The sequence below is a fragment of the Salminus brasiliensis genome, chromosome 19 (genome assembly GCF_030463535.1).
Source record: "Salminus brasiliensis chromosome 19, fSalBra1.hap2, whole genome shotgun sequence".
NCBI lineage: Eukaryota > Metazoa > Chordata > Actinopteri > Characiformes > Bryconidae > Salminus > Salminus brasiliensis.
This window is the reverse complement of record NC_132896.1, coordinates 6,557,787-6,629,875: the sequence shown is the minus strand read 5'-3', so window position 1 is coordinate 6,629,875 and position 72,089 is coordinate 6,557,787. Positions and strand designations below refer to the sequence as shown.

The window sequence follows — 72,089 nt, the reverse complement described above, 5'->3', positions numbered from 1 at the left end:
AGGATGTCTGCTGGAGTGGATGTGTGAGAAAAATATCTCACCTCCACAGCAAACCTGCATCAAATATTCAAACATGGACCTGCCTGTCCTAGGCCACTCGCTCTCTAAAACCCACCCGAGCCCTGTCCACACACCTCAACCCCTCCACACCGCTGCTGGCACATGCCTTTGGAGAACAACTTCAGAAGCTGATGTAGCTTTATAGCACGAATGTGATTCTCACAGGGTTGACGATGGGAGGGTGGGGAGGGGGGATGATGTGTGTTCTGAGAGCTAGAGGAACACTGGACTGTAATGAAGATCTAGGGCAGAAGGTTGGGGCCCGTTGTTGGGTAGGTTGTGACAGCCCTGAAGTTCACACTGTGTTCAAAATGTGTTTTGAGTGATAGACTGTGTGTCCACATGTTTCTGGACACCCCTGCTAATGAATGCATTCAGCTATTTGTAAGATGAAACACATACACACACAGCTTGTCTAGTCAGTGTAGAGACGTACATTGTCCAATAGAACAGGACTCTCTGGAGCAGATAAACAAACGTGAACCTATTGGCCTATTGAGCTGTAGAGCAGTGGAACTGCTGTGTTCTCTGGAATGATAGTTGGTGCTCCATCCAGTACTTTTGGGATGGGGTGGTGATCATCCAACTTCCTGACCGCTCTTCTGCTCTTGCAGCTGAATGCAGTGAAACCCTCACAGCAATATTTTAGTAGACAAAAATCTAGTAGAAAGCCCTCTTCACTGGACAGTAGACACATTTACTCCAATGAAAGCAATTCCCTTGATTTCAGAAGCAACAATGAATGAGCAGGTGTCCCAATACTTTTATCCATATTGTGCGAGTGAATGGGATGGTTGCAGATCACATGGCCTAAAGTAGCTATAGACATAGAGCATATATATATATATATATATATATATATATATATATATATATATATATATATATATATATATAAATATATATATATTTAACTGAGAATCCGTTTACCACGGGCCCGGCAATGCTAAATGATTTAGCACACCCACGTCCAAGCCAAAGCCCACCACTTTTGGCTTCCTAAATTACCTTCCCATTGGTTCAGTAAAACTCCTTTCCAAAGTTTGAAGAACCCCCACATTGAGCAGAACTTCCATAATTCTTAAATCTATTTTTCATAGAGCCACGTATCAAGCCAAGAACCATTGAGGAACCTTTATTTTTAAGAGTGTATGTGTGCTGCTGCTGTCAGTTATGACTCAAAACGTGAAAAAGCAGGCCTACTGCAGTGCTAAGAGGAGAAGAGCGGCGTGGGCGCTGGGAGAAACGCCCTTCTTGAGAGAAAAAATGAAAGAGAGAGAGAGGAACTGAGAAAAAGGCTCGGAAGCTCCCCTCAGAAACGTCCTGCATGCAGCGCAATGCGCTGGATAGGGGAGGTGGAGGGGGGGATGACTGATTCATCCTCTTCCATAGGCAATTTATTTTGGTTCAGTGAAACAACGAACTCCTGGTGGGTGGGGAGGTGTGGCTAGGGGAGATGGGTGACGTTGGTTGTGATGCAAGCAGGAGTCTCCACAGCTCCATACAGTGAAACACCAGGAATGGAAGTAGGACGGGAACTGAATTACATAAGGGAATCATCTATAGAAATGCTCTGCAACGTCCAACTGAACCCTGACCTCAGCTTCAGCCCACTCCCAGCCTGATAGGTCTTACACTTACACTTGCGGTTTGTTCCAGAGGCCCAAATTAACCCAGAGGGACGTAAATGATTAAATGGTTAAATTATGAATCTCTGGCAACTGATTCTTTAGGAAATTAATCATGCATGCACATATGCAAATATCTTGCAAAATAAAACTGATTCAGATTCTGAGGCCGCTGGATCTTCAGGTTCATGATTGTCATTCATGAACCATTGAACCCTTAAGGAGACCCTTTTAGAAGAGTATAGGCATGCAGGCTTTTGAAATGCAACTCATGAATTATATTTCCAAATGTTTGTGGACGCCCCTTCTAATGAATGTATTCAACTACATCGTACCTATTGCTGACACGGATGAGCAAATGTACAAGCACAGCTTGTCTAGTCCCTGTAGAGAAGTATTGCCAATAGAACAGGACTCTATGGAGCAGATAAACATTCATCTATTGGCACCTTGCCTAATGCCAGGCATGGGCTAGAGGGGTATAAAGCCCCCCAGCATTGAGCTGTGGAGCAGTGGAAATGTGTACTTTTGGGAAGAGTCAGAGAGATGGAGTAGAGGTGGTGTGGTGATCATTTTCCAACACCCTGATTTCACTACTGCTTTTGTTGCTGAATGCAATCAAATCCAAAATCTAGTAGAAAGCCCTCTGATGTCCTTGGGCAGTTACCACAACAAAAGCAGGATCAATTCTTTCTAATACCCTTGATTTTAGAAGAACAAATAAATGAGCAGGTGTCCCAATACTTTTGTCCATATAGGGTATATAGAAATGGAGATATAAGAATTGACGTTTACTTGTAGTTTTCATCTTAACTAGTCAATATTTCTGCTTATGTAACTGTATGCAGATATACAGCCATAACATTAGTACCACCTGCCTAATACAGTGTAGGTCCCCCTCATGCCACCAAAACAGCTCTGACCATTCGAGGCCTGGACTCCACAAGACCTCTGGAGGCATCCTGTGGTACCTGACTGTTCACCTGTTGTCTAATGGATCCACCCCACTGACCGATGCCTCTGTAGATGAAGATGACCAATGATTCTCAGTTCACCTAATAGTACTAATGTTATGGCTGATCAGTGTAGAAAATGTTACACTGACAGGAGAATGTAGTGTGAGGAGTGCAGTGGGTGTAGGGTGTTGGGCTTGCCTACACTACACTATCAACCACTACTCAGAATGTTGATCACACATCAATGAAAGGATTATCTTTGAGAATCGTAACACTATAAAATGATTGACAAAAGACTACAGTGCTGTCTTGGTTTGTTCTTGATTTCTGAAGTGAGTGGTGAAGATCACCATGGCCAGACCCAAAGAGCTCTCTGAGGCCTTCAGAACGAAGGTTGTAGGTGCAGATGAGAGTCTGGGAAGGAATTGAAAAAGATCTGGAGAACATTTAAGACAGCTGTCAACATGACCAGGTCAGGCCGTCCTTGCAAGTTCAGCCCAAGACCAACAATCCTACAACGTCATCACGGGACCTACAGGTAGCTCTTGCCACAGTTAGTGTCAAAGTACAGCCTCTACTATCAGAGCCAGACCTATTCTCTTCCTATGACTGTAGTGCGCTGTTAATCATCCAGAGTGAACCTGAATGCAGTTGCATTAACTAAATCGAAGAGTTTCCCAAATTGAATCGAATCCTGGTGAGGTCAGAGATTCCGCTGGTGAAAAGCAGGACGGAAAAACCATCCCACGGCAAGTAAACAGCCCTGAATGAGGAGAACTCAGATCCGACCCATGACCTGGGAGGTCGTTTTCTATCCAGAGCAAACCGGACCCAACCAGGCTGACTGCTCTCGTCCCACTTCCATCCACGTTAAAGCCATCACCAATCAGGGCTCACACACATTTTTCTCTCTTTCTAAAAACAGAATCCATCTGCTCGCGGTCCTACTGCCATGTTTACCTATGGCTCGCCATGATTGGCGGCTGCAAACGTTCACAGGTTTTGATCTTTTCGGAGGGGAAGTGGGAGGGTTACGAAACGCAGCCCGTTGCCCGCCGCCCGCCGCCCATTGATGAATACTGGGAGGGATTCTCGGCAGTTATGTAAGACATTAGTCATCCTGGCATGATTCACTTTATCTGTCTCTCTCTCTCTCTCTCTCTCTCTCTCTCTCTCTCTCTCTATTTCTATTTCTCTTTCTCTTTTCTCAGTCTCACTCCCCAGTTCTGTATCTTCCTCTAGCTCTTGGGCTGAAGATGGAGGGGGTGCTGACCTCGTTTTCAGGAGTGAGTGAGGATGCTATTCTGGGTCAGGAAAGAATAGGCTGGGAAAATGTCCATTCAAAACTCAGGAGAGAGCGAGAAGCCAGTGTGAGTAAATGAGTGTGTGCTGAAATCACGTCCAGGACTTTGGGAGAAGGACAAGGCGATGCAGAGACTGTATATCTTTTCCCCAGTGCATCAGCATGACCATGACCTTTGGTGCAACTGAAGTCATTCACATGGATCTGTAAATATAACCTCCATATCATCACTCCATATCATCACCCCAGAAGAATTTTGCCCCTGAAATGTAAAGGTTTCCTCTTTGTTGCATCTTATTTATCTTCCAAATCACCACATCATATTGTGGAGTTAATGGCAGTTCCTCACAGTTGCACAGTTACGCTACATGGAGACTGGGGCGCTTCCTGTGCTGCTGGATCGTCTTCACATCACGGTTTGAAGCCCTCCCAAGAGTAAGGTCTTTTTGGTTGAGCAGGACTTTTCCTTCTCTCAGAAGGACTCTAGCTGGGTGACTTATAAAGAGGGTTTGAGTTTGAGGGTTTGAGAAATATATAGATTATATATTGATTATTTGATTATTATTATTTTATTATACATGAACCTGAATCCAAAAACCACATGATTTCCACAGAGTGGCCAAAGTTTCCATTGTTTATTACTGAAGTACAGTGAGAAAAAGTCACTGCATGTTCCAACCAACGACTGTATATATCCAGGGAGGACGGGTGATCTAAGGGGCTATGACTGACAGTGGCCCTAAAAATGTATTAACAGAGCATTTTGGGCAGAATAGTTATGAATAGAATAGTTCTGGAGCCCAGTGTAGGACCCTTTCACGCTGTTCTTCAATGGTCAGGACCTCACAGGACCTGGGTGGTGGGTAATTCTCGGCACTGCAGGAACACACTGACATGGTGATGGTGTGTTGGTAGTATGTGTTGTGCTGGAGGTACGAGTAGATCAGACACAGCAGTGCTGCTGGAGTTTTTAAACACCTGACTGTCACTGCTGGACTGACAACAGTCCACAAACCAAAATACCCCAGTGTCCAGTGGGCAGGGTCCTGTGAGCACAGATGAAGGACTAGAGGATGAGCAACACAAACTGTGCAGCAACAGATGAGCTTCTGTCTCTGACTTTACATCTACAAGGTGGACCAGCTAATTAGGGGTGTGTAATACCACGCTATACACCATGATATGATACAATACCATACTATACTTAATATGACATACGGATATAATATGAAATTCTCAATAAGTTTGATGTGTCACATGACCCTCTTCCCTTTAAAAAAAAAAAATCAAAAATGGCCGATTTCAAAATGGCCGCAATGGTCACCACCCATCTTAAAAAAATTTCCCCCCTCCCATATACTAATGTGCCACAAACAGGAAGTTAACATCACCAACCATTCCCGTTTTATTTAGGTGTATCCATATAAATGGCCCACCCTGTATATTTAGGTCTGTATATTTTGTATATTTCTGTGTATTTTGCATGTTTTAGTATATTTCTGTATATTTAGTCAATTTTGTTCTGTAAATTCTGTATATTTCTGTGTATTTATTATATTTAGTTCAGTATATTTTGTATATTTATGCATATTTAGTATATTTAATTTAGTATATTTATTATATTTAGTTCTGTATCTTTTGTATATTTAGCAATTTTCAATATTCAATAGGTTTCTGCATTATTAGTGCTTTAGTGCTATCCCTCCATGAAGTAATTTCATGAGCCTCACCACGAGCATTTCAACATGTTGTACAAATGACAAAATAAACCCAGACTTGACTTAACTAGAGCGAAGCTGCATCGGTTCTAAAGGGCCTAAGCGCTGCATCTCCTACGCAGGCCTTCCACAGCTTCCTCTACAGAATGACTTCTTTGTCTTAGTTCTCTTTGCTCAGTGACTAATGTGTTGCCAATTATAGTCGGCGTCCACTGCTTCCTGTCCTTAATGCATACAGACTGTTAGATCTGTATAATTCAAGTAGAACGAAACTGGATGCTCTTTCTATAGGAGCTGGACTTGTTCTGTATTTCAAAAAATAATGAATACTGTCCATTAATACACTCACTCTCTTCCCTCTCTGAAGTCACACATATTTTTTTACACGTCTTGTACATCTCGTACTTTGGCGATTGCTCTGCGCTTTGCTTGCTGTGCTTTGCTGCACAGGCTCATGTGTATTCCGCTGGTTCTGTCCTGTAGCGCCCAGGTTTTGTCTGACTGCACCTTGTACTCTGTGCCCCTCAGAACCGATGACATCATCCAGCCTACGTCAAGCCCAAACCTCAGCAAACACAGCGGCGCTGTCCTGCTTCCACTGCGAGCTCGAGCCTTTTTCCTCTGTGTTTCTACATCCTCGCCTTCAGTTCGTCCATATTAGCTCCCGTTCTGTTCGGTGTGTACATGGAAATGGCTTTGCAGGTTCTGGTGGAAGAATGAATGAAGGGTATAGTGTTTATATATACAGTATATACACACTACACTACATTATATATACATATATATACAAATACATACAGACAGACATGCTAGCATGTCTTTCCTGTTGTTGCTGTTGTAGGTGTGGACTGTATGGCGTTGTATGTGTGTATTGCACTGCAGCCCTGTTCTAGCCTGCAGAATCCAACTCCTGTATTACACTGTGCTGCATTTACCACAGCAGAGGGGTGACATCATCACCCTCCTCATCCTCGGTGCTGATGAAGATGGGGAAGGAGGGTGGAGGCCCCACACATACACACACACACACACACACACACACACACAAACACACCCTGCCTGTCTTCATACGCTCAGCCTGAAAGGGTGATTTCACTGCCCTCCAATGAAAGCTTGCTGAGGAAGTGAATGAGGAGGGGGTGGGGAATTATGAATGAATCAGCAGCCATTCTTAATCTCATCTCTCTCGCCCTCTCTCTCTCTCTCTCTCTCTCTCTCTCTCTCTCCTCCTGCTTCTTTCACTCTCACTCTCATTCTCTCTGCTTCTTCATCACCGTGTGTGTGTGTGTGTGTGAGAGAGAGAGAGAGAGAGAGAGAGAGAGAGAGAGAGCGCAAGAGAGAGAGAGAGAGAGATGTGGGGGCTGTTGCCGTGCAGATTATGGGCTGTAATCCTGAGGCAGGGTGTGAATGACACAGATCTGCTTTTTTTCTTCCGTTTCCAAAGAGAGGCCGGATGTTTCAGGCTTGCTTATGTCATGGCAACAGCAGCCATTAATACCGCCAGTAATCTCTCTCTCCTTCTCTCTCTGTGTCCTTCCATCAGGCAGTGAGTAGACGAAGCAAGCTTGTGTCTTAGCATCCATTGAAAAAAAAAAACGGGGGAGGGCTGTACTGCAGCTAGTGTGTGTGTGTGTGTGTGTGTGTGTGTGTGTGTGGTATTGTACTACTATCTCTGTGAGGACCAAATGTCCTCACAATAGTAAGACAGCATGCAAAATGAGCCCAGCTAATGTCCTCACAAACAGGCTGTTTTAGCACAGATGTATTTTTTAATGCAAAGTGAGCAGAAGTGTCAGTTTGTAGATGCTGAATTTAGGGTCAGGAATAGGGTTAGTATGATTAGGGTTATGCCTAGTGTTAGGGTTAAGATTAGAGTTAGGGTTAGAGTCAGCTATACAAAATCAATAGCAGTCCTCACTAATACAAACATTTATGTGTGTGTGTGTTTTATATAAAAGTGTCATGTATTGAATCATATCATAACACATCATATTGCATTGTATTAATGTGTATTGAATCACACTATATTGCATAATTGTATATTTAATGCTATGGGTTGACATTGTGTCATATCATATAGAATATGCTATGGTATTATGTATCGTATCATATCATAGTGTATAGTATGATATCATATCATATCACATCGCAGTGTATTGAATGTTATAGTCTTATCATTTGTGATATGGCATTGGTATGGTATCTCATTTTATCATGTGATTGTGAACAGTATGATATGTAATGGAATAGTATCATATATGTCATATGATGTGTCATATCATATAGCTACCATATGGTATCATGCTGCCTTGCAATATAGTGTATTATATCATACTGTGTTAAAATGTATTTTATGGTATCATATCATGTGGTAACATAAAGTGTATTGTATGGTATGATGGCATATTTAGAGCATGATGTGGTATGGTAACATACTAAAATGTATGGTATGGTTACATATTACAAAGTACCATGTAACAGTGTATGGTATGGTAATATAGTGTAGTGTAGGGTATGGTATGGTATGGTTTGGTGTGGTACTCTATTATATCATATCATAGTGCATGGTCTGGGTTGGTATCACATAGTGCATGGTGTGGTATATAGTAACATCCTATAGTGTATGGTATGGTATCATAATATGGTATGGTATAGTAAAACATGGAATGGTAACATACTATGGTGCATAGTATGGTAAAGTATGTTATGGTTACATATTATGAAGTGCCATGTAACACTGTATGGTATGGTAATACAGTGTAGTGTATGGTATGGTATGGTATGGTGTGGCATTCTGTGATATCATATAGTGCATGGTGTGGTATGGTAACATATAGTGCATGGTGTGGTATAGTAACATATTATGGTGCATGGTATTGGTATGGCATTGATATGGTATCTCATTTTATCATGTGATTGTGAGCAGTATGATATGGTATAGAATGGTATCATATATGTCATATGATGTGTCATATCATATAGCTACCATATGGTATCATACTGCCTTGCAATATAGTGTATTATATCATACTGTGTTAAAGTGTATTTTATGGTATAATATCACGTGGTAACATATAGTGTATGGTATGGTATCATGGCATATTTAGAGCATGATGTGGTATGGTAACATACTAAAATGTATCGTAGTGCATGGTAAAATATAGTGTATGGTATGGTAAAGTATGGTATGGTCTGGTAACACATTATATGGTACATTATAAAGTACCATGCAATAGTGTATGGTGTGGTAATATAGTGTAGTGTAGGGTATGGTATGGTATTGCATTTTATTATATCATATCATAGTGCTTGGTGTGGTATAGTAACATATTATGGTGCATGGTATTGTATGGTATGGTATCGTATTGTATCATAGCCCAAGGTATGGTATTGCATGCTATGGTATTGTCACATCATATCATGTTGTAGTGTATGGTAGGGTAGAGTATTGCAGGGTATGATATAACATGGTACCAAATATTGTACATTTATAATCAAAATGAACATGAATATATGGGGGAATCTCAGTTTCATACAGAGTTAAATACCTGTCATATAGTACCCGTACAGTATCTCATAATTGGGAACATCACAGGGAAGCCTTTTGTGGTCATTTTGGACCATTTCAACTATACCGTACATTTATGTATATAATGTGTAAAGCTTAACCAAGGTACAGTTGTGGTCGCTCTCTGGGTCAAAGCATTCTCTCTAACACTTGGAGAGGCATCACTGGACTGCAGCTCTACTCAATCATGCAGGGGAACGATGGAAGTGGATCTGAGGCGTGCACAGCAACGTGACCCACTACACACACAGCACACACAGCTCTAGAGAGGAATCGGGTGATCTGTACAGCGCGGGAGAGCTGCTGGTTTGAATACACTGCAAGATTCACAAAATGTAGAAAGGGGGGGGGTAGGGGTAAAAGATAGGGAGGGGGGGCTCTGGGGTAATTTTTTTTACAATGTCAGAATTCTCTGAATAGATAAGGTAGAAATAGTGTGTGTGTGTGTGTGTTCAGCTGTATGTGGCCTCAAATGACCCCTACATCTTGCTTGACATCACATCTGCCTTTTTCGTCTGCCTTTTTCAGACCCTTTTTTTAAACAAATTTTATTTGTATAAAATTGTGTCAATTGTTCATGTCCCTCCCTTCATGCCCCCCCCCCCTCCCAGCTCACTCTCTCTCTCTCAGTTGATTTTGGTAAATCAGTGCAAAGCCAATCAAGGCCTCACACAGGCATGTCATCACTGACCTACTCCATTCTACTATCTTACTGAAAGGCCTAAACAGTAAGTGGTTATTAGGATCTACATTGACAGGCTGCTGTAACAACACTCCCCCACCCCCACCACCACCCAAAAAAGTCACTATTGACTGGTCCCTCTGTGTTCACAGGAAGTTAAGTGACCTAATTTGGTGGAGCAAGCATGGCAGGACTACAGACTGCACTGAGAGCTCAGGAGGGTGAAAAGCTAGAGCTAAACACTGGCCAGGCACAATTTCCACAATCAGTCATTAAACAATAATGAACCATAGAAAAGTGAAGAGAATAACATGAATTATGTGGTTAACGTTGACCTGTAAACTGGTGAGATCTACATGTGAGGCAGCAAGTACACCATCAGTTCTTGAAGATGATGTGTTGGAAGCAGGAAAAAATGGACCGATGTAAGGATCTGAGCCTCTTTGGCAAGGGTCAAATTGTCATGGCTAGATGACTGGGTCAGAAATTCTCCAAAACATCAGGCAGGTCTTGTGGGGCATTCCCAGTATGCAGTGCTCAGTAGGCTATCTACCAAAAGTGCCCCAAGGAAGGGCACCCAGTGAACCGATGACTGGGTCATGGGCGCCCAGGGCTCAGTGATGCACGTGAGAAGCGAAGGCTAGCCTGTCTGGTCTGATCCCTCAGAAGAGCTACTGTAGCACAAACTATTGTAAAAGTTAGTGATGGCTGTATCTTGTGGAATTCAATGGGTCTCAATGGGTCAGGCTGTTTTTGTAATATGAGGAGGACCTACACAATATAAGGCAGGTGTAGTTAATGCTATGACTGCTTGATGTAAATGTCTACATGGTCATATGTATGGCTTTAGGGTTACATTGTAAACAAATGGAACAGAACCAGACGTTGGAACCACCATGGAGGAGTTTGTAAACCCAGGAGACTCATGTAAGTTCACTAGTGGTTTTGGACAATTATTAAAATGTCTATATTTGCATTGGACACAGAATAGTTCCAGTCACCACCACTGTAAATTATGTAGAAATAAAAATCAAATGGTGGAGTTCTTCTTTAATCAACTTCAATCCAGAATTATTCCATTCAGAATCTTCCCCTGTGTTCTTCAGGATCAAACCAAGAGCCTGAAATGTTTCAAAATGACCCTTCATGGCTTGTACACTGTTTATTAATGGGTATAGGACCCAAATATTTCATTATTTAAAAAGGGCTCTTTAGGACACCAATAAAGTTCTTAATTCTTAAGGCATATTACCAGTGTGATATGGCTTCAAGTTGATGCTTTGCACAGTGCAAGAGTAGCACAGATTGCTGGTTCTGGATATATGAGCAGTGTAATGTTGCCATCTGTTGTTCTGACTGAGGTATAACTGGCATATTCATTTTAGTTCCTGGTCACAAAGACAATCAAATAGCATTTAACGTCAGTCGAATAAGTCATACTTTCATGATAGTATAAATATTACATACCCACTCTTGACAGCTAGGTGTTAATGATGATTACAGCGATGTAGGACTACTCAGACTATGAGAAGATACACTGTGTCACTGCTTGCCTTAAACCTAATTGTAACCTAGGTGTAAGTCATCTTTAACCACAGCAGCAGACAGAATGTCCTCGGACAACGCAACCGAATGCTGGTGTCTCAGGAACACAATGACCTTTCCGTTACAAGATGTTCTTCCAATAAGACTTAGTTGATTTGATCATATTACTTGATATTACTTCTAATTTGAAAGATGATTCCCCTCTGTGGCATTTGAATAAGCCCCTGTTCTTGACATGAGCACACATTACAAACACACTGAAGCAACAGTGTAACTCTGCTGGCTCACAGTGGTGAGCTTCTTACATTGTGCACATGAAAACTGTCATCTGCATGTTGGATGATCAGCACCCCCCCTCACCCCAACCCCCCCCTTCCAGACAGTACTGGATGGAGCACCATCATTCCAGAGAACACAGTTCCACTGTACAGATGCTGGTGGTCACTACACCCCTCAAAATATCTGTATTAAACAGAATGTGTTTCTTGATAGACTCAAAAAGCAGCGTTGAAGTGTTGAAATGATGTAATAAAGAAAACACATACAATGAAGAAGGTGTTCCACCTGCAGATGGAAACACCTTGTTGATGAGAGGGGTCAACAAAAAATGACCAGACTGGTCGAAGCCAAGCTGAATCTGCAGTCACCAGAACACCACAGTTCAAAATGGGGAAAGACACAGCCTGGCCTCATAATCTCAATGTTTGCTGAGATAGACAGATGCTAGGGTGAGAATTTGGCACCCACAGCATGAATCTTTGTGGTAGGCTGGGCGTGTTAATACCAATTAATTATAACAAAAGTGCTGAAGCCTGTTTGAACATTGTTGCTGACTATATGCATCCCTTCATGGCCACAATTTTACCCAGGATAATGCACGAGATAATGCACAACATAAAACCACAATTGTCACTGCTACATTAATATAAAACTAATGAAATGATTAGTTTGGACAATAAACCTTTCTATTTTTGTCTTCATGTTTAACTATTATAATTTACATACATTTGATCGGAATTTAGGAAAACAGAAACATTCTGTATGAATATTATAGTATTTGTTCTGTCAAAAAAACTAAGATATAAATGTATTTTGAAAAATGTTGTTATTTCCCCTAAAATTAGGATTTGTTTTACAGTATAGTTATTTGTGTTAGTATTCACAAAATGTAGTGACTTTCATGTGACATTTTCAGCATGTAAAATCAGATTTGTGTGATCCAATATACACCGAGTCCACATGTACATTCAATGCATAGCTGTCCACGGTCATTTTGTACTTCATGATATGTTCCTCTCCGTGTCTAAGTCACGATGAGACTGGATTTGTTGGTGATTTAGATTTTAAATGTAGGCCATCCACAATGAATCTGGCCTTTGTTTCTTTCATTCTCAGTAAAAATATCACTCACAAGAGCGTAAACCAGTCCTTGTGCACCTCCCTTACTGAAATGTGCATTACTGGGTTATTAGTTCTACTACAACAAGTCTCTATTAGGCTGTTAAATCCAGCTAATACACACTTTTAACCGAACTTTAATGCTCTCCAAAACTGCTGTTTGAAATTTATATTACTGTAGCATTCAGAAGAAACCCTCTGTTGGTAAGTGCGGGTTAATGTAGACACATTTACAGGCCACTGACTGTAAAACATGAGCAAATGTAAGCAACATGTTTCATTTAAAACCAGCTGTTACAGGTGGGGGGTGAGTGCCCTTGGACCAAAGGCTGCTTGAACCGAAAAGCTAAAAACACAAACATTCAGATTCCTGTGGGAAAATAAACAAATTAAATCCAGATCGCATAACATAAGAGTTTGAACCCTGTAACCGTGCATCAGGTCTCTGGCGTCGGGCACACACTGACCAAAGAACAGTGGACACACATTTTGCATAGGTCAAGAGTTCCATGGCAGCTACAGTTCCAAACAAAAAGCCAGCTATTCTGCAGAAATATCTTTCATATCTTTAATATAAGGTTGGGTTAGCACATATACACAGCACGGATGCAAAGCACATGAGTTCAAATATTCAGTTGTCAATTCCATGAAAGCAAGTGGACTGAGGCAGTAGGGTATTACTACAGGATTTTATAAGAATATGTCTCACAGGTTTCGCAGCATTAAGCAGTTCTTGCGAACATTATTTTTTTATAGGTTCTATAGGTTAACCAGCAGCGTGCCAAGCCCAGGAATGGTAGAGACCCGATTCTCCCTATTACTGATTATCACCAGAAAACCACAGTTCAAAATGGGGAAAGACACAGCCTGGCCTCATAATCTCAATGTTTGCTGAGATAGACAGATGCTAGGGTGAGAATTTGGCACCCACAGCATGAATCTTTGTGGTAGGCTGGGCGTGTTAATACCAATTAATCATAACAAAAGTGCTGAAGCCTGTTTGAACATTGTTGCTGACTATATGCATCCCTTCATGGCCACAATTGTACCCAGGATAATGCACGAGATAATGCACAACATAAAACCAGTGTCACTGCTACATTAATATAAAACTAATGAAATGGTTAGTATGGACAATAAACCTTTCTATTTTTGTCTTCATGTTTAACTATCATAATTTACATACATTTGATCAAAATTTAGGAAAACTGAAACATTCTGTATGAATATTATAGTATTTGTTCTGTAAAAATAAATAAATAAATGTATTTTGTATTAAGTGTAGCATCAAGATGGTTAAGTTGCTAGTGTAAGGTAACAATTCTACATTATGTTGCTTTAAAGTATCACAATAGGAAACAATCGATATATCAACAAATCCATTTGGCTGCAGATAAAAGTGTAAAATGGTTGTAATCTGTTAGTTCTGTGCAGCTTCATGGATTGCAAATAATTAGTAGGAAATCTGACAATTTCTGAAATGTGAAAAATATCAAAAATAAAAAATACTAAAATACTTGGTAACCATTGTGTATTAACAAATAAAATCAATTTCAAGTTCTATGTATATATATAACTTGAAATATATATATATGTAATATATATATGTAAATTTATATGTGTATATATATATATAAATATATATATATATGTAAATGTATTCTTCCCTCAAAATAACTCAATATACAGCCATTAATGTCTAAACATATATATATATGTTTAGACATTAATGGCTGTATATTGAGTTATTTTGAGGGAAGAATAAATTTACACTGTTATATAAGCTGCACACATTTTTCATTGTGTCAAACTGTCATGACAACAGTCATGTTGTTCCATGAAAAGATATACTTAAATACCTGCAGAAATGTGAGGGGTGTACTCACTTTTGTGATACACTGTATATATAACAAAAATGACAAGTGATTCCAAACCATTTAAATCTGTATTGTGTGTATGAAAGGCAATGCCCTGTAAGATTACTGGTTTAGTGCTTAATGTTTGTCTGTTCTCAGACCCAGGACACTTTCCCATAATGAGACATCCTGCTGTCTGTATGAACAGCTGTTAATGGACAACACTGAGAACATTTGAAAGCAGAGACATGTTTGACCATTTGACTAAGGAAAAGGAACAGCAAGAGGAAAGCACTGCACAAAAGCAGGTTATGTAATCAGTTATCAAAATGTTGACCACCATTATCATATTAAACATGTATGTTCAGGAAACTGAGCGTTCTCAACAAGACGTGAGCTAGGCTGAAACCTCTGACCACAGTTTCAACTAACTTTGCACTGGCATGCGTTTGGATCCTTTGGCTACATTTGTCACCTTGAGGTCAGCTTTAAAAAGTGGCGTGGTGGTTGTCTTGAGTTGCTGTGAAATATAACAAAGCTGATATTGTGTTGCTGCTTGGACAAAAGCGTGATTTCCTAAGTACATTTCTGTGGTCTCTGAGCTTTAGGCACTGAGCTGTGGGCTCTGTTCTCTTTGAATACTGCAGTATACCATTTGGCATACTCAGTGCTCCATGCGAAAGGGCTATCTGAAATGTCTGTATAGCAACAGATTGTGGAGGATGCGTAATCTGTTAAAGCTACCAACCGCACCGACCTCAACATATTATTAATGTCACTCACCACTTTAAGATGCAGCAGATAACTTACTGAAAAAGGAGTACCTCTTCCAGAAGAAGTACACTGATCTGTGCTGGTAAAAAAGATTAAACTGCATGGAGCGCAAACATTCCCCATGTGCACCCTCAGTCCACTGAGCACTCCAATAGGAGTGGTTAGCCAGGCACATGACTCAGGAAAAGAAAAAAGAAACAACGCAACATTACAAGGGATTGCAGTCCGGGTGGTGATTATACAGACGTCTGGTGAAGCCACCAGTAATATGTGGTCCTAGTAACCGTGACAACAAGCTCTGTAAAGCTCCAAAGGCCAGTCTTGCTCAGAACTTCTCATATGAGTGGAAGTCCTCAAAGCTCAGTGCCACTCTGCCTCCTTCTCAGGCCAGGTCAGCCATGCATCTCTCTCAAGAGGACCAAAAGGTAGAGATTGTGCTGAAGGGGAAAGAAGCCACAGCAGCATCATTTGAAGTAAGTGCGGTCAGTCATTGGATCAAATCTGCAAACTCATGCCAGCTTGCTTGAAGCAGCGCTGCAAGTAAATGCAGTTGTTAATCGATTGCTTGTAGTTCCAGCATCACATGTTTTAGCAGATGCTCTGTCCATTGGCTGTGTTTTGGAAGATTTGGGAAGATAACACTATTGAATTACTGAATAAAGAGATTTTTTACCCATAGGAAGTGCTCTGTGACCTTACTGGATGCTGGTTAAAAAGAATGGACTCCTTAATGTCATTATTTCTCCTGAATGAATGGAATAAATGTCACAACCTTATTCTTCCAACTGTGTTCAGCAACGTTAACATGCTGAATCTATGCTATATGACACTTTTAATAAAGTAAGAAGACTAAGAGTCAAATACTGGCTCTTAACATTCATTCACAAATGATTCAATTGCCCTGTGATTGCAGAATTATGTATTACTGTACGCATTATCATGACAGAGCCTGTAAAATACCGTCTTCGCCTGATATGAGAGTTTGTTTTGGATTTAACACTGACATGTGTTATTTTTAACAAAGCCATCAAACACGTGAAACTCATACAGTGCTAACGGTTCCTTCCTATCTGACCATACAAATACCAAAAATGTGATCAGAAGAACACAATAATCATTGTATGAAAGTTTTGTGCAAACTTTAATCCAAAGCATGTTTTTGGCTTTCATTGAGGGTTTTTTTTTTCACCAAGCATCACAAAATCTCCTATTACTACTCAAGAAGTGAGGAGTAATTCCCTTTAGATAATACGTCCAATTATCATACCTTAGGACTTCTGTTACACATAAGTACCAGGTCTTGGAGAAATGCAGCTTTAGGCCTCTTTTGGAAAAGAACAAATAAGATATTTGTTACTGAATCTCCAAAGGAATTTTATGTTGCTACAGTCTTATACAGAAGCATGATAACTGAATAATTGACTCTGGTTCTTTAACCTCTTGTGTATTGGTCCTTAAGGAACCCCTAAAGTGTCATTTGTAGCATTAAAAGCATTTAAAAATGGGTTCCCTATCATTATGAGTCAAAAAATGTTTTAGCACTATACAGAACCTGTTATAGAACCAAGGGGGCAAGCCAATAATTGGATGGATGTGATGTTAGGAAGCTGATTTGAACCCTTCAGGACCAAAACCACAAACACTTTATGTAAATAAAGGTTTATTGGGATGTGTTGTTTTCGCTCTTACAGAGGCTAGATCTAGTGCTTAAAATGTTACGGTTGGGCAGTCATTGGCCCAGTTGTCTTTTGTCATCATTGACATTTGTCATCAGTGACTCCACCTCTTCCCTGTTCTTGCTCAGCCAATCAGTCAGTCTATTAGCATAACACAACAGATTTCAGCCCACCACATTATTTGGCTGAATTTATGCTAAGAATGATGCAAATTTATCTGGCATGTACATTGACAGTAAGCCTGACTAAACATGACTCCGGCCAGGTTCAGTACAAAACAATAGAGTAACACAACCCCGAGTGCAGTCTAATGGTTTCCATTTAGAAAAACACCTGGACATTTGCATGAAATGCACTTAGGAACTTCACCTGACCTCAATCAAAATCAAATCATCCAGATCCATCCAGAAGCTATGCAAGTCTCTGAGAAGCTCCAGTAGAACTTTTTATTTTATGCTCCAGTTTCCAATATAACTTGCAATTACCTCTTTTGGCGGCTCAAATACAAGAAAGAGATATATTTTCTTGGAATTACACACCACTGATGTGGCCAAAGTGTTTTAAATGACCTTTTTTTATTGCCAGGCATTATCCCATAACCATCTCTGTTAAGCGGTTGTTATGGCCCCTTTTTCCAGATACAGGATTACTTTCAAATGTCTGAGTTATAACATTTTTATATGCTATTTGTGTGTCCAATCATCTGTAGAGCATCTTGGACTCTCATTACTTTATCCTTAGGACATAGAATTTGAGACGTGAGGTGTCATCAGCAAGCCAGCAGATGATTCATCATATCCCACAACACTTATGGTTAGGTTTAAGCCCTTGGTTTCACCTGCGAAGACTTCATTTACTGTTAAAAAGGATAAACCAACATGAAGACCAGAGATTAGTCGATGGGAGAAAGCTGTAATTCAGGGGAGACTGTATATTGTACCACAAACTATCTGGTGACCTTAGAACAAGGGTTATGATTATACTAGGTTTACCTACCTTGATTAAGTCATCAGGCTTAGTAACATTCAGCAGAGGAATATCAGGCGCAAACTAAAAGGCAGCAACTCTAAGGAGATATATGTCCAAATGTTTGTGGACACCTCTTCTAATGAATGCATTCAGCTACTTAAAGTTGCACCGATTACTGACACAGGGGTGCTAATGCACACCCCCACACAAACAGCTCATCTAGACCCTGTGCTGTGAATAGAATAGGACTCTCTAGAGCAGATAAACATTAGCCTATTGGCACCGTGCCTGATGCCAGGCCTGGGCTAGAGGAGTATAAAGCCCATAGTATTTAGCCATGGAACTGTGTTCTCTGGAATGGTGATGCTATACTGGGGAGTTGTGGATGAGGTGGAATGGTGATCATCCAACATCCTGTCCTTATTAACACTCTAGTCACTGAATGCAATCAAATCCACACAGGCATGCTCCAAAATCTAGCAGAAAGGCCTCTGGTATCTCTGGGCAGTAGAGACAGTTACTCCAACAAAAGCAGGATAACCTCTTTTTATACCTTTGATTTAGGAAGAACCAAATATTGGGCAGGTGTCCCAATACTTTTGTCCATATAGCGCAGCTCTCCTACAGCTGGGAATTTATTTTCTTCTTTTGAACTAAGAGCCAAACATCTACAATTTATTGCTGAGCATCCATAAAGTAGCTGTGTTAAAGCTACAGTAGTTTGGATTCCTGTTTAAACAGCCACTGGAGATCAGAATAAATTTCTTCCAGTCACTGACCAACATTCGTCACGAGTTGTTGCTTCTCACAGAGCTTTTCAGAGGTCTTGCCCCAGGTCTGCTTTTCACTTCAACCATTAAAATCTTACAAAAATAAAATTAACAAACTCTCAGATTGCGGTTGAAGCAGCAACTGTAGGCCAACTCGATTTTTCTACTTCCAGCAACATTTCAAAGGAAGGTCATTTCTGGCATGCAAGGACCTGGACGATCACAACAACAGGAGTTTGGACATGGCCTGCTGTAGCGCTTTGCTTTGGGAGGACTGAAGTTTTAAAATAATAAATATCAGCTAAATGAAGGGAATCCTACTGCGTATTGGACAGAGCTGTGGTATCCTGGTCCAGCCTGCCGCTGTGCATTCTCTGGGCACAGTCATCTGGGCACACGACAAAGGCCTGGAGCTGAAACGATTTATGGACTTGTTCTCAATTAGTCAGGCTCCAGCTGGGCCTTCAGCACAGGGCAGAGCCTGAGGACAGCAGTGATGTTTGATTTATTTTCCTCTTAGAAACTAATGTTAAATGTCTGGAAAGTTAGGAAGACATTTTCAGTTAGTCCTTGACTGACAGTGTCAATAAAGTGTGATTAGTAGTTTAAAAATACATAGCAAATAACAGACTATAATATATATATATATATATATATAATATGTATATGTATTTATAAATAACAGTGGGGAGGAGACACCAGATCACTGGCAACCATGTGCCGACTTCTGAACTTCGGAAGACTTCAGTTCTTTACCTTTAGCTCTGCAGAATATGACTGAACTGATTTGAGCTGTTAATTACGTCAGTTACACTTTATTGACAAAAGTATTTGGACACCTTTTAATCATTGAATCCAGGTGGTTCATTCAGTCCCACTACCACTGGATTATAAAATCTAGCACCTAGCCCTGCAGTCTACCTTTGCACACATTAGTGAAAGAGTAGGTGGTTCTAAAAAGCTCACTAAAAGAACTCCAGCGTGGTTCAGTATGTAATAGGGACCCACCGCTGCAACAACAACAAGAAGTCAGCTGGTGAAATGTATTCCCTCCTAGATCTTCCTCCATCAGCTGTGAGTGATATTAGTGAAAACTGGAAGCGTTTAGGAACCACAGAGAGCAGCTCAGACAGCATGTGACAGCTGCAGAGCGGGGTCAGAGCCGAGTGCTGGGCTCAGAGCATTGTGCAGAAAAGTCTCCAATGTCTGCTGACTCAATAACTGCAGAGCTCCAAACCTGCTGCTGTTAGAACTGCAACAGCAGACCAGCTTCATATTAATGCATATGGATTTAGAATGGGACGTCATAAAAGCTCCAATAATTATAATGTGTAGGTGTCCAAATACTTTTGTCCATATAGTAAAGGTGGTGAATTTTCACTTTTTGCCAGTAGGTGGCAGTACACCCTAAGTAGTGCATTGTTTATGCAATGCGTGTGAGCATTAAGTATTGAAGTAATAATAATAAAGATGTCTGCCCATGCACATGTGTGTGTGTGTGTGTGTGTGTGTGTGGTTGGGGGTGGGAGTGAGAGTGAAAGGGTGGAGGGCACTGGTTTTGAATTATTGCTCCAATATGAAAAGGCTTAATTTTTTGCCTCTATGAGCCAGCAAAGCACGGACAAGCTAAAAGTGCGTAACTGCCCCTCAGAAAGCTGCCTTTCTCCTCAGCCATCATAAAATGAAACTTCACTGAGCAGCCCGCAATCGCATCCTCGACTGACTGTTGTCAGTCACTCGCAAAAGAGGCTCATTCTGTTGAGAGATAAAGGAGAGGAGAACATGCACAGAGAGCACTCTCTTAAACATTGTCCTCAGGGACTCTCGTACTTTCGTGCCTAACCTCTCTGTCTTAACATGACTCACCAGTTTCTGGTAGGCTATCATGTTTTCCCAGTGAGCCACACTGGCCTAGTTATTCACTGAAGTAGCCGTTAAAAGGCCGCGTTTTTACCAAGAGCGTGCCTTTGGGTGATTTGGAATCTCATTGGTCATGCCTGGGGAAGGAATGGGTGACACAAAAACAAACAAAGAGGCCTGACTCGAGAAAAAGAAACACTTGGGGAAAAGAAAGCAGTGCATGACAAATATGCAGATAAGGATGAAATGGTCAGGTTACTGTCAATAAAAACCGGCATTGTTAGCTTTGGAGCGTGACTGCGAAATGTGAGGACGTGTTTATGATTTTGACACTTAGGTAAAACCTTTTTCCTCCATTCTTTTGAAACAGTTGGCCGTTACTGTAGAAGAAACTCACATTGTTAGCTTTGGTGCATGACCGCGAAATGTGAGGGTGTGTTTCTGGTGAATTTGGTTGCTGTTAAAAGGCCTTCTGCACTGTGGGTGATTTGGAATCCTACTCATAGTGCTCTCTATCCTACTTATATATTGCAATTTATGGCAGTTTAGGCCCTGTGTTTCATTCTTCTTTCACAGCTATCAGATGGCTGCCACCGGTCAGACAACAGGGTCACGGCAGTTCCCTGTTCTGACAACTTGGAAGAGAGTCTTAACCAGGGGCCTGGAGGTAGTCTCATTTACTCCATCAATGACCGACCACCCTGGTACCTCTGTGTTCTCCTGGGTTTCCAGGTAAGCAATCATATTTTCTGGTGTTCAGAAAGCCCCCCTCCCCTTTCCTATGAGAGGTCATGGTACTTTTTTTTTATTTATTAGAAACATCCACCGTGGGGCTCAGGGATAGGCTCAGCAGTGTAAAAGGCTACCACCATGGCCCAGGGGCCACGAGTTTGAACCTTGATGCTGGGATTCAATCCCCATGCCACTTTACCATCAGCAGTCAGCGTCAGAGAGAGCATCACTTTTAGGTGTTGTTAAGCTATGTAAGCGGGTGCAGTGGAGCTGGGCAGCCGACACTTTCCTCAGAGTGTGATGGCTGCCTGGTGATGTTGCATCAAGCACATCAAAAAGAGGCTGGCCTGGCAAGTATAGAAGTCCTTACCCTCCTTGTGTTGGAAGCATTGCTAGTGCTACGGGAGTTATGAAAGTGTTGGTTCATTGGCAGCATCAAAGGGAAAAATTTGATAAATTAAAAAACAAAAATTCCATCATATTTGTGCACATTATTGGTCTACAATTGCTGAAGCCCATCTGTTGATGTGCAACTTGTCAGTCCCCATTTACCCTCTTCGTCAGTGAATCATTGGAAGCACCATAGGACCAGCACTGACCCTGACAGTAGTAGCACTTGTGGTAGTGTGTATGAATACGAATGAGTGTATACGTGCACCAGATGGGCTACAGTCCACCTGCAGAGTGCACCTAGCAGCAGCTCAGTGTGCCTTCCCTAAAGAGGACACCTGTCATTCTATCAAAAGGTGAGTTCCTTTACTTTTAGAGGTCTCCTCTCCCTCAGACTTTCTTCCAAACCATTGCACCTGATCCACTTAGCATCCGAAACATCTGAATACTTGTGCAAGGTGTGTTTGATTATGGCTGGAATGAAAATCTGTGGGAGGGTTCCTTCCCAAGAATGTGGTTGGAGATATGTTTTCCAAAATCTCTCGATGAACTACTGCGGTGGCTTGGGCAGCTGGAATGCTGCTGCCGTACGTAGAGGAGATCAAAGACAAGAATGTCTCAAGGTGAAGAATGTGCTCATGAAAGCTCTGGAGGCTGAAACTGCAGCACAGGTCATGATGGAGTGCTAACCTTGGAGATTAGAGCAGCATCACGCCCCCTCCAGCCTCATCTCCAGTGCCGTCATCTCCAGTGCCGTCCTCTCCAGTGCCGTCCTCTCCAGTGTAGAAAAACAAGTTATTTGGCTTTTAAGTGCTTCACTTCATACCGGACGCCGCCAAACTTGAAAGGCCCCCCAGACCACCCTGTCATCCATAGGATACACACATACACACACATACATAATGAGGGTGATCATCTGACATGTATTCCATATATATTGCATGGACAAAAGTATTGGGACACCTGTATTAAAAAATGACCCTGCTTTTGTTGGGGTAATTGTCTCTACCGTCGTGCGAAGAAGGCTTTATACTAGCTTTTAAAGTCCATTGCTGTGAGAATGTGAGAATGTGAGAACAAGACAATGGATAATCACCACCCCACCTAATCCCCAGCTCCACAGCTAATCCCATCATTCCAGAGAACATAGCTTTATACCCCTCCAGCCCATGCCTGGCAATAGGTTCATGTTTATCTGCTCCAGAAAGTCCTATTCTATTGGAAATACTTCTCTACAGGGACAAAATGAGCAGTGTGTGTGTGTGCATTTGCACAACTGACATATAGTGTATATATACCTTGTATGTCTAAAATGTCAATTTTATAGGAGAAGGAAAAAAAATTAACTCACCTAAACTTTTAATGGAAGTCAATGCAGAACAATGTAGATGTAATAAAATGTAGAAATGATCATATTTTATTATAAATATTGTATTAAATCAGTTTGGGAGCAATTGTATTTGTACATATATTTTGTACATTTTGTTATATATAATTATATAACAGTTTTATTCAAATGTTTGAGCACCCTGATAAAATTACCTGTTTCTAAAAAAACTATTATTTATGCATAAAAGTATTAATTACATATAGTAACTCGGGCAAAAGTAATGGGACATTAATCAAGTTATTGTTTTCTAACACTAAATTCAGTCAATAAATAGAAATTGTGTCTAAAATGTCATCATCATCTTTCAGTGTTTACCTCTCTATTTATAATGTTAATAATCTTTCACCCCTAAGTGAAAAGTATAAGTATAGGTTAAATACTTTTGACCCAGACCAGTAGCTTAACCTCAAAACACACAAACATTCCACAGCTGCTCATGTAAATGATAGTAAAGGATACAAGAAGAGTAAGGCACAGAGATGGAGTTTCCAATATGAGGCATGCATACCAGACCAGGATGTATGTGTGTTAATCTTTACAAGGAAATTCAGGCCTGTTTCTCACCGAGGCGTCGCAAACATTGACGTCAATTTTTCATAGATTTTACATGATAACTCACAAAACAGGGAGCCAATCAGTCTGAAATCAGCACGGAACAAACTTACACTGACTCCAGCATGACTTTTATAAGTTATGATGATTTGATTGCGTTCAGTGACAAGAGCATTAGTGAGGTCAGGATGTTGGATGATCAGCACCTCACCTCACCTCAGCTCGTCCCAACTCCCCAGCTCATCCCAAAGGTACTGGATGGAGCACCGACCATCATTCCAGATGTTCATCATTCAGCACAGTTCTTCCACTGCTCAATATCCCTCTAGCCCACGCCTGACATTAGGCATGGTGCCAATAGGTTCATGTTTGTGTGCTTCAGAGTCCTATTCTATTGGCAATACTTCTCTACAGGGACTAAACAAGCTATGTGTGTGTGTGTGTGTGTGTGTGTGTGTGTGTGCATTTGCACATATGTGTCAGCAATGGCTTAGTTGGACACATTGACACAATGTATTACACAGCCTTCCCTGGACAGTAGAGACAGTTACTCCAACAAAAGCAGGATAAGCTCTTTTTAATACCCTTGATTTCAGAAGAAAGAATGAATGAGCAGGTGTCCCAATACTTTTGTCTATATAGTGTATACACTGTAGGAATGGAGATTTAAGGACAGAGATTTAGTCACAGTTTAGTGCGCAGTGTAGGTGATGAGGATGAGGATATGGGATGAAGATAAGTTGGGGAGTATAAAGTACAGTGTGCACATGTTCCCAGCAGGAGATCTGTGTGTACGTGTGTGTGTGTGTGTTCACACTGCAGTTTGTTAATAGAATAAAGAGAGTTTTTGGACGCAGTTTCAGTGAAGCAAAGTTATCATAATATGGACTTAACATTGCCAACTATAACAACTGCAAACGGCCACTCAGATATCCACCTTCTGCCCCCTAGAGGTCCCTGAAGCCATCACACGTCTCAGATGTCCTCGATCACATGTAACACACATTACTGTAGCTGCTGAACACACATGACCTTTACTATTTTTCAATGCATTTAATAACCGACTGTTAAACAACAGCATTAACTTTGCCCAGCGTGGGAGCGGCAGTGCATCGCCAACATCAGAGCAGCACCCTATAGGGCAGCATGTGGGGGGACTGGAGGGGGGTTAAGTGCCTTGGCCTCCGGCACAGTCATAAGTACTCATCAGTCCTGCAATCTGAGCCCACAACCCTCCGGTTGCTGGCTCACATCTCTTACTACTAGGCTGCCATTCACCCAAACGTGATGGTTCTTATGGGCCAAATGGATCTGCTTCTCAGACTAAACAGACTGAACTGGATGAATAGCACATCCAAAACATTTTAATGGAGTCATTATAAAATAGTTCATTTTTAAAGAATTTTTCGAACGTCTATTCCATCATATGAAATTGGATGCACATTGGTAGTATATCAAGCAACATCCGGTCCATTCCAGTGGGATGAAATGGATTTGACATCTTTCTGAGAAGAGCTTTGTGAGAGACAGCCAGCCTACATCTGTTTAAGCCCAGTTTTGGAAAAAGACAAACGTCAACAGGGGATTTATTGCCTTCAGGACACTGATTTTCGGATACATTTTCAACAGAGACAAAGCCAGCCTGGATTTGAGCAAATAAATTCTCAAAAACAATAGAATCATCAACATCTGATGTTTCCCAAATACTGTACACACCAAACGCTCTGGCTTTGGTTGTTTTGTTGAGCTCGGCTGCTCTATACGCTTTTGAAAATGCACATTGTCTTCCCGGCATGGAGTCCGCTTCATGTGACCAGTGTAATGAATCAATCACTCACTGAAAACACATGCAATCATGGGACAAGTTATGGCTTGAATTAAGACAGATTGTTTTGGTCTGGTACTGAATATTTCACATAGTCGTGTGCACCAATGAGCGTTCAGCATGACTAACGCTGAAAACATACAGCAAGTCATCGGCAGGAGCTGAGCTTTCAGCGGTGGAGGCACAGAGTGACAGAGTGAACGAGGCCGACAGGTGTTGAATTGGGACTGGACCATTAATCACCACGGAGCGAGGCCCGTTTAGAAAATTGCATGTTTGCTGAACTTTTGCCAAAGGAGCAAACTTTAGCCCGTGATTAGGGTAATCTGCTCTCTCGGGGGTCTAAACGTCACAGATCCAAATCCATTAGGAAGTGGAGATTAAGTGGTTAGGATGGCGTAAAGCTGTTTTTTTTTTTTTTTGATGAATGACCTAGAGCTGAGAAAGTTCAAGCTGACAAGGCAGTTTTTCAAACTGCTTTAGTTTAACAGCAGTTCTTCTTCGGCATCTTTTGTAGGATAAAAATGTCTTCTCAACATCAGAGGATTTACACCCATCAGCCATAACATTAATACCACTGGCAGGTGAAGTAAAAAACATCTGTCAATGGGTGAAGCATATTAGGCAGCAAGGGAACAAACAGTCAGCTCTTGAAGGAAAAGTGGACAAGCATATGAATCTGAGCCACTGTGACAAGAACCCAGTTGTGATGACTTAAACGCAGACTGGGTCAGAACATCTCCAAATCATCAGACAGGTCTTGTAGTGTCTTTCTGGGATGCTGTGGTCAGTAGCTACCAAAAGTGCTCCAAGAAAGGACAACATGTGAGGCTCTAAGGCATCTAAGACGCATTGAAGTGATCCACAGAGCCCCCACCTCACCACTTACACGACGTAAAGGATCTGCTAAAAGGCGTCTTGGTGCCAGATATCACAGAACACCTTCAGGTGTTCAGGTCTTGTGGAGTCCATGCCTGGACGGGTCAGAGCTGTTGTGGTGGCACAAGGGGGATCTCCTCAATATTAGACAGGTGGTATTAATCTTCTGGCTGATCGGTGTAGGCCGACAAATAAGTTGAATAATCAGTTAAAGGTTGAAGGTTGGGTGGGATTGAGTTGGAGAACGGATCATCTGTTTGTTCTGGTTCTGGTTTATGGACCTGTAGAACCTTTCAGAGGGCAGAAGCAGGTCTATAAAATTATGTCCTCAGTGGGATGAGTCTTTAGGGTCTTTGATGGTCTGCTGAGGCCCCAAGAGCTATAACTATCTTCAAAGGAGGGAGGTAGGAAGCCAATAATTTATAATAATTTGGGGCAGTCCTCAGGAGATTTGCAACATTCACCAGCAAAGGCCGAGTTGAAATAGTGATATGATATATGGACAAAAGTATTGGGACACCTAGTCATTCATGGTTTCTGCCGAAATCAAGGGTATGAAACATGCCCTTGCATTGCATTCAGCAACAAGAGCGTCAGTGAGGTCAAGGTGTTGAATGATCACCACCAATTCTCCTCATCCCTAACCCTCCAACTCATCCCAACAGTATTAGATGGAGCACCTACCGTCATTCCAGAGAACACTGTTCCACTGCTTCACAGCTCAATGCTGAGGGTGGGCTTTATACTTCACTAACCCATCTGGCATTTGGCATGAATGCACTCCTTAGAAGAGGTGTCCACAAACATTTGGACATATAGTGTACATTTTGGTTTAGTTGGAGTGCAAAGACACTTCGAGGTTGATCACACACTTACGTTTGAGGGATTGTTGTTCTACAAAACATCCTTGACTTTTCCACATTGAGGCTTTGTCCTGTGCCCAGTAGAATGATTCCTATTTGTCTGCAGGCTACCAGGGAAACACAATATTAGATCTCTGCTGAAAGGAAACATCTGTTAAAAGTTTGTTACTACATAGCGAACCTCTCTTCATAGATGTTTTTTCTTTTTTGTCCATTTCTTTTTCGAAGGAAGTCGGAATCCAGTAGTGTTGTGATGTTGACTGTGCTGGGTGCTGACAGTTCAGATAAAGATAAATGGCAGCTTTTGCCTCATACCAAGCTAGTGATACAATCATGCTATACACTGCTTATCAAGAGTCGGAGGATACCTTGCGTTTCTGAGGAACGCTTGTCAATTCGGGTGGCATGGTTATTATTCACAGAGTTGCTGCAAAAACCAACAAGCTAACCAGCTAATTTGCTACACAGGTGGTGCTAATACAGCTGTACATTACTGTGCAGGTACACTGCATTACAAAATCTGCCTGTTTTAGTAGCTAGTCATAACTAATAAAATATCACCTGTTCAGCAAGAAAAAAATCCACCTCAGCATCACTTTTCATCCTTTTGGCTCACAGAGCTCTTGCCTCCTTTTAAAAGCCTAGCCTGTGTTTATCCTGGTTTTAGTGAGGACTGCCGTGCTCTCTTTTGGCTCACCAGCTCTTATCAGTTCTATCAGCACCTGTATGTGGCCTGACACTCGGTGGCTGAGTTGCTTTCGATGGTTCCTTCTAAACGCCTCCACTGTTCAATAATACCACTCACAGCTGATGGTGGAAGATCTAGGAGGGGAGAAATTTCACCAGCTGACTCGCTGGTACAACAGTGGCTCCTATTACAGAACCACGCTGGAGTTCACTGAGCTCTTTAGAACCACCCATGGAAAGGCAGACTGCATGGCTAGGTGCTTGATTTCATACACCTGTGGCAATAGGCACTGAATTCATTGGTTTACAGGTGTGTCCCAATACAGTGTATAGCGTATGGAGACTGGAGGTGATGTGTTGCTGTCCAGTATCAACAACACTTTATTCTCCTGAAGTTGCCGTTATGTTTTACTGCTTCACTAGCGGCTTTGACTAGGCCTTTCTCTAGTGGGTGGAGTTTATGCAAATTTAGTGGGAGAAATATAATGAGTCAGGATTGTTATGTAACATTTTTGGGGGTCTGGATTTGGCCTGTTTTACAGCTCTGTTTTGGTTAGGTCGGGTTTTCTGTAGAAGGAGGAATAACAGTGTTTAAGGTTCAGGAGGAAATGCAGGTAAATGTGCCATTCTAGTCCACTTTTACCTGAAGGGAAATTCTAAAAAACTGGTGGTATTTCCCTTTATACATGCTTGAGTGCTGATAAGCGCTGACATTAAAACAGGAGGATAAAATATGTGACCTTTGGTTTTACTCCCAAGGTCATACCGTCACTAATACAGTCCGAAATCTGCATACGTTTGATGTTGTGCTGTTCAAAACAGACCTGCTTGGTCTTCAATAGGCTAAGTCATCGCGAGCCGACAGGGAAAGCATTGCTTGTTTCTATTGAAAACATTCTTAAAAGCCAAGTGTCCCCACATGTTTGATGGGTGGTGTTCATTTTGAGAACTGGCTACAATTCAAATAGGAGCCAAATGTAATAAATCAAATACATAAAAATACAGCCAGCAAAAATGGTTGGGGGGGGGAGCAAGACCAGCTCCAAAATTTGCCACGTAACTGTGCCCTAACAAGACGTTTATTACTGTGTCATAACTCCTTTAAGGGCTCGTCTGCTTTTTCATTCGTTCCGATAGAGAAATAAAAGTGGTTCCTTTCGGCCTACTACTGAGCGTTCCTGCTCGTCTCCGTTATTCCTCCAGTCTGAGGGGAACAGAACAGGAGCCAAAGCTTCTCTCTCGCTCAGGCTGCAAAAATCGAAGAGAACTTAGAGGGAGATCTAAGAGGAAAGGCGAGGGAGGAGAGAGAGAGAGGTGCATGGGAGTGCATGGGTGACCTGTGCCGACATGTGAGGGAAGGACATGTGCAGGGTGTGTAGAGGAGCACAACAAGGGGGCCTTACTCCTCTGGATTCCCGGACTTTTATCTTTCCAACAACTCGGAGGGGAGTATAAGGCAGGGAAAGAATAGGTATTTCATGTCACTGAGAATTCCCAATGGACCTTGTGCAAGCTGCTTCCATTTTACTTTTATCAGTAACGTGTTTATTCTGCGCCGTGCCCCATAGCGACGTGAAATAGACCCCAAGGCTTCCTGTGTCCCCTGTTCTGCATCCCCTGTTTCGTAAAAGCAGTGCAGTTTGGAAGTCTGAAGGGAACAGAGTTCAGTACTACTCAGATACCGTGTTAATCCTCAACACTGGTGCTCATCATGTGGGAAAAGGCAAACTGCATCCCTTCTTTGCTCGGTATGTAAACATTCTTTGGTATATCGCCGGAGCATTCGCCATTCGCACAACAACTCCATGTAAAACTATTGGAGGCCCTAGCCAAAGGTCCCCCCTCCCCCACGAATTTATGAAGCTTGTTGTCGGGAGAAAAAGAACCATCAATTCACAGCAGATCACCCAACATCTGTCTTTCATTCCTGCTTGTCTCTCTGGCTCAGCCGAGTAGCACTTAAGTCTTAGCTACATCTTTTTATGATCATCTGTCTGCTGGCTTGGCTTAGTCGCAGCTTGTTTTTCGACAAACGTCTGCTTGGTTTCATCCACCTTTAGCCTTTCTGGCTTTCTCTCTCACTCTCTCTTTCTCTCTCTGTTTCCTCCTGAAGCATTACATCCTGGCGTTCGGTGGCATCCTGGCCATACCCCTCATCCTCGCCGAGCCGCTGTGCATTAAGGACAACAACGCAGCCAAGAGCCAGCTCATCTCCACCATCTTCTTCGTGTCCGGTATTTGCACAGTGTTGCAGACCACCATTGGGACCAGGTAGCGCCAGTGCTTCATTCACAGTAAAGAGATTTGCATAAAAGGTGTCAAAAGTGAGGCGGTTCCTTCTGTTGCTCCTAAGTATCAAATAGCTGAGTGACAGGAGGATTTATGGGGAGCAATGCGAGGTCAGTTTCATTACATGCATAGTTTACATGCTTTAAAAAAGAGGGAGAACCATCTTCAAGAGATTTTTTTTTAGAACATGTGCAACGGTTCTGTGTAGAACAATGGCTTTATGCCAACTTAAAAAAGCAGTCTAAAGATTAACTGGTTCTAGTAAAACTAGTAAACTAGTAAAACTGTTCCTCTAGACAGAGGTGAGTCATTTATAAAACATACACTAAATGTCCAGATGTTTGTGGACACCCCTTCCTATCAATGCATTCTGCTACTTTAAATTGCATCCATTGCTGACACAGATATGCAAATGCGCACACACACACACACAGCTTATCTAGTATCTGTAGAGTAAAGTATTTTCAATAGAACAGGACTCTCTGGAGCAGATAAACAGGAATCCATTGGCACCATGCTGCCTAATGCCAGGTGTGGGCTAGAGGGGTATAGAGCCCCCCAGCATTGAGCTGTGGAGCAGTGGAAAAACTGTGTTCTCTGCATTGATGGTTAGTGCTCCATCCAATGCTTTTGGGATGGGTTGGGGAGTTGGGGATGAGGTGGGTTGGTGATCATCCAACATCTTGACCTCACTAACACTCTAAATGCAAATCACAGTGCTCCAGAATCTAGTAGAAAGTCTTCCTTGGACAGCAGAGACAATAGAGAGTTACTCCAACAAAAGCAGGATGAACTTTTTTTTTTATTCCCCTGATTCCAGAAGGTGTCCAAATACTTTTGTCCATATAGTGTATTTATAAAGGGTTTATAAAGGGTTTATAAAGGGTATAAAGGCATATATAGCATATATATATAACACTAAAGGCTCTGCTATTGTTACAAGTCATAGAGCCCTTTAAAGAATACTCTTAATAAAGGTGTTCTTTAAGGGATCTCTATATAGAACCATGACAACTGAAAGAACCAGCTGAATACTCAAGTTATTCAAGGGTTCTTTGTAAAGACAATGCTTCTATATTAAACCTGGTTAACAGGTTCTTCACATTGGTTGAAAACCATTTGTAGATGGTTCCAGATGGCATCAAAGATATCCCATTAGCATTACAAGTCAAAGAACCTTTTTTAATACTACATAGAAACCTTTTGTGGGTTCTTTGAGTGATGTCATAGAATTGGTGTTATGAAATAACTGCATTTTGTGAGGAGGAACATGCCTGAAGCCCCTCCTCCCTCTAATCTAATATCCTAGACTTTCATCTCTACCTTGTTCACATGTGCACAACAAAGCAACCTATCCAGCACCTTGTCACCTCCCTTTAACTCACTCATATCTCTCAGTCCTGGGTCCACTCATCAGAGCGGGGTCTGGCCTTCTACCAGAAAACAGAAGCCATCTGAACTCCAGCCCAAAGAGTCCTCCCTCTCTATTACAGTCTCCTACCATATTATTATAGGCAGATGACATAGAAGACACATACTGAGGGCTAATTCGGTTTCCTTGCAATTTGTTCAGTACTGCCTAAATCAGATCAGTCTGAATGTATTACAGTGTATTACACTTCACACATTATGATTATGAAAATCACCAATAATTCCATCAAATAACTGCAATAATTGAAAAAACACTTTGCTAAGAACCTGTTATTAAAAATCTATATTATTACCTGCCTATTCCTATTGAATCTAGGTATTTGATCTCTGGGTGTGTGTGTACTCACTGCCCCTAGTGCACTAGTGTGTGTGTGTTCACCACCACAGATGGGTTAAATGCGGAGGACACATTTAAAATACGTGCACCTTTACCTTTATTTGAGTCTATTACTTTAGAGCAGGTGTCCTCAGAATTAGTGCAGCTGGGACCTCTTCCTTACTTAATAGACTCCAGCAGATTTACTGTGTGAATATAGTGGAAGTGTTCAAATGTTAGACACATTAGGTAATTATGTACCATCATGTTTACATAATGGGAGCAGGAACTGTTCTCTATTGACATGTGGCTTGTAGCAATTTGCATTTTCAGGATGCACTATGTGTTATATCATATGCCCAGTCAAAATGCAGTATTATTATTAGTGCTATATTTTCTAAAATGCTTGTATGTAATGTACTGTATTTATTACCAGAGTTTCCCAGTGATTTTTGTCCCGTTCAAAGGAGCCATGTCAGTCATACAGACATTTTTACAGTCTGGCGCCTTTTACCTTCTGAAAAATGAGCCATAAAAACCCCTCAGGTTAAATTAATCCTGTGCAAATCGACATGCGGATAATTATTCTGATATATCCTGTGGAAAAAGAGTTTTTCACAGTTTGGAAGAACAGAGGTGCTCAATGAGGCATTTGCAGAGAGACCTTCAAACTTCAGATGTTGTATGACATATAACACCTAGATCCAAGGGCCAAGGGACTTCTCAGAGGTGTGACACTTCTATGTAGCATAGCCTACATATGGTAATGAACATTTAGCTGCTAATTTACAAACTAAAACTGTATTAAAAGTGGGTTAAAAGACTGGTTATCATGTTTTTTTAAGGTGATGGCAGTGTGTATATTGAGTAGCCACTCCCATCTCATTTATGCAGAGATTTCTTATCCCGTGTAAATCAGTCAAATATTTTACAGATATTCTATAGTAAAAATCATTACTGGAGATTCCCACATCAGACTAATCCCATCCGAATAGGGCTGTTGTTATAAAAAATGCAATTGGTCAATTTTTAATAACAAGCAACATGCTCATGTGGGGGCTCACATGGGTGGAATTAGACTAGGTGGGCTCCAGGTGTGCACTGACTCAGAGTAGGTTTGAGCTTCCTAACTGGGTCCCACTGGTACAGCCTACCTTAATGTCACATGGGTGACACACATCTAGGCCTAATGTACAATCAGTGTACAACCCAGATGGGACCCATGTTCAACCCTCCCTGGTGCCATCACTGAACCTGGTGGGCGTTCATGTGTGGGGCTACCATGGAATCTATGGACAAAACGTTTTGGTTCTCAGTTGGGCTAACCTTACAGGCCCCATGTTTTTGAGGTCAACTAAGCATTTTCTCCCCTAAAATAATAAAGCTGGTGGAATATATTTTGATGGATAAATGTTAGATTTACAAAACCAGATGTGAACTGGATTTTCATCTTCGTGGGTGAACGGAAAAGTCAACATTCAGAAGAGTGTTTTATTGTTTTTAAACTGTTGTAGTTGTTCAGGATGTTTCGGTATAAAGGTGGTGTCCGTTTATTTTGGCATGGCCATCTCTGTGGAGAGGTATGAGAGGTGTTTTTACAGCAGGAAGTTCTCATCCCTTATTGCTCACTAACAACTCAACACAGAGTCACAAAATGGCTGTAGAAAGGCTAGCTGCCCCTCAATATGCCTTCCCTTTACATACACACTTTACCAAAACACACTCCTGGGGTGAAAACACAGGCCCTACTACCTGTCATCATGCCCACTGTGATGTTTCAGTGATACCCCCCAAGATGTATCGTTCATCACTAACAACCTACACAGCAGAGTGACCCCTGCTCTCCACTTCAGGTTGCCAATCCTACAAGGAGGAACCTTCACCTTCATCACACCAACGCTGGCCATCCTGTCTCTGCCCAAGTGGAGGTGCCCAGAGATTGGCGGAACCCCTGACCTCAATACCACGGCAGCACCTGCCTCGCTCACGGACCCTGAGGAGGTTTGGAAAGTGCGCATGCGTGAGGTACTGACAGCAAGTTCCCACTATACACACTACCTAACACCAGCCCAGCTGAATGCCCTACAGCATACACAGGGTTTGGTTATTCTGAAGGATGTAAGAGTATCATGAAATCTGGCTTTCAAAACTTGAAGACTTTTTAACGCATTCTCATAAATCTATAAAGTTGTGAAGCGTGCTTTTAAAATGATTTGCAGTGAGGATGTGGAAACCCATTGGCATTTCAACATCAGTACTTCATTAAGCAAAAACAACAACATGAACCGCATGCGTATTTTGCGGCACGCTGTCAGTCAGTTCTGACACTAGCAGCTGTGGTCGAAGGTTTACATATTGATAAAGGACTGGAATGTCATGGTAATATTGGGCTATCAGTGATTTCTTTGAACTGTTCTAAGTTTTATTTGATATGAATTATGATTTTTTAACTATTTCTCGCCAATTTGGATCACCATTTACCCAACCCATACATATTCTCCCCCAGCCCATGCAATGCTCCTGACACTGGGAGGGTTAACACCTCCTCTGACACATGTGCAACCAGCCATTGGCTCTGTTTTGGCTCTGTTCGAGTGTTGTACTCGCCTCTGATGCATTGGCCAGCAGACACCAGTGCCGGCCAGCATTGCACTGGAGTGATGGGTGGAGAAAGTGCCATCTACCCTGCCTGGAAAGAGAGCAAGGCCAATTAAGCTCTCTCAGATGGCTAGCAACATGAGTGGGATTCAAACTAGCGATCTTCTGGTCATAGTGATAGCACATTATTCCGCCGGACCACTCAGGGCCCCAACTTTTTCTTGGGCAGAGTTAGTGTATAATATATATTATATATAAATATAAATATAAATATATAAAGAGAGAGAGCGAGAATATTATATGGTGCAGCTGGTACCGTTTCTATGCCCACATGTTGGTCAGCACTCTGGCCTAACAAACACACAATACACTGGAAAAGTCTAGGTCTCTTGGAGCCATTTCTAAACGACTGCAAATTCCTAGATTATCAGTTAAAACAATTGTTTGGAAGTGTAAGTTATTGAGAAAATGAGAGATTTGGATGGTCAGAAACATCTCCAGCAACAATAACCAGCAAGGCACAGGCCTGCCATGACCTGGAAACTGCTGGCATCCAGTGTCCTTGTCTACAGTCTAGCGAGTTCTACATTGCCATGGACTGACAGAGGCTGAATAAAGTTTTTGGCTGAACCACAGGGACAAATAAAAGTCTTTTGGAAGAAGGTTTATGGTCAGATGAGACAAAGATTGAGCTGATTGGCCAAAATTAAGTGCTACATTATGTTGCTTTAATGCTGCAGTCATTAAGACGTCTGCAGCCATTTCTTTTCAATTAGAAGCAGTAGTGTTCCTGAGTGGGGAGAGGACAACATATTGTAAGGATTGGTGTCAGTGTGTTGGCGTGACCATCCCTACAACATCTGATATATTCATTGTAAAAACAGAGCGGTCTGGTAGGTTTTTGTGGCCATCAGCTAGACGGTTGAAACTTAGACACAATTGGGTGTTCAAATAGGACAATGCTAAACAACCCTAAGTGACCCTACAAATAAGAGGTGAATATAAAATGACTAAGGCAGGCTAATGTTTCAGACGTCCTGACCTTCCTTATCAAAAAATACAGTATGTGGATTTATTATTTGGGTTTGGGCCAATTCTGACGGAAGCTTGCTGATGGCTATTAAAAGAGTACAGTTAAGGTGTGACCGTTGCTAAGGAACATCAAACCAAATATTTTAGTGTATCTTGGAAAAATACTTCCTGATAAGTAAGCAACTCGACTGTCAAAAATGTGCACAACTGACACTGTGTGGTCACTGTGTTTTTTCTGAGGGTGAAAACAAACACGTTTAGAAGCATTTTAACCATTTCAACCCCTGGGAGACCAGTCATTTTAGAAAATGACTAAAACGAGCCTCTATCATCGAGAAAAGAAGGTGGATAATCGGATGAAACCGGATTAAAAATGATTTTATTTATTTTAAAAAACAGTATCTGATCAGTAAAATGCTGCCTGCTGTTGTACAAGCTGTCATCCAACACTTCTTTTTTAATTATGTTGTCTATATTTGATCTGTCAGAGAACTCTCTTATCAACTGTAACTTGAGACAGCCTTTGTTTTTCTTTTGTTTTGACACTGTTAAAATCAACAAAAGGTATATTAGATGTCAGTCATTTGTCAGCATACACTATACTGTTTCCAGTCACCCACTGACTCAAAGTTAAATGGCTGTTGACCTTTCAGCTGTCTTATCCCATTAAATCTTTCAATGCTATTGTTATTAGTCTTGAAATGTGAGAATTATTAATGTTCCATCTTCAATGTTAATAAACAATACTTTTATAAATTCCATCTCTAATGATAATAAACATTGCTTATTAAATATTTCCATCTCTAATGATAATAAACAATACTTATAAAATATTTTCATCTCTAATGATAATAAACATTGCTTACATAAAATTCCATCTGTAATGTTAATAAACAATATTTATAAAATATTTCCATCTCTAATGATAATAAACAATACTTATATAAATTCCATCTCTAATGATAATAAACAATATTTATCAAATATTTTCATCTCTAATGATAATAAACATTACATATAAAATATTTCCATCTCTAATGATAATAAACATTACTTATTAAATATTTCCATTTCTAATGATAATAAACAATACTTATTAAATATTTCCATCTCTAATGTTAATAAACATTGCTTACATAAAATTCCATCTGTAATGTTAATAAACAATATTTATACAATATTTCCATCACTAATGAACATTACTTATAAATAGAATAATTAGCCAGTCATTACTATAAATGATCCAGTAACTACTATAAAACATGTCAGCAGTGTGGGTACAGGCCCATATATGGCAGATAAAGTGCATTTTTATTTATGTCTTCAGATCATTCTGATATTTGGTCAGTATGGTCTTACGTTGCATCAGGATTGCTTTACTTTGCATTTTCTTTCCAGATCCAGGGGGCCATCCTGGTGGCATCGGTGGTGCAGGTTGTGCTTGGCCTGTCTGGGCTGGTGGGCCTGGTGTTGAAGTTCATCGGGCCTCTTGCCATCGCACCCACAATTAGCCTGATCGGACTCGCCCTCTTCAGAGAGGCTGGCCAGAAGTCGGGAGCACACTGGGGCATTTCAGCTCTGTAAGTCACTTGTCAGCATGCAGCGGAAGCATGATTACCCAAAGCTGTAGCAACATTGAGTTAGCTTAGCAAAAGCAGACAAGAAGAAAGTATAATATAGTATGGCTTACTCAAGTTGTTTGTGCACTCAAGAAATAATTCGTTTGTTGCCTTAAAACAGTCAAATAATAAATAACAAATCAGACTTTAAGACAGATCATTCTGTTCCAGTAAGTTAATATTTAATGTTTAGTGATCTCCATGTTAAGGCAGCCAGATCACACAGCGAGGAATTACTTGACAAGTCAATATACCAAATACTTCTCTTTATGAGATTATTACAATAATATTGTAAGGGTGGAAATTAAAGAATGGCACATGCTAGTGGTGCTGTAGGCCCCCTGGCGAGACTCTGCTCACCAAAACACTGTCCAGCAAATTCTCTCTTAAAGGCACAGTACCATAAAAAAGCTTGTTTATTTCTAAAAGCTAAAAAAGGGTGGAAAATGTACCTCCAGAGTAGGAAATGGGCAGATATGTAGGATATGTAAAGCTGAAATATGTAAAGCTGAAAGCTGTGTGGGCATGAAAGTCACACCAGCCTCAGATTAGGCAGGGTACTACTTATATAGCAGAAATATGGCAAAATATGTTTATTATTGGTTAAGTTATTGGAAAGTTATTCATGGGGCAGATTTTCTACCTGCAAGGGCCTTGCAAGTGCCCACCATAGGAAGACTACCTAGTTAACCAGCTAATTAGAAAGAAAGCCTCGATTTTGGTTTGAGAAATTAGAAGATAAACTGTTCTTACAACAACAAAATGTAAAAAATTAAAGATATCATCCACATATTTCACGATTTTTACGATATTTACGGACCGAGCCTGGATCGTGGATCCACTTATCTAACAAGAGTTTCTTGAGTGTTTCTTCAGAAAGCCAGTTGTTTATAACCTCAGAGTGTGTGTGGTACACTGGCAGTGGCATTGTACATTCATATTCAAGTGCTTAAAAATCAACATATCCTATTAATCATAACCCTGTAAACTGTAAACCCGGTTCATTCGGTTCATATATAAGTTACCAACCCATTTCTAATAAGTTACAGTATGAGCTAGTCCCACAGTTTGGTTTGATGTGAAAGGCTTCAGAGGCAGAATTGTTCACAGTAGGGGTGATAGAAACCAGACAACAAAAGCAAATGATGCCTTTAAAAACGTCCTCATTAAAAGCTATTACATGACATAATTACAGGCTCTCCGTCTCTGTCTGATGCCTGAGACGATGTTTTACGATGCTTGTGAGAAGGTCTGAACGAAACCATATATTTTTTTAAAGCTGTTTATACATGCAGGGTGTCGTGAGGCAAAGCAGTTTGCAAAGAAAACCTATTTACCATCATCAACATTAGATAAGACACATGTGGTTCCTACCAGCACTGCTTTAAAGAAATGAGCCTCTCTTTAATGTCCCATTGCACATCACACTACTATCTCAACCATTGAATTATGCAGAAAATGTGTTTAAAGTTGGGAATTCACCCGTAAGGAGTTAATAAATAAATCAAATGCAAGTCAATCCATTCGAGAACATTGCATTATTGCTTGAGGACGACTTACTGGGTTTACCGTGCTGCATTCTGTAAAGCAGCACTGTTTGTCTTAAACCACGTGTGGGTCAAACCGAAGGAGAGGCCGAGGGAGATAGGATGACTTCCAGCGTATGTTCGAAAGCCTGCCAGGTGTGTCACAGAGCAGCTCTGAGTCACTCCGTCAGTATGTAGGTTTCCGTGTTAGCTTAGCTGCTGTGGAGGAAAAACTGCTGGAGGGCAACATTAATGTGATATGGCTTACACAAGATGTGCACAGTAAAAATGATGTGGTTCTTGGCTTAAAATGATCAAATAATACCTTAACAGAATTTAGGACTTTAGGACTGCTCACTTCATATTTGATGTGACACATCAAGGAATGATATCTTGGCAAGGAAAACAGCTTCAATCCAGTCAATGTACCAAGTACTTCTCTTTATGAGATTATCGTAAGGATGTTATAAGATTGAGACGACTCTTTGTTTACTTATTTGACAGGGAATAAAAGGTAAAATATTACAAATGTATATATAATTCTAAAATGCTGCAGTAAAACGGTCATTTAAGCTGTTGCTTGATGTAGAAATAGTAAGTGTGTGAGCTTGGTTGGGGCTATAAAATGCCCAAAAGTCTATTTACAACCCTGTTATCGTAACTCAGAATGCACACACTGATTTTCCTGTTACTCTGGGCTTGTAAAAACAAATAAAGGCCTCTGACTGTGTTGGCTGGTGTACGGCACGAGAATGGCTCACAGGAACAACATAGCACAGCACAGTATAGCATTGCATAACTTTAGTTTTTTTACTGTAGCAAGAATATTGTATTTACTGTGGTAATTATTCCCAAATTGTACTGGGTTGTGTTGCTGTCCTCTAGGTGCCGTCTCAGCATTGTGTGGTTTGCTAGCTAATGAGATGGTAACCATGTTAGCTTTTAGTCTAGCAACTGCTCGCTGCCAAGAGTTTGGCCTCTTTGCTAGATATGGTGCTTCTGAGTCCTCTTTGACTAGACCTAGCAGGGCTTTCATTGGTGGACTGGGGGTACACTATGTGTCCAAACATTTTGGGATACCTCTTTTAATGGATGCATTTAGCTACTTTAAGTTGCAACCACTGATGACACAGATGTGCAAATGCACACGCAGAGCTTGTCTAGTCTCTCTTTATCCCCCTCTAGCCCAGTATAAAGCCCCCCAGCATTGAGCTGTGGAGCAGTGGAATGCACTCTGGAATGATGAATGGTGGTGCTCCATCCAGTAATTTTGGGATGGGGAGTTGGGGATGAGGTGGGGTGGTGATCATCCAACATCCTGACCTCACTAACGCTTTTGTGGCTGAATGCAATCAAGTCCTCACAGCAATGCTCCACAATCTAGAAGAAAGCCTTCTTCCCTGGACAGTAGAGACAGTTACTCTAGCAAAAGCAGGATAAAGTCTTTTTTTGAAATACCCTTCATTTAGAAATAATGAATGAGCAGGTGTCCAAATACTTTTGTCATATGTAAATGTTGGTGGCTTTCCATTCTAGGACATCTGAGGCGTATGTGATAACTGTCTGGACATGGTCAGAATATTCTAATGAGCATGCTTGATTGACGCTGCTATAGGAGAGCCAGCAAATGCTGGGAAGTCAGTCTATCCAAAAACATGGCTTTCAGTGGAGCAGCTTCGTTCATCTTAAAGCACGACTGGGTCAGACAGAAAGACAGATAGAGAGGGAGATAGGATGACCTCCAGTTTCTCCAGTCTGGCCTGTTCCATTACCGAGCCCTAAGCATATGTTTAATGGCCAGGTGTATCACAGAGCAGTGCTGTCTGAGTGCACTTACACCTGAACAACAGCTGCAGCATCCCCATTAACCAGACCATTAGCCTTCAAGCTCCTGCGTGTGTGTCTGTGTGTGTGTGTGTGTGTGTGTGTGTGTGTTAGCTCATGCATATTTGCGCAGTGTTTGCATGTGTTTTTGTGCTTCGTGGTTAAGGGAGGCGGGGTGTGTGTGTGTGGGGGGGGGGTGCTCCCCTTTCCCCTCGTTGCCCTGATGTACACATCAGCCTGAGGCACATCACTGAGCTCCATTCATTTGACTAAATGCTCTAATCCATCTCCCAGCCCACTGCTTGCCTAGTGTGGTTAGCATGTGGGCAGAAAAGAGATTTTCCCTTTATGATCAGGAACATGCAGAAACATGCTGCATTGTTCTGTGGCTTTTATTTAAGCTCAACTTAAGCCACTGCCTACTGTCACCAAACCCGCTAATGTCCTCGGAGTAATTAAACACATTACCCTTAATGATTTGCATTTAGCCGAAGCCTCCGAGCGCATTCGAGCATTAATGAGGGGCTTGTTTTTTAAAACTGTTCCCACAAGATTGCAGACAATGGCCTATATTTAAATACCACTTGTCCTTTTGGCGTAGCGTCAGGAAATTTAAACTTTAAGTGACGTAAAAATGAGAGAGAACCTTCTAATGAGTTTACGTTTGGTCTTTTGTCCACAGGACCGTGGGTCTTATTTTTCTCTTCTCTCAGTATCTGAGCAAGGTCAATGTGCCTCTCATTGCTTACAAGGACAAGAAGTGGAAGGTCTTTCACTACCCTCTTTTTAAGCTCTTTTCGGTAAGCAGCTTTTTTCAGTTTCTTTATCTTGAATGTGTTTTTGATGATTCTGTGGAACTGTACTGTCTTAAGTCAGACTCATGTCATTCAGTAACATCTACACTCTTCAAAACAAGGATTCATCTTTAGCAGAGGCCATGAGTTCTGTAAAGATCCATTACAACTCCAAGAACCCTTTTGTGAGTTCAGACCATTCGGCCTACAATAAAATGGGAGGAGACTGTATGAGATCTTTAAGCTGGAGTTTGGGTTTCCTCTGCTTTGTGGGGAAGGCCAAACCCCTCTCTGATGAGTGGAGCTAGGGCTGAGAGTTATGAGAGATTGACCTGAGTCAAAGGGAGGAGAAGAGGTGGTGGTAGTTTGCAAAGACTTTGTTTATAGGACATCAGATTGGGACAAAGAGGGTCTTCAGGCATGTTCCTGGTCCCGAAATTCAGATCCAGTATCTTAATACTGCTTAGACCATTAAGACTATGGCAACCATTAAACAGAATTGTGTAGATAAGAGCTCGCTGCCTTGCAAAGCCCATGTTTAATGAGATGTGAGGCACACACACCTGGGTTCACCAGGTTTGCCAGTTTTCTGCGAGAGCACCCATCACCAGCCGTACTCCTCACTACTCCAAGGACAAAGTCAATTGATGGGAGAATTGATGTAGTGTTTGTTGGTATAGCGTTAATGAGGGGCACAGGACTTTTAAAAAGGAAATATTGGATAATGGTGTAGGTTTAAGGAGGTTCCAAAGCCTGAGGCCCACATCACTTAAAGATCTGCCCCAGAGATCTGAACCATTAAGATGCTTAAATACTGCTGAAGGGTTCTCTGCATTAGTACCAAAAAGAGTTCCACTATTGTTGTGAAACAAAGAACCCTTTTCCAGTACTACACAGAACCATTTTTTCTTAGAGAGCACTTATTGTGAAGTGTAATAACAGTATAGGCCTCAGCACTGTCAGACTAAATCATGTGTGGGTGCTCAACCAATGTTGACAGAAATGGAATAGTTTGGGTTTCAGTGTCAGCGGATGAAGCCATTCAGACGGCAAAAGCGGTAAATATGATCAGTGGATAAAAGGCATTGCGTGTCATACAGGGTTGCCTTCTTAGCTGCATGCTGTCCAGGAAAAAACATAAAGAGGTTGATTTAAAAAAAAAAAAAAAAACCCTTCAGGAATTCTCTCACAGTGCCTTCATAACTGAACCCGTCTGTCAGGCTTCAGAGGAACTCTCGCTGATCTCTGTCGACTCTTTTCTGGACTTTTGTTTGTATAAGAGCTGACTAAAAGTCCCGAACACCCGAGGCCATTGACTTGAGCTATGCATGCCACATTTTACATGCTAGAGTTTACATTAGAAAGACTGATGTTTCAGTTTGGGCTGTGGGGCAACATACGAAGGGCTTCATTCCTAGTGAACGGAGGGACGATTTGCATGTTAATGGAGGCGGATTTCGCAACTCTTTCACAAAATCACTATCTGGGGAAACGGGAGAGTACTGAAAGTTCCTGTTAACTCCTTCGGGTGCACAGCAGGTGAAAGAATGCAGACAGATGTTCCTGTTTTGGCCCCTTTGGCAGGCCCTGTTCGGGATGTGCGGAGCCTGGCTGGTCTGCTTCCTCCTGACGTACTTCAATGCTCTCCCCTCTTCCCCGAATGAGTACGGCTACAAGGCCAGGACGGATATCAACCTGGATGCTGTTACTAGTGCTACGTGGTTCCTCGTGCCCTATCCAGGTGGGTTTGTGGAGAAGCACCTTGCGAAAGAATGTGCTGAATTTGCACAGCAGCATGACATGCTTTGTGAGGTTGAATCCTCAGGACACAGCAGAGTGTAAATGACAGCCTACTTGCAAAGCCTGAGCTTAATGAAAAGCCAAACTTCACTGGTCCTTCAGGTTTAGCAGTTTTCTAAAAGCGCTCCTCACCAGCCATTCTCCTCACTGCTCCAAGTGTTTCAACATATGTAGTCCATGGATGAAGCTCCATAAAGGAAGTGCTTAGGAAAAGGAAAATAAATGTATTATTTGCTAGTATCGTGTTCATGAGGGACACAGAACTGTGTGTTTTAAAGAAATATTGGAAAAGGACACGTCCTCATTAAACTACATTAACTTCTGAGGTAATCTGCGGACGGACCTGGTTTCACACACTGTTTGACATGCTGTTAGCTATAAAAAGTACATGGTATAGTGTATGTGTGATGTAAGACATTGGCAGAACTCACACTATAATAATAAGGTGCTGCCACTTTGACCCAAAGATCGCTGGTTGTGAATCCCAGGACATGCTGCCTGCCATCGGCAACCTGAGCCTGAGAGAGCACAATCTGCCCTGATCTATCTAAGTGTGTAGATGCCTTTCTAGCTCTTTCCCCACATCACGTCAGTGTGATGCCGGCCAGCATGGGAGTCTGCTAGCCAATGCATCAGAGCTGGTTGGCCAGCACTTTCCTCTGAGCGCGTTGGTTGCCCGGTGATGTTGCATTGGAGGCAGGGGCTGGTTAAGCATGTGCTGTGTCAGATCTCACATTCCCAGTTATAGGGAGATAGTACTAATGGGTGGGCTGGATAATTGGCTACCTAAAATCAGGGGAAATAGGGATAAATAAATCAATATGTTTTTCATTGATATAATTAAAATATATATACAATTTAAAATTCTGATTTTAAGATCCACGAAGACGAAGTATTGGTGGACATGAGAGTGCGAGATGGTGTGCACTGCTACAGGAACTCATAGAGGTACAGCAGGACAAGGCCTTTTGTGTGTATGTTTTTTTTTAAAGCAGGATTTTAATATTTAAAGCAGTGTCACTGGCAGAGATGGGGGTGGTGTGTATAAGTAAGGTCTCGAGCAGCTGAATTTTGAAAGTCTGAAAGTCTACCTGTACAATAATGCTAATTCCTTTTGTAATTCTAGTAGTATGTTAGCGCAAAGCTAGCAGCAATGCACTGGATCAACTTTTTTTTGAATTTTTTGGTTAAACACAAATGATTGAACTACTTCTCTTCTAGCTACTTCTATTTCTATACTTCTATACTTCTAGCTTGTATGGTGTAGTTTAGCAGTGATTATCTCAGTAAAAGGTCCCGGAGCAGAAATGCTGCCGCTGTTTTCCAAAACTTGATGCAAACCTAGTTTGGCTCCTGCTTGTATTTACTGTCAGTGACGTAGGTAAGACTTCCAAAAGAAATGACTTTCTTTCAGATGAAACTGGTCCTACCTGTAACTGATTAATTTGGTTGTCAGTTCCTAATTGTGTTGGTGGTTAATCAGATACATGATGTCTTTAATTTTAGCAGTGAACTGGTCCGAACCAATGGCAGAGCTCGTTTGGCTGTATCCACCTAGATATCACTGTGAAAGAATTTCGGATTGGGCGGTTTTCCATTTAGCAGAATTCACCCTGTAGTTTCTGACCAAAACTTAATCATACAATCAGATTAGCGTCGTAATCAAGGAGACTTTAAAAACAGGCATCGTTCTACTTAATATAAATACACAAATCTAAAAAATGTAATAGAGGACTCTGAGGGTCTCGTATCTCCAGCCCTAAAATAAAGAATTACACTCAATTGTGCCATTTGATTTGCTGAGAGCTCGTCAGAGCTGTTAAATGTGAATGCTCCTTTTAAATGGACGATATCAGAGGAGTGTTTAAAACAGATAATCTGCAAGAAAGCATGAGCGGTCAGCATAAAACCACCCATTAAACTGCACTGCTGTCTTCCTGTCCCGGCATTCCTTTGCAATAAAGTCTGACCTAACCAGGAGCAGTCTTGTGGAGCTTCTTTGTATAACTGCTACTGATCAAATTAAATCATTGGTATCAATAGAGCAGGCTGTACAAAGAACACTGACCCATGTGACCTCTTTATGTAGGACATAATACTCTAATACGATGCTCCTGCCTTTGCCAAACCCAATTATTTTGGGTAAAAGCAATGAAATGCTACACACACAAAAACGGCTCATGTGACTCGCCTTTTCATAACCGAGGCTTACAACAGCTCTGGCGCGGCACGGACTCCAGGTGCGTGTTTCAGACGCTTCAGTGGAACAGTTTTTCCTGTTCATAATAGTACATGTCTTCCAGTTTCATCAAAACACTTCCTGGTTATTTACACAGGTTTAGTGTGATAACTGTTCTCTGAAAGCTCTTTAGCTTGCCCGCACTTGTTGGCCTTGATAAATACATTTGTGTTCACCTGCTCAGCCTGGTTCCTCCTTCACCTCGCACACGAAGGTGTCTGTATACCTCCTCAGATCACTGAGGAAACACTTATGCTGCTTGCTTTAATCAGTCATACTCATTTCCAAGCGAACTGAAATTGAATGACTCAGGCAATTGTCAAAGCATGGAAGACAGTCAGTGAGTCAATTAGTGAGTTCTCCTCTTCTTAGGTGGAGAAATCCAACCCCTCAAAACAAAAAGTGCCAGTCAGAAGAACACCCTATTCAACAATTTTTAATTAGTAGAACGACTTCCAAACATTATGACTTCTGTTTTAAAGCGTTTAATCTGTCTATAGAAATTTTGTGCTTTAATTACATATTTTTTATGTTCTGATAGCATTTATTCATTTATTCCCACAATTGAATTTCACATTTGCAAAGCAAATTTAAAAAGTAATTGAAATTCATCATTTAACTTTTTATTTTCGATAAATTCCAAAAATGCTCTACTTTATGTTAAAACAAATGCTCTGAGTATTTAGTTTGATAAACAGTTTATTTATACAGTTAACACTGTATTTTATTGTAAATAAATTGTAACATATCAGTGATTATGTATTAGTTGTATTGACATTTTAAACCCAAATGAATTCTGGAAAAATTACTTTCCATAACATTAGTGTTTGTCTAACTGGGAAGATTGTGTGAGAATCTAAAAATGTGCAGAGGAATCTGGGGCTGAAATCACAAAAGCCTTCCCAAGAAAACACACACACACACACACACACACACACACACACACACACACACAAACACACACACACACACACACACACACACACACACACACAAAAGAGCTCAAGATAAGCACTAAGCAGTTGAAACTAAGAAGAATGTTCTTAAGTGCAATTCAAAAACATCTTAAGAACTTCTCAAATATTCTATTTAGAAACTTTTCCTAACACTTGTTGTTGGAAGCTGTATTGCACAGCTTATCATCAAACTATGCATGGTAACATTCTTACTTTTCCAATATTCAGTTTAATCCGTGCAGTGGAGGCAAAAATGGAGGATCCAGAGTGGAGGAAAGCATCCAAATATTTTTAGTAAAGGAGAGCTAGAAGTGACTCGGCACTCCACTTTTAATTCAGTTAAATTAGACATGAATTAATTAATTATTATATATAGTAATAACTGATCATTTCAGAAGTGTATCTCCTGATCTCTTACAGTCTAAGACAAGTGTAAAAATGTAACAGCCAAAGCAAATGCTTTATATATATATATATATATATATATATATATATATATATATATATATATATATATATATAACCATTTTTCCCCTAGACAAAATGTCATAATATATGTATTTAATAATTAAATAAAAACTAATTCAAATAGCATGAGCCTCTCTTCCATGTTTAGCGCCACACTGTTGAAAATAGGAACGAAGTGTCAGCTAGAACCAGAAATTCAGCAGAAGTTGGGGAACTGTGACCACCCAGTCTACCACTAGTCTTAAGCCTTTATTGGAGACAATCGGCACTCCATTGCATCGTAATTCGTTTGCATAAAGATGCGAAAATCTCAACTCAATTTTTCACTTATTGTAAATGACACTAAATGTCGCCACGAGTTAAGACAATATTAACTTTGTATTATTAGAATACCCAATGCTCATAAAATTGTTCTAATAAATTAAGAAGAGAAATCTAAAGTTCTTAAGAGTTCTGATGAAAAATTATTACTTTTTAATTTCACATGAAGTTATGAAAAAAAAACAGGAATTTCCTTGTTAAGATAGTTTTGGGAATTTGGCCCCTGTTAGCTTTAGCTTAGTTAACAGGATAACAGTCGGATTTACGCTGACTGAAAGAGCACCTACAAATGTTTAGAGGACAGTGTCTCAGGTCAAGCGACTGCTGTTGAAAGGACAGAAAGCTGAGTCCCCCCCACACACATACACACAGACACCCCCCGGTTTTGGATCTGTCCCAGAGGAAAAATGCCTTTTCTTATCTTTCTCTGAGGAGAAGCAAAGCAGATCTCAATATTCTTTCACTGAACTCTGTCTCCTAAACTCCCCCTTAGGAGGAAAGAGGAGATCGACATCAGCGCGGAACTGTGAGGGCGTTCTGGACACAAATGAGAAAAGCATGAGATCTCCTTCTGCTCTGACAGACTGAAAGATCTCTGAGAGGTGGAAGAGAGCTTTATGAGAAATGAGGAGGTCTTTGTCTACACTTGTCTTATATGAATCTTATTCAGCTGAGAAGTGTGAGCTGAGATCAGTCTGAGCAGATGGAGAAATAAGTGAGACAATCGGATTGTTGTTTCTCGGAAGCTGAATGTCAGAAGCTTGAACATCTCTGGGGTACTGCACTTGCTAAGCTAGCCTTTACCTAGCTACTAACTTACAGACCCACCAAGTATCCGACAGCCTAGTGTAGCTGCTATTAACTAACCCTGCGTTCACACTAGCAGGCGGCAAGTCTCTTACGTCACCCCAGGTTTCTTTCTTGTGGGTGTGTTCAAGGTCATTTAGTATTTAGTATTTAATAACTAAATTGGAAATAAAAAATGAAAATAGCAGCAGTTATTAGCCTCTCTTCCAAGGTTAACACCACACTGTTGAAAATAGGACCATTGGTAAGAACAAAAATCTTAGCAACATTTGGGGAATTTAGACCACAGTCTCTACCATTGGTCCGAAGAAAGGCAAAATGAGACTGTGTTTGAACTCATAGCTGGTTATCTAGACTATGATAGAGGTAAAACACCACAGGTCAGGCCAGTGTTCCAGCTAACCGAGACTCAAATCACACACATTTAGAGGATAAAGAGCACAAAGTCGAGTGAATGGTCTGAGGAGTATTTTCCACTGTTTTCAGACACATTTAGTACACTGGTTCATCCAGGTTTGCTTGCTCTCCCTTTTAATTGAACTCAGTGTTGCTGAACTTACAACTACGGTGGGCTTGTCCCCCCGACCACCTTTTCCACTAAGCATGACATCACTAATCAGTGAGCACCCACATTGCCCCCACCCTGTGGCTCTCGTAAATGCACATAGTACTTGATGGCAATGGTCAAAAGCCAGTCCTCACCAAGAGCCCTTTGAGCTTCAAGTACAGGCTTGGCTTGACCCGCTATCCCTTAAAATCCACGGAAGACAAGCGTCCAGGCTTTTTCCTGTCCTGCACCAAAGTGGTGGAACAAGCTTCCCCTGGGTGTCCGAATAGCGGAGTCACTCGCTGTCTTCAAATGCAGACTAAAGACCCTCCTATTCTGCGAATACTTGGGCGAATAGTAGAGTATTATGATATCCTTTCATATTATCTTTAAATTTTAGCCTATTCAAACTAGGTTTTTCTTGGGTAAATAGCAAAGCAATATTGTAAGTCACTCTGGATTAGAGCGTCTCCTAAATACCTTAAATGTAAATGTACATAGGGGAATGGGCTTTTGTGGCCATGTACTAGATAGACACGGGACAGGAATTTCACACGTCAGATACATCGGAATTGTAAAATACCGCCATCATTTAGAGATACTGGTTTATTACTGGTGAACTGGTATACTGGCCAACCCTAGCCACCAGTAGTGTCTCAAAAGTAAACAGAGTATTGTTCCAAATGGAGCAACCAGAGCTCATTAACTGTAAATGTAGTCAGTCCGCCATTATGAAACAATGTGCTTTACTGCACATTTGCCCCAAAGCATGCTGTGATGTAATCTCAGGTTATCTCAAATAGACCTGTTTTTGCGGTTCATGCAGTCGGTTTCTGACAGTTTATGACAGTTTAGCTCTGATCTAGAAACATGATCTAAAATTTGTACATTTTATATTGAAGAAGCAGAGTACACACCCATGTCTGGACTGACGAATGCCTGGACTACAACATCTTGCTTTAAGCACATTGCTAGAAAGCATGTTTCTACCATTTCATACATTTTAAGCATATTTCTGAGTCAGTGAAAGATCACTTGAATGAGTTTCCATCATCACCTTAGAGGTGGATGGAAAACTCTGTCCTGGCTGAAGCAGCAAGCACTTCACAACAGTGGGCTAAAGGTCTGCACTTTATTTTACTGCACTTTACAAACAAATACTTACATTATCAGACTCAGCATCTACATGTCCAACAGACCATGTCCAAATGTTTGTGGACACCCCTTTTAATGAATGCATTAAACCACTTTACACTGACAAACTGACAAACTGACACACACAAAGCTTGACATGAAACATAAACCTAGTGGCACCATGGCTAATGCCAGGCATGTGCTAGAGGGGTATAAGCCCCCCCCCCCCCCCTTAGCATTGAGCTGTGGAGCAGTGGAAGTGTGTTCTCTGAGTTGGGGAGTTAGGGACGAGAGGGGGGGTGATCATCTATCCAACATCCTGACCTCACTAATGCTCTTGTCGCTGATTGCAATCAGATCCTTCCAGCAATGCTCCAAGGTCGATTAGAAAGTCTTCACAGGACAGTGGAGACAGTTTACAAAGATGAACTCTCTTTAATACACAAAGAACGAGCAGGAGTCCCAATACTTTTGTCCATTTACTGTACTTTTGGCCCTCGGTCCAGCACAAACACTGCACTTTAGAGTTAAGTCTGGGCACCCAGGACTTACTCATTGTCTAGAAGAGCACTAAAGGAACATGTAGATGAATCATTTGTTAGCATGGGAGGGACACAAGACAGAAGTAGTTTAACCACTTACCCCAAGTGCTGTCAATCAGCCGAGACATGTTTGGTATCTGAAGTTTGCATCTAGTTTTGCTCTGGAGCTACAAGAAACAAGCCAACCCAACGTAGACCAAACAGTTGTTTAGTAAACTTGAATAGACTTGCTTATGTGCTTATAATACAGTCACTTAGTCTTCAGCAAATGTCCATTAAATGTCTTCTTCACCCCTCCTCCTAGGGCAGTGGGGTCTCCCCACAGTCAGCTTCTCCTCTGTCCTGGGCATGGTGGCAGGGGTGCTAGCCTCCACCATGGAGTCCATCGGCGATTACTATGCTTGTGCCCGACTCTCTGGTGCCCCTCCTCCACCCACACACGCCATTAACCGCGGCATCGCTGTGGAGGGCCTGGGGTGCATCCTGGCAGCTCTGTGGGGCAGCGGCAATGGGACGACATCGTACAGCCAGAACGTCGCTGCCCTAGGAATCACCAGGGTAGGTCTGATGTCACTCTCTGCACATTGGCCATTAGGACATGTCCTGTCAAGTATTCTCCTGGGTTCAGACAGACAGACAGACAAACGAACCGTTACTGTTTGCTTTCGGTGGTTCATGAACGTGATGCCAACATAAAAAGTGGGGGCACAAAGGGAAGATAATCGCCTGCTTCTTGCTTTTCCAAGCACGGATCTGCTATGTGGTTGAAGCCTTACCACCAAGGCTCACTGAAGACGGTTTAAACAATGGAGCAAAGTTCTCAAACAAGTGCGTGAGATGTGATCCAATGCCTAAAGGGCAAAAACAGCAAAAAAAAGTATACTGCCGTGACAGAAGTAACCTCAAGTATTGCTGGAATCTCGGATTAGGGCTGAGATAGCAGATTGTACCCTTTTGAAAAATGAGGAGGAAGCCATTGTCAAACTACTGTCAAAACCACCGAAACAAACATTAGTCATATTCACAGTGAGGCGGGGGAGGGCAGGGCAGAGGCTTCCATTAAGAAGGCAGATTAACCCTACAAACTGAATAATACTCTATCCATCATGCTCTGCTGGAGCATGGCCTAAACCAGGGCCTGCGCCAGCTATAGGCAGAGCAGAGAGTTGCTGAAGGCCTCAACATTGGCTGGGGCCTCCTCAAGTATTGCCCAGCTTTAATGAGTGGATACCTTGATGGGCTGTCACTGGTCATAAAAAACAATTGATGTCACTGGGTGGGCCTCAGCTGTACATGGTAAAGAGCTCCTTACCCCTTCTCCGTTTCCATTTTTTACAAATATTTTAAATATTGAATACATTTATGAATTTAGTCATGTGATCTCCATCTCAATATAGTTAAAATGAAGATCAAATATCCAAAAGCTTAAAACAAAGATTTTCATGGGGTGTTTTTTATATGACTGTAAGTGTCCGGCAGTGTCCCAGTGTCTGGCATCTCCTGAACACATTACTAGAGCTTTCCAGGCTGTTTGAACAAAATGCTGAATTTGCCACCTCTGGTCACAAAGCCATGCCAAAAGTTTCCCTTTATTGATTGCTTTACTATTGGTGCTTCCGTTTATTGCTTATTGGTTACTATAGAAACTTATAATATTAAATATAAATGAATTGATTTACATTGAGTGAGTGGCAGCGTAAATCAGCGTGGCTTGTAAAACCACATCTGGGAATTTTGCTTCCCACTACACATCACTATATATACACCAGTCACTTTATAATAAATATACATCAAAGAAGTTAAATACTCAATAAATGTACTGTGAGATACATTTAATGATGACTGACATCCACTGTGTGTGTGTGCCAGGTTGGCAGCAGACTGGTACTACAGACAGCTGGACTCCTCATGGTCATCCTGGGTCTTTTCGGGAAGTTCAGTGCTGTCTTCATCACAATCCCGGAACCAGTGATCGGAGGCATGTTCCTGGTCATGTTTGGAATGATCGCAGCCGTGGGAATATCAAACCTGCAGGTAAAAGCAGCCGTGGTCCAAGTGTTTCGTCTGGAGAAGGATAATATAATTGCAGGATTTTGAGGTAGCTGAAGTTACAGTCCATACAGTTCCACTTTCTTGTCTCTTTGTGTATTACTTGCTTTTCAAAAGGATGATGAGATGTTTAATAGTCAAACTATTTGTACAGTAAAAACAAAGTAAAGGTCATAAAAGGTCATGAAATGACAAGTGTAACTGCTATCTGTGACACACTGACATTTCAGAGCCTCTGAGTGTAAATGGTTCAGGCTCTGATTCGCACAGCAGAACAGGTTTCGTAATAATGACGATGGTTTGATACCACAGGATCGTATGGAATTCATGACAGGACAACCTTTTATTTTCGTAACTGCAAAGTTATTCAGAAGTCAGCGGTCAACATTCAGTGTGCTGTGCACGTCATAAAGTGTTCACTTACAGCAGACATGAGTCAGACGCTGTACATCACAAAAAATCACCAATTAAATGGTTGCTATGAAATGCTGTGTTTAATAGTATATGATAGTGTTCATGTTGAAATTAACACAGCAGAAATACACATAGGGAGACAAAGTCCTAGTCATGGACCTATTGAGGAGACAAAGTCCTAGTCATGGACCTATTGAGGAGACAAAGTCCTAGTCGGTGACCTATTGAGTAGACAAAGTCCTAGTCGTGGACCTATTGAGGAGACAAAGTCCTAGTCGGTGACCTGTTGAGGAGACAAAGTCCTAGTCGTGGGCCTGTTGAGTAGACAAAGTCCTAGTCGTGGACCTATTGAGGAGACAAAGTCCTAGTCGGTGACCTGTTGAGTAGACAAAGTCCTAGTCGTGGGCCTGTTGAAGAGACAAAGTCCTAGTCGTGGGCCTGTTGAGTAGACAAAGTCCTAGTCATGGACCTATTGAGGAGACAAAGTCCTAGTCGGTGACCTGTTAAGGAGACAAAGTCCTAGTTGTGGGCCTGTTGAGTAGACAAAGTCCTAGTCGGTGACCTGTTGAGTAGACAAAGTCCTAGTCATGGACCTATTGAAGAGACAAAGTCCTAGTCGGTGACCTGTTGAGTAGACAAAGTCCTAGTCGTGGGCCTGTTGAAGAGACAAAGTCCTAGTCGTGGGCCTGTTGAGTAGACAAAGTCCTAGTCGTGGGCCTATTGAGGAGATAAAGTCCTAGTCGGTGACCTGTTGAGTAGACAAAGTCCTAGTCGTTAGCCTGTTGAAGAGACAAAGTCCTAGTCGTGGGCCTGTTGAAGAGACAAAGTCCTAGTCGTGGGCCTGTTGAGGAGATAAAGTCCTAGTCGGTGACCTGTTGAGTAGACAAAGTCCTAGTCATGGGCCTGTTGATTAGACAAAGTCCTAGTCGTGGGCCTATTTAGGAGACAAAGTCCTAGTCGTGGGCCTATTAAGTAGACAACGTCCTAGTCGTGGGGCTATTAAGTAGACAAAGTCCTAGTTGTGGGCCTATTGAGAAGACAAAGTCCTAGTCAAAGTCCTATTTTTTCCCCAGCTGTTTTCAGAGCACAACATAACTAATCAGTGATCACCCACAGCTCACCCCACCCTGTGGCTCTCTTAAACGCACACTGCAGAATTAGCTTGTTTGGCCATCCACTAGATAGAAACATTCAATAAAGCAGTATTACTGTTATAATGCCCAATCCTAATAACAGGGTTGTGAAGCCAAAAAGAAGAAAGGAAAGAATTGTGTGGCGTAGATGTAGAAATAATCCACATTGGGTGTGCAGCTAATCAGTTAGCACTCATAGACTGAATGCAGCTCTTAAAAGGTAAACAAAAACATGAAATGAAACATTTGGTATACTTTACATACTCCATATAGTTTCAGTAATGTACATTTCATGTTACAAACACTGTCACTGGGGTGCTATCCTCATAGATACATCATCTGCCCTTGGAAAGTACAAATTACCCAGATAGTACCCTTATACTTCTGACAGTGACAAGAGAATAAAAAGCCTACATTTAAAAGCCTAGTCCTGAGTGTCACCTTTTGACCTGTTCACCCAGAGTCTAATCACATTTCTGGAAACCTGCTTAAACACAGGGACTTCACTGTAACCAAAATGACCTGTACAAAGACCCCTTAAGCATATTATGACCAAGAATTTGACCTAAACCACCCTAAGCTGACCTATTGACCAACCTGTAACCCGTCAGCTGGTTCGTCACCGTCACAAAGACATTACACAAAGACTTTTACACAGTCCTGTGTCTGACTTGGGTTGGTGGTGACCTCAGCCACTGGTTTATTATGTATGTATTATGTATTTTCTTGAAACGTAAAGTGAGCATTTAGCGCTTAGAGAGGATTAAGTATTTTCGAAAGAACAAAGAAAACAAGCCCCCACACTGAAAATGTGTTAGGAGTGAAACTTTGAACCTCCTTTGGGTTCATAGCTACACATTTTGAAATACTCAGGCCTTCCTCAACATGGCCCCAGATCAGTCCCAGATGACAATTGTTTGGCTGGATTCAAGTCGGTTGTATTTTTATGTCATTTTTTTTTACAGCAGGCATTGTCCCAGAAAAGCTTTACAGAAATGCGGAAGCAACATCCTGTTGTCAAAGGACGGGCATGTACACAGATCAGGGATGGGAAGTGCTTAAGTGATCGTACTCCATCACTGTACCTTAGTATTATTTTGTAAGTATTATTGAAATGGAATATTTAGTTAAATTTCCTTAAGCGATGCATTTTAACTAGTGCACTTAAGCCATGGATGCCGGTCCTGGAAATCGAACCAGTGACCTTCTGGTCCCAATGTTAACTTTTCTAACCATTAGCCCATGGCTGCCTCAAAAACATAATCCTTACATTCTCATTTGAACTAATCAGTTGAGTTAATGAACGTTTAAATGTTGTGTTGTCATTAAACCATCCAAATTCATACCTGCAGAAAATGAAACTGCCCTCAAATGCAAATTCATCATTGTGTGAGGACCAGTATTAAAGACTGTGTATTTATTTAAGCAAAACAAAGTTCACAGGGCTCAGGTTTCATTTTTCCTGTTGCACATGAACAGAACTACAGGTTCTACATGTTCTTTAGAAATGAAGCCAAAAATGTCTGCCATGTTTTCAAATTTGCAACCAGAGTCTGTGCGGTAAAGACCAGAGGCAGCGCCAGACTCGCCTACTCATTTGGTAGACCCACCCTCTTCTCCCAGACCTAGCATGTCTCAGACCACCTTCATTGAGCTTCCAGCGCAGAAACAGAGTGGATTTTACCCCTGGATTCCCCTGGTTTGTCTGGTTAGTGGAATGCTTCAACAGTAAAAGTGCAGCTCATGTAAGGTCCATTACAAGTATTACAGCTCCTCCATGTAATGAACAGAAAGGAAGCCATGCAGGTCCTGCAGACGACCAGTCTCTTCCAGCCAAGGCTGTCAATCACTTATTTCCTCAGTGTAATCCCACCTTCTTAAGACAGAGCAGAGTAACGGTTAAACTGATTTCTGGGGGGAAAGGAATGGGCCAATATTAGCACATGGAAAACTAACTGTTGGAATGTGGAGACACTGGAGATGGAAAATGGGCTGTTTTCTGAGAGATGTTGTGCTGTCCATGTTTTCTACAGTCGTTGGTTCCAATCTCAAGTCTCAAAAGCTAACTTGACAAGGAAGCATATTGAGGGATTTCACATGTATAGAGAGGGTCCAGCTCACGCCCCTCACAACCCAATGCTCGTATGACGGCATCTGTGCACGCAGAGCAGAAATGCCCGCTTGCGAGGACACTATATCACAGTCCCTGGGTCTGGTTTTTATGTGGCAAGAGGAATTTCACATCATATGAATTAAGCCGAATGATCATATCGTCTGGGACAAAGCTGGCACCATGATTGGGAAGGCCTGAGTATTTCGAAATGTATAGCTATGAACTCAAATGAGGTTCAAGGTTTCAATCCCAACACATTTTCAGTGTGGGGGCTTGTTGTCTTTGTCCTTCCGACAATACTTAATCCTGTCTAAGCGCCAAAAGCTCACTTTACGTTTCTAGGAAATTTAATCACAAGATAAACCAGTGTCTGAGGTCAGCTCCAAGCCTCTAGAAAGAAGGAGTATGTAAAAAGCTGACGGATCACAGGTTGATCAAAGGGTCAGCTTAGGGTGGCTACGGTCACATTCTTGGCAATAATATGCTTAAGGGGTCTTTGTACAGGTCATTTTGGTTACAGTGAAGTCCCAGTGTTTAAGCAGGGTTTCCAGAAATGTGATTAGATTCTGGATGAACAGGTCAAAAGGTGACACTCAGGACTAGGCTGTAAGTAGGTTTGGTTTTTTGGTTTTTTTTTTTGCTGATATACTTTGCAAGTATCTTCAAGAAGAAGGGGTGCTATCTAAGAAAGGGTCAGCTGTACTTCTCCTAGGTAAAAAGAATGTAAATGTACCCTCAATGGTACAACATGGCCTTTCAGATCCAACTGTGTTCTAAACTGTGAACATAACTGGATGTATGGAGTCAGTGCACCTGGAGAACGCTGCCAGAAGCTGGTTTCTGGTCGTAACAGCAGAAGGGGGCTCTACTAAGCACCAAGACACTTGTCACGAAGGGGTTGAGTAATTCTTGGACTGCAGTCATCATCAAAAGGGGCATTTTGTGTTCACTTTTGAGAAAACACTTGTTATATTAGTGGTGTTAAGCTAATGGAATTGGTCTTGTTGGATCGGTTTATTGCAAACAGCTGACAAACAGTTTGTACATTTTGTTAATAAACCCAATTTGCAATGGAGGCTGAATCATTTTGACTGCAAGTGTACATTTTCATTCAACACGTTGCAGTTCATATGGACTTACCCATTGCATAAAAGTACAAATATGATATAAGGGGCACGGGTGGGTTCAGGACTTCATTGGTTCGGCAGAACTGCTGGAGGCTGCAAGGGAAAACACAGTGAAGAGCAAAAAGCACTTTCACATGAAAGTGCACATGAGCAGTTGCCCTTTTCGCCCTTTACCTGACCTCTGACTTTTCGAAAATTGCTTTTCACACTGATGGATTAGCAGCACTGCAGAGCCCACCATGCTGGAGAAACGTCACAGCACAAAGAGGACCACTGTGGTATTCATAAGCAAGATCAGTCCTTATTGGGTTATCCTTTTAATGCAGAACACTGAGCAACATGCTCCCATTAGCTGTCCTAACCATTTACACAACAGGACCGGCGTTCAGTAATTTGCACACTAATGCACTAGTTAGTATTTAATCATAGGAAATGGTCCAATGTGCTATCGTTAAAAGAAAGTTTACAAAATGTTTGTTTTCTTGCAGTACGTGGACTTGAACTCTTCAAGGAATCTGCTGATCCTTGGCTTTTCAACCTTCAGTGGTCTTGTGTTGCCAACATGGTTTCATTCAAATCCACAAATGATTAATACAGGTAAATATTCTCTGCTTTTAAAACCTGACAGAGCATCTGCAGCAGTTGCAGTCCTGAAATAAGTACAAGTGCTCATCATAATAACTGAAGCTTAGAAAAATAGCCCATCGCCACAAGTAGGGAAGCTGTTGAATTAGACCAGTAGAGATGAGCGTTAGGGGCTTTACAGCAAAGTCTGCCACATCTCTACTGCTTATTTTCCAAATCAGAGGCAACATGATGAGAACAGCCAGGAAGGACTGGTCAGAAGTACCTGAGAGATCTGGTCAGTGGTTGTGGATAAGAATGGCTGAAGTCAGGTGGGGAAGACCAGAGTGTTACTGATGGTGTAGTATGCAGGGAGGTCTTGTGACATCCCAGGAAGTGAGCTTGGAGGTAGGGGGAGTGGGTCTGGGACTTGTCTGTTGAGCCTTCCGGAGGTGTCGCAGGCTTAATTCAGCGAAACACTGATGAAGGGAGGTGCCCACCTGCTGACTCCCGTGAAGAGCTTATGATGTAGTAGGTGAATAGTGTATGGGTGAAGGCAAGGTTATGTGTAACTTCAACTGTTGTCCCAATGGAAGTGTTGCTGATCTGATCATAAACGGCCACAGCAGCCTTAATTGTCAGGCGTAGAACCTTGTCATTTTCGTATAAATGTGTAATGATCAGTGAAAGTGTTGCTGATCGGATCATTAACCAGCTTGTGATGTAGTGGGGGAGGTGAGTATCTCGCTCTATGAGTAACCCCAGTTGTTAGGGGCAGGATTTTGTATTTGTATTTCTGTATTATGTTACTTAAGGGCCTAGAAGATCCCAGGTATCACCCCAGGTGATACTCCATAAGCTAAAGGAATGGGTTCAGGAAATATTGTAGACATATTTGGTCTCAAAGTCTTGCTCCTTAGTGTAGTGCTGGAGCTGCAAGGCTAATGCTGCTAACAAAGACTAACATCATTCTAATATTTCCTCCACTCAACTCTCAACACACTCAAACCACACTAAGGTCTTCACTAAGGTCAGCCAGACTGGTTGCTGTGGTTTAGGACAGAGTATGACTTACTGCAGGAGTGGGCAACAGGGGGTGGAGTCTAGCACAGATAGCTGATTTCCCTGCGTTAACAAACCTACAAAACCTGGAGTCGAATCAGGTGTGCTTGGGTAGGAAAAGCTCAAAACTGTGCCAGGAATCCAGCCCTCCAGGACCAGAATTGCCCACCCTATAAAAGTGCACAAAACTTCTTAATGTAGCTGAATGGCTCCCCCAAGCCTTCAGCAGCATGGCGGAAATATGTTAATTTTTATAGCTCACAGTAAGTCTTACAGTGCTCTAAAGCAGAGGTTCCCAGAGGTTCCTAACACCCCCCCTCCCCCAACCTGTACATTTTAGTGTTTACCCAGCTTCCAATACAACCAATCCAGCTAATCGGATAAATAACAAGACCCACCTGAGTTGAATATACTATTTTAGGGCAGGAAACTATTAAATGTGCAGGGGGCAGGGGGTCCTCCAGGACCAGGGTTTGGAACCACAGCTATAAACCACATCAGCACGTCAGTGCCACCTTAATGAAGATCTGGATGCAGTTGGAATGGTTTGGGAGTACAGTGTGGGTATGTATTTGGGTGACTAATGATGACGTGTTTGCTAGCAGTGTTAGCCTCATAGATGTAGCAGCAAACACATCTTGGCTGGATAACTACATCTAAGGTAAGTCCAAGGCAATTGCGCAAAGCTGAGAATTGTGCTGTACCGTACTGTAGCTACCCACAGATGGCGAGGCCTTTGCCAAGGCACTGCAGAAATGTGATCCCTTGTTGAGCGCCTTGTTGAAAGACACATTAAAACAGTGACTTCCTCAGCAGTAAAAAGGCCTAATACAGCTTCAGTTGATCCAAGACCAGCTCTTAAAGGGGAGGTTGACCTTATTTCACATTTGAGCCCTTCTACGTTCTTATAGTTCCATTTTTAGTGACCGCAGACAGTCCCCCACTTCCACAGAACTTCATTCAATAGAAAAATACATGATACATAATAACACAGTAGACAAATACCAGAGACAGAAATGCTTTTCAGTCTAATGCAAAAGTTTGGGCACCCTTGGCCAAATGACACATTTTATTCAATTGTGAAGCGGTGAACACAGACTCTGTAGCTAATCAAACATAGAACACCATATTTTCAGCATCCCAAAAGCACAGTATAAAAATAGCAATTTCACTGTCACAGACAAATTTCCAGTTTGGGAATAAAATCATGTGTGTGTGGGTGTGTGTGTGTATTGCTAGAGTTATCCCGATCGTTTGGTGTTAGGTGGTCAGCATAGCTGTCTTAACTCGAAGTATTTTTCTTGTCACGAATTTCCAATAGAATCAACCGTGTTTAATATAATAAGTATTATATTAATATTATTAAGTTTTCAGTCTTGACTCATGCAAATTGTGACATAGACATTGCAGATAATCAATTGATAAACGCTCTCCAGCACCAAACAGGAATCAGCAAGGGTCAGTCCAAATTCTGCAGTGTCTTTTTTAAGGGTGGGTTCTGAACAAATTACTGCACACACACAAGGGCAGCTGCTTCTGTTTCTGCTTCACTTTTTAGCAGTTTCTCATCTTGTAAATTTCCACCAGGAGCATTGTGGGAAATCACCTTAAAAGGAATCTAGTCGCAGTCTTGCAAATAGTCACCCTGCAAGATTCTCTTTCTCTTTGATAAGCGAATCAGGCCTGAGGCCTGAGGCCTAACCAACTGTAATTAGCAACTGTCAGCCAAACGTCCTAAATTCTATAACTCTTCAAACCTTCTATTAAACCTCAGCAACCTGCTGTCTGAGCTGTCTCGTCTAAACAATCGTCTAAAGATCTGAAAATGAGTTATCAATGCCCAACAAGGCAGCAGAATGGGGAAAAAGGGGCAGTGGTGGCTCAGTGGTTAGAGTGCCGGGATATCGATAACAGGGTTGTGGGTTCGATTCCCGGGCTCGGCAAGCTGCCACTGTTGGGTCCTTGAGCAAGGCCCTTTACCCTCTCTGCTCCTCTGCACTGGAGTTGGCTGCCCACCGCTGTGTGTGTGTGTGTGTGTGTGTGTGTGTGTGTGTGTGTGTGTGTGTGTGTGTGTGTGTGTGTGTGTGTGTGTCCTCACTGCCCCTAACACATGTGTGAGTGTGTGTTCACTACCAGATGGGTTAAATGCGGAGGACACATTTCACTGTACAGTGACAAATACGTGCACCTTTACCTTTAGAAGGCTTTACAGTTTCCACAGTGTGGCCTGTTTTAAGAAATGACAGTTCTGAAGGACCAAGAAAGCTCTCAGAGAGAACTGCTCATATGCTGGTAAGACAGGCAAATCAAAAGCCCCATATGATAAGCCACCATCCTGCTGCTTGAACAAACACAATCTTCATGAAGAAGTCATAAGAAGGATCCCTTAACATTTAGACAAGCCATGAAGAAGAGAACATGTCAGCTTTCCTGTTTGTTTGTTTGTTTTTTAACATTTGATGTCCTGAATAATTATTTTTTGGCAAGGATGAGGGTGACACATCAATCAGGGTTTATAAACAGATAAGTCCATCTGATTTTTTTTTTCAAAACGATCAACGGTGAAAAAAAGGACTAATCATCGAAACTGCATGTATTGACACAGCGTGTATCGTTTGCATCTAGAAAACATCCAAAACACATCTAAGTGGAATCAGATGTGAATTTGAGGTGAATTCCCCATTGAGGGCTTTACACAAATGGAAGAAATCCCAACAAATGACCTCATTATTATATTACCCTTAAATTACAGAAGAGCTTTAATTAAATAAAGTTAACAGCCCTTTTTTTAATTTTCAAGAATCAGCAAATATGATGTACTGTAGAGACTTTTGTGGGAATTGTATTTTAGAGGCAGAGCTTGGCTAGATCTTGGCCTGCCTTTATATGAGATATCGCCTATATATTTATTCATTAAGCTGTCCAATATTGTGCTATACTAGTTTCTTTATCTGCGTGATGTGTTGAGCAAACCCTATTAATTATGCTTTGACATTTGGAGCTGGTTTATGATAAAAAAATATTTGCAAAAGAAATAAAAAGAAGAGAATGTGCAGATATGGGCTGCACGTCTTCAGCAGAGCTTGGATATTAACTTGGAATGTTTAACTTTTGAACTTTTCCCAGGGTGGAACTGATATTAGACACATTCGCATTGGCGTTAATGTATGTGGACAAATGTGGAATGCATTTCGATAAAGTAGACGTTGATGTAAACCGTGGCCTACATGGACAAAAAGCTCCAGGACAAACCTTTTTATTTGGTGTAGAACCTTCACGTTAAAGGTGTCCTTTAGCCTCACCAAGTCTGAGACCTGAGAGATGCCTGTGTGGTCCTAGCCACAGTGATGAGAGGAACGGTGGGGTCATTTGGTGCAAGTAGCCCGTGCTGCACAGGCTTAGCTGTTCAGGGTGAGGAGCATTGTCTGGGCTCCTGAGGCCAGGCCTGCTTATCTGCCCAATCCTCTTTAGAAGTCTCCGTTTGACTGTAATCTCCTCACTTCATTTAGGAGTGAACCTTCTTTGAATAGCATTTTCAGCATCACTCCCACCTGACCACAAGTTGACCTTTGGATTAACCTTTCTCGTATTGCTTGGTAAACACTTTTTGTAATGTAGTGCTTCACCTTAAACAAAAGTGTCCTATATTAGGTGCTCTTAAGCATATTACGGACAATCTTTTGGCCTTAACACCCTAAGCTGACACATTGAACTCCTGACCAACTGAGCTCATGTGGCACTTGTCAGATGGACAGTAATTGGCCATGGAACATCCATAGTCAATCTATTTGTTATGTTGGCTTGCAGCACACACCAACACAAACACAGGCATCGTATGGCCCTGCACACCTGAGGTAATGCGTGTTTGTCTATATCATCGCTGTCGGGTAAGAACCTTGTATCTCCGTTTGCAAGGCTTCTATTTTTTCCCACCATAACCCAAATCTGGCAGTTTACATTGTGTCAAAATTGTATATTGACTGGACCAATAGAAATGCTCCAAAATGACTTGACCACTGACTTAATGCTCTTATATATTTTTAACAGGCATAACAGAACTAGATCAGCTCATCATGGTGCTCTTCACCACCCACATGTTCATTGGTGGCTTATTCGGCTTTGTTCTGGACAACACAATTCCAGGTAAGCCTTGTATCTTATTGGGCTTCAAAGGCTGTGAAAGAAAGAGAAAAGCTCTATTGGCAGGCCCCAAAAGAAAACCTTCCCCATAGACCCAGAGACCTTTACTAAATTGTTACCTCACCATCATGTCTGGCTTTAATGATGTTGGGTTGATTTTCCAAACACAGCTTAAGGCCTGGCCATGAATCATTTTCAGTAATAAATCACCCTTAATTTCAAGGGCAAGCCTGGAAACAGGCCAGCCAGCCAGTCAGCGGACTGCAACAGCACTCGTTTCTTCTCTGCTCGTTTTCTTCTCACAGGAACGGACGAGGAGCGAGGGATAAAGAGCTGGAGGGAGACGGTGCACGGTGGTGGCAGGGCCTACTTCAGTGACCAATCCTGCTACCATCTCCCCTTCTGCATGAACTTCCTCCAGAGGCTCAGGTTCCTCCAGCACCTTCCCTTCCTTCCGCAGATCAGGTCTGAGGACCAGGGGACGCAGCTTTAAAAACCCTTGTTCCCTGGACAAGCTAACAATGTACTGTGATTTTTATCATAGGCTTAATTTACTAGGCCGTTCATGTACAGACTCGTTGTTTCTATAACCATACTGGTTTCTATGCATTACAAATGGAACAAGCGCAGTATGAAAACATGCGGACATGGTCTTGCCTAGATTGAGAGATTGCTTTGTAGCTGCTTTTATATCCAGCGATATAAATGTCATTATTTCAGGTTTCTTCTTACAGTCTTGCCGTGCCAAATGGCTCAAAAATCTCAATTTAAACTTCTTGCCAAAAACACAAGGTTCACGCCTCCATAAACTTGAGCTTGAGAAGCTTAAAGTGGAAAAAAAGTTTCACCTGGGCATATTTTTATGACCTGCAGTGTTTCTGTTTAATGTTGTTGTTGTTTCAGATGTGTTTGCTGGAATGGCAGGCCATTGTATCAGAATTCCACGCTGAACGGACCAATAGAAATGCTCCAAAATGACTTGGAATATTTTTACATTGACTTCCATTGAAAGTTGAGAAGGTTTTTTGCTAAAGTGATAAAGTGGTCACTTTGGAGACCTCTCCAGGTACTCCTCCTGCAAATCCAGTTCAACTACCTTGGTACCCTGCGATGGTCTGGCACCCTGTCAAGGGGGTATTCCTGCCTTGTGCCCAATGATCCCGCCCCACCCTGACCAAGAAGAAGTGGATATGGATGGTGCACGTTAGAATTGTTCAAGGGGTTCCTTAAATTAACACAGGGTCAAACTTACAGTATCCAGACATGGTCAAAAACATACATATACCTGACCTAATATGTGGATAACTGTTCCCTAGAAAGCTGCACCTTGACCAGGCAGGTGCTTTTGGTAGCCATCAACAAGCTTCTGGCAGAATTGTAATTGGATATTTGACTACTCTCACTCTTCTTGGTAGAGTTCAATCAAATGTCCTGTCTGTGTAAGTTTCATTGACATTGCATCCATGCCTTAGTCATCTAGATGATGTTTTGGGGTTGAGTTGAAGAATACAGAGGTAGTCCGCCTTCTTTATTATTCCATCCACTGGATGAAATGTACATGTTCCTATACAGACCCAGAGAATGTCACTACCACCACCATGCTTAACAGCTGGCACAGTATTCCTGAGATTGAATGCCTCACCTTAATACCTTTGTCTCATCGCACTTTAAAACTTTCCTCCAGAGGCTTTTTATTATATTCAGCACTACTGTATTAATAATCTAAGAGGGCATATGTATATTTATGAGCCTGTATGTATCATTTTGACCCTGTGTTGATGTCAGAAAACCCTAAATAAAAATAAAAAATAAACAAAATAAAAAAATAGTTATCTATTAAAGATGAGTGGTGTAAATCAATATTCTGTCTCAGAAAAAGAGCATCACTGAAAAACCAACATTACCTACATTACCCATCTATAAACAGATATGCACATGAAAACCTTGCGTCAGCAATAACAAAGGTTCTGATGAGCGCATATGAAGCTGGTCCACAGCCGTAGCTCCACCAATTGGCTTAAGATGAACTCCCAATGCTATAAATACACGTCCAAAATAATCCCTAACCTTAATCCATTTTAGAGGCTGAAAAGAAATGTTGTTCTGAAGGGCTGGGCTGAGGTGCAGAGGTGGACTTCATGGCTCCACAGTGGTCACTCTGTTTACCTAAGATCCCTCTTGTTTTTCAGAGGCATTTGCGTCAAAGCATCAGCAAACAGAAGGGCAGGGAATGCTGTGACATTTCAGTCATGCCAAATGAAATTATGCCACTGCCAGCTCTGATTCCCCTTAAAGGAATTCATGCAATAACATTTGTTTTAGAGGCATGTGGGAATGGCTTTGGTCATGCTTGTGAGGCTCAGGAATATTCGTGGCTAGTTCAGAACATTAGAAAAATGCAGTCACGCTGGGGCCCAGGCCGCAGGGGCTCCGGGGCTCCGGTCAGTTATCTTCCTATACTTCATTAATCTTCATCATACATACTTCATATACACTATACATACTTATACATACTGCATAGACAGTGACAACTGTACACCCATGGCTCACAGAAAGATACAATTACTAAAAAGCATTCCTCACCGGTTCGCTTCTGTCAGCTCTACGCAGACCACCCTGATGTGGGTTCAGCCCCCTCTAAGTCATAATACAGCTCATCCTCGCTGACCCTTTTCAGGCACCTCCTTCACAACCTGCAATGTGATATATTTATTATTTAAGACTTTTAAATCATGAAACCCTGTTTTAGAGATCTTTAGGCGAGGCGTCAAACACATACCGTGCAGCTTGATTTAGGGCGTGTCAGTGTGTCTTTGCTATCGTAATGACGGGAAAAGTACGCCCTGTGTGGCTCAGAACGCGCCAAAGGCATGTACTAAATCTCTTAATTAATCATGGGTGTGTTTTGGGCGTAACATGCAATAAACCAAGCAGAGTGTCACTAACTAACTGTATCTTGTTATTCAGCCAGTAATGTGTCAGGCAGCTAATGTGTAATTATTGAGATTAGAATAAACATTATTATTATTATTATTGTTGTTGTTGTTGTTGTTGTTGTTGTTAACAAATGTTATTTAGGTTAGCATTAGATACTAATAAGTGGCCTGCCTTTAGAGCATCAACTTCAGAGAGTCACAGCATTTGAGACTAAACATGCATAGAAATATATTATTTAATTATTATTTTTAGTTGCATTCACTGAAAATAATTTTCATATAGAAGGAGGGCTCATTAACATGATCCTAGCTACACCACTGGCCTATACTACTATATTAAAGTATTAATTATTAAATATTTGTAAATATGAAAAAAGCTTTGCAGAACGTCATATCTGTTTATGGTGCCAACGATTGCATTTACTGAATATCTTAATGTCATTATTTGATGTAATAATAGCATGTATGGGCCTTAGTTGGGATGAAAAATGCTCAAATGCAGGATTGATTCAGACTGATACAGAACAATAGCTAATGATAGCTAGTTTAGTGTGCATGGTGACTCTGTGAAATAGCGGTACAATTGAAAGTCAGTATATATAAATCTGGCCCTTTCTTCCGATGGAAGGGAGTCAAAATAGGCTGGTACTAATATTTTATGCTAAAGCTATTTCAGGACACAAAAGCTGCACAGCCTAGCATGTTTTTGTAATTATTCAGAAGTCTGACTAGCTCTCGGTGTCCAGTCGGCAGGGTGTTTGCAGTAAGCTAGTTGAAAAGCTTTTAGCTTTTTCAGGTTCGCTCCATTTGCATTGCTTTTAGCTAATATATAAGTTGAATAAAGCTTTTCAATTTAGATCCACTTGAACTAGCTCTTACTATATATATATATATATAACGAAAAAGCATGTCAACACTATATACAATGTAAATACAGCGTTAGTGAGGTCACAATGTTAAATGCTCACCACTCCACATTATCCCTAACTCCCCAACTCATCCCAAAAGTATTGGCTGGAGCACCAACCATCATTCCAGAGATCACACTAGTTCCACTGCCCCACAGCTCAATGCTGCAGGGCTTTATACCCCTCTAGCCCATGTTTGGCATTAGGCATGGTGCCAATAGGTTAGTCCTTATCTGCTCCAGATAGTCCTATTCTATACTCCACAGGGACTAGACAGGCTGTGTGTGTGCATTTGCACATGTGTGTCAGCAGTAAAACATAAAGGTGCAACTTAAAGTAGCTGAAAGCATTCATTCGAAGGGGTGTCCACAAACATTTGGACACATATTGTACATGGACACAAGTTTGCCATTGGAGGGCTTTAATGCTCATTCCTGCTGAATATCTCTGTGTGAGTGGCGACAGTGTGGATAGGCCGAGGAGGCAGGGTTCAGCATGAGGATTGAGGCCAGACTCCACCCTCTGTTTTCTTTCTCAGTGCTGGTCTATGGACCAAGGTGCTGAAGTGGGTGTGGCTGCCACTGTCCATGGTGCTGTGAGGCGGTGACCAGTAGTTCCAGTGGAGAGCAGAGGAGATAAGGGCAATTCAGTGAAGCAAATCATTAACCCTTTGTTCTTATTATATTCATTTTATTTTGTCATGAAGTAAAAAATAATGAATGTGCTGCTTTTACTAATTTAGTTTTATTAAATTTTACACCATTTTCTACCCAAATTGGCCAGTTACCCAATCCCCATTCATGTGAACTTCCTCTATCACTTGCAAAGCCCCCATCACTAAAATAATAAGGGTGACGATGTCTCCTCTGACACATATGAAGCCAGCCACCACCTTGCCTCACTGATGTGGCTCCCCAGCTCTGATAAAAAGACACAGACACCAGTATTCATTGCGTTCCCTGACCAGGAAACAAACATGGGCCATGGCGGCGAGAGCAGTGAAAAAGCTAGCCACTAGGAATTCAACAGCTCACAGATGCCTGTGCTATCCAATATCAGCGGTGATGTGGGAAAGACGTGCCATTAGGCCACCCCTGAGAGAGCAAGGCCAATTGTGCTCTCTCGGACAGCTTTTTTATTTTTTTTATTTTTTTGACATTCGTCTCATTTTTCCTTTCATCTCTCACATTTCCGTGTACAAGAATGACGCTGATTTCTGCTAAAAAGTGTTTTTTTTTCACACATGACTTTCCGCTCGTTTACTTCTGCATGTGCTCTCTCAGCTGATGATAGATGAGCCAGGAGGAGACGTCAGTGACATTAAATAGTTTGCCTTGTTAAGATACAGTCTTTTCCCAGAAAAAGCCGCTCAGGGAGAAGGGGAATATCATATTAGCTGGGGAATGCACGCTATGAAGTACCAGGGCCTTTTCACCTCAGGCAAAGGAAAGAGCCACACACACAAATCTTACCATCAGGTCTTACCATCAGTCTCTCAGCCAAATGAGGCTTTTCCGACACAAGCTTATAAAGTCTGCCTAACTGAGATGCCTCACTCAGAAGTGAGGTGCAAAGTGAGGGCCTGAGCAAGGTCAGGCTGACATCACAGGTGAGTAATGAAGTTATGAAGTGTATAGTAAAGGTTCTAAAATCAAATAGGCAGAGCCACAAGTCAATTCTTAAAGAGGAACACCACCAGCTTTTTGGCCCTGCCTCTGGAGAAATGGCTGCTGGTCATCGTGACACAATCATAGGCGGGTCATTTTACAGAAAGGCACTACCCAAACAGAGCCGTAAAATTATTGCCCTTCACATTTTAGTGTGTGTTTCTACTTTAAAATGCCCATTAACTGGCTAAAGTAACTGCTGGAGCTAGCCGTTAGCCCAGCCAGAACTTCAGCTTGCTTGCCGCGCTTCCAAACCCCCCCCCCTCTCCGTTTTGGTGTCCCCTCTTTCGACCAGCAGGCTTATGGACTGTAGCAGGCCTGGCACGCAGCTCTTTGCACAGCCTGAGCGAGAGTAGAGATCAGGACTAATTTTTCAGTGTTTTTCTGAGATTTGTTGGCAACAGATGTTATTTTTATGTAGTATCATACTTTTTTAGTAATTTCACTGATGTTGCTCTTTAAAGGGTTGCTTGGCAACTATGGCCTATAGTTAAGGAACTATATTGGTGGAAGAAATGTATTATATACCACAAGCATGATTATTATTATTATTATTATTATTATTATTAAAAATTATAATAAATTAAATTGTTTCTTGAACATCTGTATATTCTGTCATATTGCATTTTGTTGATGTTCAATAAAAGCAATAAGCCACACCCACCTGGATGTCAGAACTGGGCAGATGCATTTCTCATTATATAGCTGTAGGAAAAAGCTATTAAAAGCTATTAAATGTTGTCAAGTTCTGTCTCTGACCACAACTAAATGCCTTGCATTTCCCAAAAGCTTCTGTTAGAACTTTTAGTTTTACCTTTTCTTTAAAATCTTAAAATTCTTAAAAAAAAAATACTTGAAAAATATCGAGACATATGCCTCAATAATCACTTAACACTTACGAGCAGTGATATGGATGGCAGCTGCTGGATGGCGTAAATGTAACAGCATCAGCCTCCTAATCTGAATTAGACTGACAGGATGGGGCTGCATTAGCAGATGTATCAGCTAACTAAGCGACAGATCTCCTGGTGAGACCCGATCATGGTGTACGGAACGTGAGGCATTAGGGAAAGTCTGTCTGCCCCCACCTGCCAAGAGCTTTACGCCAACCGCAAACGTGCCGCTGTGCACTGCTTCCACTATCACACAGGCAAAGAGTTAAGAATCTCAGCGTTACTAAGTGAGTCGGTTTATCAGATCTCGCCATCAGAATATCAAATTCTTGTTTCGGCACTCAGAACACAAACTGGTTTAAAAGAAACGGAAAAAGGACATGCTGGACATGCTACTGTGGTGGTGCACATCCTATCATACTGAAGCCAAACACCTTTTTCAGTCCTACAATATTTCAGTTACAATATTATCAAGTTGCCAGAGCCGCAGATACTCTATCAGCAAACAGTCTGTTAACAAAGGGCTTACATCATGTCGATAGGTGCCATCTGACCTATGCCCCCCTACAGATATCTATCTGACCCCATGTCGCTGCAGGAGCTCCCAGTGGCGACCAAAATGTACCCCATGCAGCACCGTAGGGCCGCTACCTCAGCGGACTTTCTTTCCTGAGGGCTGAAAGTCTTGAGTTGGACTGCTGCCACTGATGCTCCCGTCTCAGGCCTTATAAGAACCTTTATCCAGCTTTAGCCCAGGGTACATAATATTGCATTACCTGCCAGCTGGTGTTTTGTGTCTTCCACCACCAACACTTCTCCCACACTTTCAGAATTAACATCAGTTTCACAGGGCCTAAACCAGAAACCGGTGGGACTATGCTAAATGCTAAACCAATTATTAGGATTAATAACTGAATAATAATCCTTGGCTTTACACACACACACACACACACACACACATACTGCTGATTTAGGTTGGATGGGACCTGCTTCCCGCAGCACACAGCACCTCCCTAAAACACAGCAACACCTGTGCTAACCAATGTAAGTCTGCCCGTCATAGCGGCCACATGCTTGCTTGTTTAAGCTCTGTGCTCAACATACAGTCCAGTGATGTCTTTCCCTCATTATTCGCACCAACCAGGCTGAAGTCATTCTCCAGCTTCTTTATTGGAATTTTCCGTTCCAGCTTAACTGGAACAGTTAAGGGGCCGTGGTGGCTCAGCGGTTAGAGCGCTGGGCTAACGATAACAGGGTTGTGGGTTTGATTCCCGGGCTCGGCAAGCTGCCACTGTTGGGCTCTTGAGGCCCTTTACCCTCTCTGCTCCCTGGGTGCTGGAGTTGGCTGCCCACCGCTCTGGGTGTGTGTGTACTCCCTGCCCCTAGTTCACTAGTGTGTGTGTGTGTTCACTACCACAGATGGGTTCAAGGTGGAGGACACATTTTACTGTACATAACAGTGACAAATACGTGCACCTTTACCTTTTTAACTGGTGCCGAACGTACAGGAGATTGTAAGAGTGTAACTGCAGCGCTGTTTTAAGGTGGATTTTCAAATTCATGCCGTGAGATTAGCGCAGAGGCACAGCTGACTCTTTGTGTTGTTTATTTCTTTAAAATTGTATGTTAAAGCATTTTATAAAGGTCAGATCCAGCCATTATCAATCAGAGCCATTAAGAGTCACCACTTCATTAAAACATGCCAACAACAATGTAAAAATATAAATATCACCAAGTTCCTGATCTGATCTTGTCTGCACAGTTCGCTGCATTTTAAATATACCTCTACTATCTCATACAACCCCAGCTCCGCTTCTGGGGAGGAAAGGGGGGTGTTTACGCTTACATTTTGATGCCACTTCCATCTTCAGCGATCTAACATGCCCTCTCAGTTCTGAACGAGCTGCAGGTCGTGATTTTTACAGCATGTATCCCAATTAAACAACATTAATATATACATATATATTGATTAGAACACTGGGAAAAGCTAAATCTGCAGCATGTCTTTGGTATTACAATTCATTTTTAGATTTAGATCTTGATTTAGAACCAGTAGACAGGGGTGTTAAGAGTTGCTTACCATCCCCAGGTTCTAATGGAATCTACTGTATATAAGCATTGTTGAGTTATTACCACTTCATATGATTTGAGTTATGGTTGGAGGCAAAAAAGTGCTCATTTCTTTTTCCGTTAGCCATAAATGTGCACCTGAAGTTGTATATTCACTCATGATGAATGTGCTTCTGTGAAAGTAGATGTAGTAAAATGTAGGGTCACATTTTTTCCTGAGAAGATCTGTTAATCTGTCTTTCACACTGAAATAAAAGTGCAAGGATGTCTGCTCTCCATCACTTTGCCAGATTAGTCTAAATGTAAGGGTTTTAAGAAACAGCAAGAGCTGATATATGCCAGCTGATATATACCTCCAATCTTCATTTTACTGCAGAGAGAATATTTTGGCTTTAAAGCTCCAGGCAGGTACGAAATATATCTTTGACCTTTCACTTTTTAAAATGTATTAATGGGAGCAAAAACATTTATGCATGCCAACAGTAAAGCACATTACTGCCTCTGTCACTTCTTTAAGACGTTTGCTGCTGTAAACAGGCTGGTGATTGGTGATTGGTGATCCTGGAAAGGCTGTAGTTGGCTAGCTTGTCATCAGTTAACCTGTTATTGGTTAGTCTGTTTATTATCCTGTAATTGATTAGCCAGTTAATCGCTATACTATGATTGGTTAGCCTGTGGTTGGATTGCCT

The 72,089-nt window shown here is 41.6% G+C and overlaps 1 protein-coding gene across 3 annotated transcripts; it reads left to right on the top strand.

Annotated features, from left to right (window-relative positions):
• The first annotated feature begins 15,809 nt into the window (after positions 1-15,809).
• LOC140541193 (solute carrier family 23 member 2) lies at positions 15,810-65,890 on the top strand. Of its 3 annotated transcripts, none has more exons than XM_072663750.1 (13): positions 15,810-15,961; positions 21,340-21,495; positions 30,195-30,352; positions 33,971-34,142; positions 37,146-37,327; positions 41,399-41,516; positions 43,095-43,251; positions 50,629-50,882; positions 52,194-52,358; positions 57,649-57,757; positions 62,834-62,929; positions 63,232-63,355; positions 63,830-65,890. In XM_072663750.1, the coding sequence occupies exons 1-13, from the start codon at positions 15,887-15,889 to the stop codon at positions 63,933-63,935; spliced, it is 1,872 nt and encodes a 623-aa protein (XP_072519851.1). In that variant the 5' UTR covers positions 15,810-15,886; the 3' UTR covers positions 63,936-65,890. The 3 variants fall into 3 exon arrangements, with proteins under 3 accessions (XP_072519851.1, XP_072519853.1, XP_072519852.1); XM_072663752.1 differs by having other exon boundaries at positions 63,232-63,449; positions 63,830-63,884; XM_072663751.1 differs by having other exon boundaries at positions 63,232-63,920.
• The last annotated feature ends 6,199 nt before the right edge of the window (positions 65,891-72,089 follow it).

Excerpts from the sequence above, each read along its gene's own strand:
- LOC140541193 (XM_072663750.1), top strand. The coding sequence starts at position 15,887 with ATGCATCTCTCTCAAGAGGACCAAAAGGTAGAGATTGTGCTGAAGGGG. Across the intron at positions 37,328-41,398 it reads CACTGGGGCATTTCAGCTCT|GACCGTGGGTCTTATTTTTC; the intron begins GTAAGTCACTTG and ends TTTTGTCCACAG. Across the intron at positions 43,252-50,628 it reads GTTCCTCGTGCCCTATCCAG|GGCAGTGGGGTCTCCCCACA; the intron begins GTGGGTTTGTGG and ends CCCTCCTCCTAG.